At 40.0% G+C, this 72,089-nt stretch overlaps 1 protein-coding gene across 1 annotated transcript; it reads right to left on the bottom strand.

The window, feature by feature from the left end:
- Positions 1-27,752: 27,752 nt before the first annotated feature.
- CRLF2 (cytokine receptor like factor 2) lies at positions 27,753-59,907 on the bottom strand. The gene is made up of 10 exons (XM_063305045.1): positions 59,795-59,907; positions 58,660-58,713; positions 52,852-52,972; positions 49,966-50,132; positions 48,195-48,328; positions 45,762-45,915; positions 38,817-38,934; positions 36,934-37,018; positions 34,625-34,745; positions 27,753-28,010 (listed from the first exon to the last, which is right to left on the bottom strand). Exons 1-10 carry the CDS (start codon positions 59,868-59,870, stop codon positions 28,003-28,005), a joined length of 1,038 nt encoding a protein of 345 aa, XP_063161115.1. The 5' UTR covers positions 59,871-59,907; the 3' UTR covers positions 27,753-28,002.
- Positions 59,908-72,089: the final 12,182 nt, after the last annotated feature.

Raw genomic sequence — 72,089 nt, forward strand, 5'->3', positions numbered from 1 at the left:
TTTGGTTCAACAATTCATCAGAGAAGAGTAACAAAGCTAAATCAGACCAAAGGGCTTTTTAATCCAGCTTCCTGGTTCTTCATTGTGGCCAAACACTTGGCTATCCTCACCCCATATGCAGGACAGGAAGTCAATCCTGCTTTCTACATGCTGTTCTCCAATGGCTGATGGAGGTTCCATCTAATTTTGCCCTTTCAAAACCTTCTGAATAGCTGTTAACAGCAGCATGAGAACAACTAGTGTTTCAGTGGTAGGTCCTGATAAATGAAACTTAGTAGTTGGTATATTGTTTCTTTGGTGTAGAATCTATAAAATCTTGCTAAAATGTCCAAAAGGGTGGGAATACCATTTAAAGTTCTTAGGAAGACATGTGTCCTCTCAACATCATCTTCTTTAGGATTGCCCTGAAGGACCAGATCAGTTAGTCACTGAAAATATTGCTTCCTCTGATTCTGACATACCTTTACATTCAAGGTTTAAACATTGTTATGAACCTTCTACCATACTTATGGAGCTGAAAATCTTTGTGACTTATGTGAGATGTTTGATTCATACTTTATGTACCATGAGTGCAACTGAATCCTCAGTCTTTGCAAAAACATATGTAAGATCTTTTCATTTGTTTAATTGAAAAGAGCACAGCACCAGAACACTTTTCCAGTCTGCCATTAAGTCTTTTGGAAACCTGCCATGCTGATGTTGCCTGCTTTCCTGCTTTTTATAGTTTTCCCTAATCCTGCACTATGGCAAGGCCATTTTTGGCCTACAAACTTTCAATTAATGTAGGACTTGAATGTTGAAATGGGAATTCTGAAAGGACCTAATGCAGTACGGAGCAAAGTTGCTGCCTGTCCATCTTGTCAGGCAGCAAGTTATCACCAGCCTACAAATTGGTCTTTCAGATAGTCTAAATATTTTTTATGTTTGTTTTATCCCTGGTGCATGTTTTATCCTAAAAAGTGAAGTATTTAAAAATAAACACATAAATACAATACAATGGACCAGAGCATCAGCTGTGAAGGAAGAGACAAAATCGGAACATACTTACAGAACTGTACTTTCTGATGGTGTAATTATATAAAACTAATTTTGACCTGGGTAATTTGTATGAGTTGCCAGAATATTATCATGTTCAAAATTTTCAACCATAAGTAGAATTTCTTATTATCTTTTTATATTTTATCTTGAACATTTTATTCACAAAAAATTATTGTGCAGAGGTTTCCATAGATCTGTTGATCTATCTATATAAAGCTTATTGTTAAAATTGGGCATGCACTCCAATCTACAACTCCCAGGATCCATCATTATTTGCCATATTTCCAAGGCGTGTTTTGAGTTCAGTGACTTCTGAAGTGAAATAGGTTGCCTATTCTTGTTACAGAGAATGGTTCATTTATTATCATTTTAAGGATATTAGCATGTGCTATGCCATTTACTCCATATGTTATAACTGAAACTTTTTTGACAAAAGAGTACTTTGTTTAAATTCTACTCTTTTTTTCATATTAGACCGTTATTCTGTCCCCTGTGTTTCCTTCACAGCAGTCAGAGAGTAATTCTCAGCATAATCATTGATAACATCCTAACTTTGTACAATCATCTTGAGCAATCTGCTGCAACGTATAACTGTAGATAATTCTTCAGTTCATATTAACTTCCTTCTTTTTAAAAACAATCATGATCAAGAACTGGCAGCTCAGCTTGTAAAAACCAACCAAAACAGTTTTCTCTTATCATCTATTTTAACAGAGGATTATTCTGAAACCTGTTTAAATGCCTCCTTTAACATCTGATTTCCTTTAATATCTGACAGACCTGGTGTGCAGTCTGGGGTCCTCCTGGACTCACAACTCCTGTTCAAATGGCAGCTGGCAGTTGTGGTTGGAGGGGCTTTGCCCAGCTTTGTGTTGTGCACCAGTTGCACCTGTTCTTAGATCGGGGGGGCTCTGCTTACAGTCACTCATGCCCTAGCCACCTCCTGAGTAGATTACTGTAATGCGCTGTACATAGGGCTGCCCTTGAAGAGTAACCGGAAGCTTCAGCTGGTGCAAAATGCAGCAGTGTGGGCAGTTATATATGCCTCTAGAACAGCATATGTTACATCTCTGCCCCACAAGTTGGTTGCCAGTCTGCTTCCAGGTCCAATTCAAGGTCCTGGATTTACCTTTAAAGTCCTTCATGGCATGGTTATCTGACCGCCTCTCCCTGATTATGTCTGCCCATCCCATCAGATCTGGCAAAAGAGGCATGCTACATGTCCTGTGTGTTAGGGAACTACATTTGGCAGGTCTCAGGAGACAGGCCTTTTCTGCCATGGCACCTGCCTTATGGCATATTCCCCCTCAACCCATGAAAGTTTAGCTCCATCCCTGTTGATTTTCTGGAAGAAGACCTGGTTACATCATCAGGCCTAGGGGTCCCAGAGGACTGGTGAGATCTTGAGGTGGCTCCATTATTGTTGTTAACATCTATTCTCTCTTTGCCTTGTGATTTTTTTATATGTTTCCTATTTTATAATTTTGTTGTACACAGCCCAGCGTAACTTTTCGTGAGATAGGTGGCCATATAAATTTGATAAATAAATAAGTAAATAAACCAAGATAGTAAGGAGAGTGGAAAAAAATGTTCAGACAACATATAGCATCCTCCCCCCACCCCCATCCCAACAATATTCCTTCTAGACTATTGACTCTTAGGCATTCTTTACAGAAACCTGATAGATTAGGCATTCTAGGAAGTATAGTTTCTTTAGAACTAGAGGGTCTAAAACTGCTTTATGGCACATATAGGTCAAAAGGATACATGGAGAAGTTAGTAGAAAGCACAATGGGATGAAGTAGGAACTGTGTGGGGGTAGGATTTTTCTTCCTTTATTTTTCTTTCACTGCTAATGACACAATATGTATGCTGTCAATAATATATCTATGTATATTTCAATGGGGATTAACCATATAAGCACTTTTTTTAGTGTGCACTCCAATATAGTTTGTCTGCAAAATATTTAATTTTGTACTTAATTTTAACATGTGAATCACGTAAAATTGATGTGCTCAGAACTGTTGATAAACCAAGACTGTTTATTTGCTTTGCTGAGAGCACAACTGACAATTTGCCCCAAATCAAGATAATAGGATGTGAATTAGGCCCAAGGGGGCAAACACTTCATTGACGGGGCATTCAAAAATCAGTACCTAAATCCCTGATTAAGAGTACCTCTACATAAAGTTTTGCATCACAGCTGGTTTTAAACCTGCAAAATTTCCTTAGGAATCTGTGGGTTGCATCCAGATTAAGTTAATTGAATTTTGCTGCCAATAAAATTAGTAGGGCTTAAGTCGTAACTAACTTGCATAATGCTTTTAGGATGAATACAAGCTAATGCATTTCAACAGAAAAATGTTCAGATTACAAAATCGTAAGTTTAGAGTAAGCTGGAGTGATTTTTTCTAAATGACTTTACATTCCTGATCTCCTATTTAGTTGACCATATTTATGTGAGAGGAAGAGAAGCTCCCCGCCCCCCCCCAGCCATTATCTCGTGTTGAGGGGTGGTATCTTACATTTTCTGAGAAGATTCAAGATGCTTTTGAAAGCGATGAATTGGCAAGCAAAAGATCCGAGATTCAAATGGTTGCAGACATCACTGCAAAACATGGGTGCCCTTTCCCTTTCCCCTTGTGTTTGGTTTCCAAACACTATTTCTGTTTTGTTTTTCTTGTTCATGAAGCTTTTTTCTTTCCATTTCCAGGATTTCTATCCTTTCCTCATGTCCTCTTTCTATCTATTCTTTCTGTCTCCCCATTTTCTTTTTGCTGTTTCTACTGGAAGGAGGGAAGGGAGTACTGTATATGTGGATATACTTGTGACTGAGATGGGTTGGTATATGGAATGTGATCAATTAATCCCATAAATGGAATATCTTATTTTACAAGCAAACAATGTTTAGAAGTTACTAAACCTTTCTTCTTCTTCTCTCTTTCTCCTTCCTCCTTTCCTGTATCCTGACCTTTTCTCTTTTGGATGTGACATATAGCATGGTTATAGACATAGACACATGCATAAAAATGGACACATTTATTTTGGCAGGATTGGTTTCAGATTCAGCTGGCCATACTAGGTTGGCAAGATGGGGAATATGGGTAGAATATGGACATGATTTTTCTATCTATGTGTCCATTTGTAAGAGTCCATGGGAGCATCTTAAATTAAGGCCCTTTCTTTCAGATAAATATGGTATGTATCCTGTTTATATTAGCTGCAGTTTAGTACTTATGTTTAATATTAGCTAAAATGAATATTTAGAAGCTCTGTGTGTATTTTGTGTCACTGTGGGCATATGCATACATGTGTTTAATAAGGATGCTATACAGTATGTTGTCTGAACATATTTTTTTCACTCTCATTATTATCTTGATTGAACTTCTAATTCAGAATCAATCACAGCTGATTTTCAATCACTCAAATTTTGCCTTTTGATCAGAAGTTCCAGTAAACTTAAAAAAAGAAACCCTAAAAAGTTTGAAAAACCCATGCTTTGATGTATATTTTGTTTATATCCCCATTAATACATCTTGGGTATAGCCCTTCCCCCTTCAAGTATCCAATAAAACTTTTAAGAGATGCCCAATCCTACTAGAGGGTTGTATACAAAGTCATTACTTGGAGATGGAGTTCATTCACAAGCTTGCAAAAAATGCCTTGAATTAATCCTATTTACCAGGATAGGGAAATCAACTGAAGTGACACGTAACTACCCAAGTTTAGGGATAATATTGTTGCTGAAGGAACAAGCTGAAGAGGCAAATGTCTGAAAAGGGGGCCCAGAAGTCTCAGAAGGTGACCAAAGAAGTATTGTGAGCCAAAGATGGACACGGATGGTTATTGGCCATTTCTAGAAAAAAACTACCTTTGAAACCTGAAACAATAAAAATATCCAAAGTCTGCTGTGTGTCTGTTGTCTGTTTAATATGTGCCAAAAGCTGATGAGATCATCAGCTCTTGGTCTTACTTTTTCTTTTCTTTTTTTCCTGGTATGAATAATAAAACTTCCACATTTGCTCATCAATTTAAAGAGAAAGACTTGAGAAAGAGTTCTGCTGCCACCTTCTGTCAATTAGCTAGCAACCCAGCCTGATTCTTCGGTTGGAGGAGTGAATTTATGAATGAATCTTGTTTCTTTTACAGTACTGCTTCACCACTGTCTACATTTACAGAATTGTAGGTATCCAGAAGCAAAATGACTCAAGCTGTAGGATCACAGGAATCTAGAGATCATTTTAGAGCAATAACTTGGAATGACGCATTTCAAAAGATCACCTATGTAGCCATGAAAAGGGATCATAACTCAGTGGTGTTGCACATGATCTGCATGCAATAATTCCAGGGTCAATTCTTGGTATCTTCATCTATTGGTTAGCAGGAAATAACTCTGAGAATCAGTGTAGATAAAATTAGGTTACCTGACAAAATACAGTAGTTTGTTCCAAGATAAGGCATCTTCATAGAGACCTGTCCATGTGACACCTTCATGCTTTCAGTCCAAGGCTGTGTTTCTGTCCTAGCCATGCTAGAGATGTAAATAAAGAACCAGCCCCTATGAGTAGAGCACAGTATACAGTAGGCAGCCTTTCTGTACACCCAAATGCTTGTACATGAGTTGGAAGACTCTTTTTTTAGATGGGTAAGGCCACTACACTGAGTGCTGAGATCAGATCTTCATTTACATTACCAGGAAGACTAGGAGAGATAGGGACTGCTCATTGAAAGTGGGTTACTCTTTATCCTGGGTAACTATGATGAGATGGTGTAGAGGGAATCAACACAAAAAGGAAGTTTACTGGAAAATTTATTGAGAAAACAGGAAACTGGTGACATATCATAGCAATATAGTGAAAATATAAATATGGAATTCATACTTTTCCCAGTGAATAAAGCCTAGGAAATGGATAATACGAGAATGTAATTTCAATATAATTGACTCAGACAGTAATATGGCAAGTCAAAGCATAGTCAAGGGCAAAAGGTACTTCAGTTCAGGAAAAAAAATCCAGCTTGCTAGCCCCGTTGGTAGTGTTAGATGCTAAGCATTCTAAGAATTTAAACATAATTTTAAAAGCAAATTACATCTACTTTTACAAGAGGAGGGCTTAAATAATTCAAATGGAAGTGCCACAAATGCAGAGAAAAGTTCGGAGTGGGTTTTTTTTAAAGAAAAGTACTCTGAAGTTTCTATCAGCTAAAGTAATTCAAAGAGCAGAATAACTTGCTTTTTTATCTTGGAGGAGAAGTAGAAGTCATCGAATTCAAAATAATTCAGCAGCCTATTGCACTCCATTAAAGAAAAAAACGGTTCCTTTTTTGTGTCAGTGTTTTTATAGATATATCTATGTATCTGTGACCTAGCCATGCCAATCTATGACCTGGTTGACCACTATATCTGTGGTGTCACACCCAAACTTCATAGTTATTGGACACTCCAACTTCTTTGGATTATCATTCATTGTTCATTACATTTTAGGGTCTACTAATTAAAGTGGACACTAGCACGGATTCTTAGACCAAAGCTTTATTAATTTCTTCAGTCCAGTGCTTCTTCACATCTGGATTGCCTTTCACTAAAATAAAGAAAAAAATCGTCCCTTCCATTCTGTTACTGGTATCTAACCCCATTTCTCTTCATCAGACTCACCATATTTGATCACACTTTTCACCTGGATCTCTGGAACCCTCTCTTTAAGAATAACAATTAGAAATGAATAAGAAATACTTCTATAATATAGTATTAAAACAATTAACTTAAGTAAAAATTACTGTCAGTTTATACAAATTCATTGTTATAAAGTAAAATTAATCAAACAATGTCATCTTGCAGAGTTACTGAGGTTTCTTACGTTCTGTCAAAGTAAAACTTATTTTTTGGCTTCAGAGCTGAGAAAAGTCTTAAGATTACAACAATTGCACAACATTAAGAATATTTAAGTAGAAGCAATATAAATTTCTAATATTATTTCTGATTCTTGGTTTTGCAAGTTTTAGTATGTTCTGCATGGATAAATGGGGGTTCTGTAATTAGAAGTTCAAAATAATTTTAATTGTTATTTTTAATTATGAGGAATGGCAAGGGTATTATACTCACAGCTTTATATTTCAAATTGGTTCATAAAATAGAATATTTCTGTGACTTATTTCCCACTTTTTAATGAACTTAAGCTGGATGTCAGCTTTTATTCTGGTGACTTTGGATGTCTCAGTTTAACAAACAGAAAACCCCAGTACTGGGCTCATATCATGGCTTACCACAGCAAGACTTTCAGATCTATTTCAATGAACTTTGGTGAAACCACAGCTCCATGCAGTCTTTTCTAATTCAGAGCTTGGTTCAGGGTTCATTTGATTTAGTTTCTGACAGGTTCTCTCTTCTATTTTTGAAAGTATCATTAAATTTGACTTTTGTTCAAGCTTTTTTCAGTCCAGATTTTAATAATTAAACCATGTTTCTTGTCATCAAAAACTGACTAAACTAGTAATTGCTGCTGCTTGTAGGTTAGACTGAATACACCAAGAGAACATTTCAACTTGGCCTGCCCTATGTAATTGCTGCAGTAAAATCATAGAGAAACAAGCTCCAATAAACTAAAATAAAAGTTTTATATAACTTTGCCAGTTATACAGTATTAATTGATTAAGCAATAGAGGAACTGATTATGATATGAAAAAGTCAAACAAGGCAAGAAAGTATGCAAGGCACATATTAAAAATTAGATCCCACCAGCAGAGTAAGTCATACAAATCAAGGGGTTCTCCTTCTAGAATTGGTATTGCCAAATGGAATGTCTACTGTTTCTGATTCATGTTGGCAGGGAAGTTTATAAGCAAGAAGTTTTTCACCCAAGAGTTTTCAGAGGAAAGCATGTTACCCAGGATGACTATCCATGCTGCATTGTATTCTGAAGGAACAAGCTTGGGAATATGTATCGAAAAAATGCATAAGTTAAAAGCATTGCATTGGACACTTGAGCTGGATGCTACACACTGTCCTCCTTTTCTGCTAGTCCATAGCCATCTTCATCTTTTCCATAAAACCCATAAATTTAGCACCTTGGATAAATAATTGACATGCAAATAGTAGTTTATATTGCTAAAATTAAATAATCAGCTGCAACATATTGCTTAGCAATGCACAACTGTGTCTCTGTTCCCAGCTTTGGATGAAAGAAAGAAGAAGTCTACATTGTTAGCTTCCTGCCCATCTCTTTTCCATGTAATGTGGAGGACTAGAAGTATGTAAATATGTACATTGTAGTTTTCTAAATGAAAAGGAAAGAGATACTCCTTAAAATGTCCATAAAAATCTTGATCTAAAGGCCAAGTATTCTGTACACCACAAATGCAATCAGATCTTCATAGCAATTGGGAAGGAAGGATTGCTACTTTATAAACAATACTACACAATTTATTTTCTGGAATGACCTGTGTACCTGATTTTAATGTTGATAATAATGTGTTTTGTAAACACAGGACATTTCATATATTCCTTGGTATCTGATAACTGTACAATCTACATTGTTTATTATAGTAATTTTAATATGTTGCAATAATAAAAATTTAAAGTCCCATTTAAATTGATTCCAATGAGAAGCCTAAACAGAGATCATATTCATATCATTCTTTTTACTGTAAGATTTTACTTATTCAAGATGCCTTTATCGAAGTGAGAATTAGGGATTATGCTGATGAATTATATTACAGATAATATCATGAGAGCTGTTTCCACTTTTTCTCTGTTGTAAGATGAAACAAGTTGGGCAACCTGCCTTGTGTATCAGGAAGAGGAAGGAAGGAAGGAAGGAAGGAAGGAAGGAAGGAAGGAAGGAAGGAAGGAAGGAAGGAAGGAAGGAAGGAGGGAGGGAGGGAGGGAGGAAGGAAGGAAATGTTGCATCTTCTTTCTTAAAATTAAATACATAATTAAATGCATACATGATTTTAAATGTTCAGCAATGTAGTCTGTTCTTTACCATCAAAGGACAGCCAAGGGAGCATAGGATGGAGGAATCAGGAACATTAGAACCTTTGCAGGTTCTTTTCTTTTTCTTCATTGTTAAATACTGTAGCTCACTGGGGCATCCCTTGGACATTTCTGAAAAAACATCTGGACAGGAGGTGGGGACAGACATTCCACTCTGCCTCTTCATCCTCAACCTTTTTGAATCAGGGGAGGCCTGCAACTGCATTAGGCTGAACGCACAGAGTTCCTGTTCCTTTAAAGGGTTTGGAACTGTGTCCAAGTGAAATACTTTCCGTCTTAATTGTAAACCTTCTATTGCAAACCAGAAAAGTTGGAAGTGGAGTGATTATCTTTCCTGAAACAATAGAAGCTTGATTCTGATCTTATTATATCACAGAATCATAGCTCACGCTGGCCTGATTTTTAAACTTGTTTTAGTTAAAGGATGTACTATTGTGGGTTTAATTTCACTCCCAAAACTTACAGTATCTAGAAAAGTCTGGAGAAAGTAATGGAAACAATTCCTGGGGCAGGGAAGAGAGACTTTTGGAAGATCTATCACTATTATAGTAAGAGATAATGAAAGCAGTTCCTATCTGGTAAATTAGGCTGTATTATATCACCTTCTCTTTTCACAGTCCAAAGAAGGAAACAGTTTGGTGATAAAATCTGTATGCGTAGGCCTAGCTAATGGACTTCATAGATATCTATGGTATAAAGAAACAAAAGAGGAAAAGCATCTGAAGAGACATATTATAAGAAAAGCTTGTTAAAAATCTAGATTCTTTTAAAAGCAAGGATAAATCCCGCAATCACACCATTAGCATCATCATCACATGCTTTTTACTCCAAGGTAAGAAAGTAAGAAAGATTTACAGTAAGAAAGATTTAACCACATATGCCAATATGATATCCTTAGATCCATGAAACAGATTAAAGACATAACAAGTATTGTTCCATGAAGGAAGGGATCTACTACCATGGTTAGTATATTTGCAAATAACTGGGAAGATAAAAAGTGCTCTTAAAAAAATAAAGAAGAGGGACCTTGAGAAAGATACAGAATCTGAAACACACAAAATCAAGACCAGTTATTAGGTGGTACCTATAAACTGTTACTGAAATACAATATGGAGACCAAACAAATCAAAAATTGCATGATAAAATGGGGGCAAAATTTCAAAGAAATAATCACAGTGGATCAATGGGAAGAGTTATAGGGAAAATCCATAAAAATTACTCCAAGCTTTAAGTGAACATTGATGCAAAATAATTTATTGATGGCATATAACTCTGTTGACAGTTGCAGAGATGGATAAGTCATATAACAATAAATGCTGGAAATGCTGTAACAAAGAAGGAACATTTTACATATAATAAAAATGCAAAAAAAATTAACAGTACTGGAAAGAAATACCTCAAAACATTCAGGAAATTTTGAAAATAATTTTTGAATTGAAATCACAAATATTTTATTAGGGGTAATTCCAGAGAGTATAAATGAAAAGTATAACAATTTATTGAGATACATGCTGATGGTGGTAGGACTCAGTTTAATGCAATATTGGAAAAGAGAAATCTGGCTGATGATATAAGATTGGGAGAACAAAACTGGAGAAAATTGGCAATGGACAAATTGACTGTACATATTCACAACAGAAGTCTAACCAAATTCAAGGCAGAAATGGCTCCCTTAAATACAACATATTATACAACAAGGCAAGCTAAGGATTTAAAGTATGGATTTTGAAGACAGAAATGGATTAAAAAACAACTGGAAAATGACTTCAATAAACAGTAACTGTAAAGGCTTAGAGCAAAGTATAAATATCTAAATAGTAGTTAGTGGTTGGGGGTATAAAATGAAAGGAAGGGGGAGAATGCACTATGGAACACTTCTTTTTATATTATTATTATTATTATTATTATTATTATTATTATTATTATTATTATAAAATATAAAACCTGTTCTCAATTTTTCTACAAGTTGTTTTTCACTTGCCTTTTTATTTTTAATATAATCTTCTTTTCAACAAAACAATCACTAATCTTACAGAAATAAATGAAAAAAAAATTAAAAGTAGAAACTAAAAATACAAACTAAGAAAAGGAGGAAAAAGGAAGAAATCTTATATTTTATGCTTATCCTATAGTCACAGGTTCACCAATGATTTCACAACTGTAGTATGAATGATGCAAAACATTATTGTAAAATATCACAACATCTCTGGCATAGAAACAAATATTGCTACATCTTTTCTCCTGCCTGACCGTCTTCATCACCTTGGAGCCTCTCGGCTGCTTGCAGTTCCTGATCAAGTTGATCTTTTCTCCACTATCAAGTTCTAATGCTACCGACCCATGTTGTTTATTCGTTTAGTCGCTTCCGACTCTTCGTGACTTCATGGACCAGCCCACGCCAGAGCTTCCTGTTGGTCGTCAACAGCCCCAGCTCCCCCAGGGATGAGTCCGTCACCCCTAGAATATCATCCATCCACCTTGCCCTTGGTCGGCTCCTCTTCCTTTTGCCCTCCACTCTCCCTAGCATCAGCATCTTCTCCAGGGTGTCCTGTCTTCTCATTATGTGGCCAAAGTATTTCAGTTTTGCCTTTAATATCGTTCCCTCAAGTGAGCAGTCTGGCTTTATTTCCTGGAGGATGGACTGGTTGGATCTTCGTGCAGTCCAAGGCACTCTCAGAATTTTCCTCCAACACCACAGTTCAAAAGCATCAATCTTCCTTCGCTCAGCCTTCCTTATGGTCCAGCTCTCGCAGCCATATGTTACTACGGGGAACACCATTGCTTTAACTATGCGGGCCTTTGTTGTCAGTGTAATGTCTCTGCTCTTAACTATTTTATCGAGATTTGTCATTGCTCTTCTCCCAAGGATTAAGCGTCTTCTGATTTCCTGACTGCAGTCAGCATCTGCAGTAATCTTTGCACCTAGGAATACAAAGTCTTTCACTGCTTCTACATTTTCTCCCTCTATTTGCCAGTTATCAATCAAGCTGGTTGCCATAATCTTGGTTTTTTTGAGGTTTAGCTGCAAACCAGCTTTTGCACTTTCTTCTTTCACCTTCATCATAAGGCTCCTCAGTTCCTCTTCGCTTTCAGCCATCAAAGTGGTATCATCTGCATATCTGAGATTGTTAATGTTTCTTCCAGAGATTTTAACTCCAGCCTTGGATTCCTCAAGCCCAGCATGTCGCATGATGTGTTCTGCATACAAGTTGAATAGGTAGGGTGAGAGTATACAGCCCTGCCATACTCCTTTCCCAATCTTAAACCAGTCCGTTGTTCCGTGGTCTGTTCTTGCTGTTGCTACTTGGTCGTTATACAGATTCTTCAGGAGGCATACAAGATGACTTGGTATCCCCATACCACTAAGAGCTTGCCACAATTTGTTATGGTTCACACAGTCAAAGGCTTTAGAATAGTCAATAAAACAGAAATAGATGTTTTTCTGAAACTCCCTGGCTTTTTCCATTATCCAGCGGATATTGGCAATTTGGTCTCTAGTTCCTCTGCCTTTTCTAAACCCAGCTTGTACATCTGGCAATTCTCGCTCCATGAACTGCTGAAGTCTACCTTGCAGGATCTTGAGCATTACCTTACTGGCATGTGAAATGAGTGCCACTGTTCGATAGTTTGAACATTCTTTAGTGTTTCCCTTTTTTGGTATGGGGATATAAGTTGATTTTTTCCAATCTGATGGCCATTTTTGTGTTTTCCAAATTTGCTGGCATATAGCATGCATTACCTTGACAGCATCATCTTGCAAGATTTTGAACAGTTCAGCTGGGATGCCATCATCTCCTGCTGCCTTGTTATTAGCAATGCTTCTTAAGGCCCACTCAACCTCACTCTTCAGGATGTCTGGCTCTAGCTCACTGACCACACCGTCAAAGCTATCCCCAATATTGTTATCCTTCCTATACAGGTCTTCTGTATATTCTTGCCACCTTTTCTTGATCTTCTTCTGTTAGGTCCTTGCCATCTTTGTTTTTGATCATACCCATTTTTGCCTGGAATTTACCTCCAATGTTTCTAATTTTCTGGAAGAGGTCTCTTGTCCGACCCATGATTCAGTAAAAAAAACTATACTGGCATGTAATTCACTCTTCCCACTGCTGATCCCTACCCTGCTTCTATTGCTTCTGTTTCAAGTCACCACAATCATATGACTTCACTTCAAATAATAGGTGATAAATCCTAACAGATTTTATATATCTTGAGATTGCCTTGGACAGTATTTGTATAAGGGATGAAATTCTATTTTTATATTGATATAGTTAGCAATGACTTCAGCCTATTTCATTCAAAGGCTGGGGGTGAAATGAAGGCAGGGAAATACAGCAGGAAAATAGATGTTGTTAGGGCATCCTTGTGCCTGTGTTAGGTGCAAGTGAGGACATGGCCAAAGCTCTATGGGGGAATTTCCTCCATGCCATCTTCCTACACCCACTGGTTTTCTTTTTAATCTGTTTAATCGTGTCCAATTCTCAGAGACTGCCTCAACAAGTCCCTGCAGTTTTCTTGGCAAGGTTTTTCAGAAATGGTTTGCCATTGCCTTCTTCCCAGGGCTGAGAGAGAGTGACTGGCCCAAGGTCACCCAGTTGGCTTCATGCCCAAGGTGGGACTAGAACTCACAGACTCCCAGTTTCTAGTCTGATGCCTTAACCAGTACACCAAACTGGCTCTTATTTAAAACACAGGAACTAAAAAGGTTGCAGATTGTATGTTCTTCTCCTTCTTCTCAGGATGCTGTTGTTGTTGTTGTTGTTATTATTATTATATTTTTCTATTGTTATTTTTAGCTTACATTATTGTTGCAGACTAGTGGGGGTGGTCCAATTGCTGTTATTTCTTAAACATTACAAAATGAATTTCTACTAGCAACAAGTATAAATAGGAAAGTCCTGAAAATGTTGTTGGTTTTGATTTTTTAAAAAAATACTGCTTTTCTCTCTACATGAATAAGAATAATTTTAAAAAATGGGAGGAATTTTTAGCAAGAAAAGGAAAAAACGGGGAAGTGGGGAACTAGCATTGGTTAAAATGTAGGGAAGTTTAATACTAATAGATGTCAAAAGCCTCATTGTTTTCTCGGTGCTATAGAGTCTTCACTTGACAGATGTTTGAAAAGACTTGCCGGGACCTTACCTCCTGAGTAATCGTTAAATAACTTGCAGACTTTCTATTTTTTCTTAGAGACTGTTAAACCTGAAATGCTTTCATTTCCCCCTTTCTTTTGAAGGCAGCAGATCCATGTGATAATATTCTGCAGCTCAGTATTCTGAAGAAGAGTGTGGTTTGATTCATGGTTTTGTCAAAGGCAATTCAAAGAAAATATATGCAAAGGTTGTTTCGTCTTCAAGTGGGGCTGTCTGGTAAATGTCATCGAGTCTTTTTTTTTTTTCTGCAGAAGTAACTAAGGAAAGTAGATTTCATTAGACACAGCTATTTATTTCTAACAATGGTTCTGTCCCAGGAATCACTCCTTAGGCCCAAGAATTCAGGTGTACCACTTCCACTATCAGAAAGGCAGAGACTGCCATTGCTGTTGTGCTACTACTTGCTCTTTGAAGACTGACATCATGAAAAGGCGTCTAAACACGTACACACTCGGACAGAAAAGTCATATAATTCTTTCTGATGTATCTTACAAAACACTGATCACTCTTAAGCCTCCATTACATGTCCACTGATGGTTGTGACATTTTCTACTATTAGGAGAACAGCCAGGCAGTTCAGGAGAAATGCCTGGGAACAGCTGCTCCTGCTTTCTCCTAGATTCATCAACATTCACATCCTAAGACAGATGCTTCCTTCTGCCTAGCAGTACAGCTGACCCTACCACTTCAACAGATAAGCACTTGGTTATTTCATAGCAAAAAGTATCTACTTCCCTTTGTTGTCTGTCCCTACAATCTACTGTAGCTGACGGTTGAGGTTGAGGTTCCAAGCAAAGAAACAGGAAAGGGAACAAGATCTTAAGTAGAGTCTTCAACAGTAAAAAGGACTGGGTGATATACTGTATACTAGAGGTTTCACTAAGTACATAATTTCGTATGTTTTTCTTTACCACTGAAGAAGCAGAAATCTTGTTCCCATAACATGCTTAGTCAGTTAACTCTTAATTCATCAAATCTCCTTCCTGGTGGTTTTAATAGTATACAATCACACTAATAAATCAAAAATATTGGAGCGGGGGGGGCGATACATCGGGTTCTCCCTATTTTTTCTAGAAAGTCCTAATATCATGTGAGTCCTTGCACCAATACCAAGGCTTAATGATATTACTCGTCCTTTCTCCATTCCTCCTTATGGTGATATGTTCTGTGCTGCCAAGCATTGGCAGTGCATTATATGATGAATTGGCTTATTTTTCAGCTACTCTTTCTCTCCAACTCCCTTTCTTGGAGGATTTGCATCATTCTTGCAGTGATGCAAATCAGGTCAATTGACGAGGTTTAGGCATTCCCACAATATTACTGTTTGGAGACCTACAATATCTGGATTGCAGAAGATAACCACTGGACAGGACAAAGCTCCTGGAGAAAAGGCAGGATATAAACCTAATTAATTAATTAATCAATCAATCAATCAAATTCCTATCCTATCAATTCTGTTTTACCACATTGCTGGAACAGAGCCACAGATTGGCTGCAGTGGCCAAGACATATCTACTGCTGTCTGTATAAGGGCTAGTGAGATATTGTAAAGCCTTGTAGGTAGTCTCCTGGGGTATGAGGCACATCAGGTATCAATCAATTTCTGGGGAAAGTAAGTGGGATTATTTTCGACCCAGCTAGTGTGACTGTGTGCTTCTAGAAGGTATGGTGATATAGTAGCTGACTGGGTTAAATACAGTATATAGTGGGAATATTTAGATGATGACACCTGATTTTCACTTCCTTGTAATTTATGATATTTTCAAAGCATGACCTGAAGAATGCATTGGGAATATATTTTCCCATATTAGGGTTATGGTAGTCTATGTAGCATTTTAATGGTGTGATCTGTTAATAATATTCCCCTTTCATATTTGCTGATAAAAGAGCCAGTTTGTAGGTTGGAAATATCTTTGTCCATTGTGCCAAATTGTAATCTCCAGATGTAATTTGCTGGTGGTATGAACTCCTGCCAGAAAACAGCTACAGTGCATCTATGAATATGCTTGAAGAAACTCCTTGGGACATGTGGAACAATTTATGAACATCTGAGCCATTCTATAGTTGCTAGATATTTTTCCCTCTCCAATTAAGAATTACCTGGAATAATGTAATGATTTTTCCTAGGAATAATTTAATAGCTGCAATTAATAGCTAGTATTAATATATTCATTACTCCTAAGTTCTCTTTAGTTCTCCTAAGAACAGAGATTACCAGTTGAGCATAATAAACATGAATGGCCATGGTGATTCATTTCTATGGAACAGAACTCATGTTTAGCTTATATGTTTTTAAAGGAAAAAAGAAATCATGTAAACCAGCACAAATATTTATTTTAGCTTACTGCTGTGATACTCAGTTGCATTAGCTGTTAGGCCTGACTTCATTTCATGGACTCAAATCAGTTTTTTCAGTGCATATATTATTATCTAGCCATTTCTTCACCAAACATAATTGGTAATTGTTCTACCTGAGATTCTCAGTTAGGTGAGAAACAATAATTCATTGTGCAGATTATGAAGACCCAGAACATAGTTTGTTGTGGTGTGGGCTGTTTGTTTGTTTGCTCATTTTCTGGGTGAAGTAGTACATAAAACAAAAATCTCTGTTCTACAAAAATTCCCAGTACAGCAATGTAAGGGTTGATCTAGATCTCACTTAATCAAGAAGCTCAGTAAATATTATGCAGTCCAAGTTCAAAGAGAGGTAGAGAGTTTCTGCTTGCCTATTGCAAGCCTTATATTGCATTCCAGGCAGTCATGGTCTTTATCAAGTCTTACAGCCTTGAATCTGTTTTGACAAAATCCAGAATAGGCTGGCAAGCTTGGCTAGGTCATTATGGGCTGCTAAAATAGAGCCTTTGAACCTTAACCAGGATACCATTTACTGGGCCTGAGAGATAAGCAAGCAAACTGCAGAGTGCCACAACTTTATTACAAATGCCTGGCTCAATTTGTTTCAGGCACAGTTTTGTTGGTCAATTTCAGTGGTCAATTTCAATGTCTTTTTGTTTATTTTCCCAATTTAAAATTTTATTTCTGGCATTTTTGAAAGAAGTTTTCATAGAAAATTGTGAAGATTTCAGTATGTGTGTATGTGTGTGTGTGTGTGTGTGTGTATGTATGTGTATGTGTGTGTGTGTGTGTGTATATATATATATATATATATATAGTATATATAGTGTGTATATATACATATACATATATATAAACACACGCACAGAGAGAAATACATACGCGCACATATTTTGAGAAGCATTTTTTCCTAATATCCAGGTCTTTTACATGTTGTTTTCATTAACAACTATTTTAGTACAAGGAACATTTTGTTGGAAAACTACATCACAACATCCAGAGAGCTGCAAATGTCTAAAGACAAGTGCATTTCAATTCACATAATCATTTCAAAAGTGTGAAATTTGCATTAAAATGTGTACCAAATAATGTTTCTCCTTTTTCTAATCATAGCATACAGAGAAGAAAGCACCACCATATGGCTGCTGGGAACTATCTGGGTTGCATTTGGTTAGATAAAACAAACAGGTTTGGGGGAACTTTATACTTGCTGTACTCTAAAACTCTTCGTTTCTCTTTTATTTAACAATGCTCCACCACTATAACAAGGAACCTCTGAGAGATATCAACTAAAAACAATTAGATAGGAAATTTAGCAAAAGGAAATCATATTTTCCGTTAAACACCTCAAAAATCAGCCTTCTTTAACTCAGATTTATAGCATCTCAGAGCTTCTGTTGATGAGTTTGGATTACACACTTGAAACTAGGAGTCTGGTAGCACATCTTCTGACTAACAAATTTTATTAAAAGACATAATTTAGTTCATTCTTGTGAACTGCAGCTCACAAAAGTTAATGCCTTTTAATAATATTGGTTAGTTGGAAAAGGTGTTACCAGATGCCTCCTGATTTTTTACAACCATAGACAAACAGGGCTCTCCCCCTACAAAGCTTGAAACCACTCACTATCATGCCTATCCTTCAGTTCAGTTGCATTTTTTCAAGTAGATGTTGCTTCTTTCATGCAACTCATAGATTCAATAAAATGAATAAAGAACAGAAAGTATAATGGTATGTGGGAGACAGAAGGAAGAGCCACAGTCTGGAGAACGGTCAGACGAGAGGCAGTTTAGGAATGTAGACATGGCAAACGTCTCAGAACAGACCCTCCCTAGTTTCTTGGGCTGTAAAAGCGATGGGGGAGAAATGTGCTTTCAGACTTGCAAGATTCTGTTAATATAACCTCACAATAAAGTAGAGTTAGTCCGTCCAGTCGTGCTTCCTGTCTGGATGTCCTTGCTAGGCTGACATCAATCTTGCAAGTCTGAAAGTATATTTCTCCCCTGTTACCTCTACAGCACATAAAAGAGCGCCATTTTTCTGTTCTTCATGTGGTAAGAGCAATTCACTGAATCTAATCCTAACCATAACCTTGGAGAGAAAGTCCACAGATAAAGGCTGTATGGTCTGGGTAGATGGCAGATGGTGTAAGAATTCATATAGTTAGGTGAATCTCCATAAACCATCATGCTTCCCTTTCTTCTCTTCCCCCTAGCGTTGCTGTGTGCCCCGAAACCTGTAACCTTTGGAACAGATTTGGGAGTGAATCCATTAACTAAAATATCTGTTTTGCCAATAAACAAACCCTGTTAGATACAGTCCTATTTGTGGCTCATGTTGCCGCTGACAGTGTGACTTCCCTAACAACATATTTTTTAGATTAGATTTTTTTGAAAGGTATTTCTATATGTAATATCGGACCCTATATGGTAAATAAGGTCTAAATCCCATTGGACCTCATGAACAGTTTTCCAAATAAAAGGAATTGTAAGGCATGTCTGAAAGTACTGTATATATAAAAAATACAGTTTAATAAAACTACAACCATGAACAGATCTTGTTGCCTAGCAAGGCACATATGATACCAGTCAAAAATACATATTACTAACCACATTTCTAGCAAGATTGTCTGATTCCGATTATTCTAATTTCTGCAATCTTTCCAAAATGTATTCAGCAATGATAACTTTGCATAATATTATGAAATTAAAAGGGTCTGCATTTAATATTTTGCAGGGCTAATATTCCATGAATCCTAGCATTCCATCTTTGGAACATGAGAGCTTGTTTCTGCCAGTGCTATCTATGGACAAAATCTATGATTAAGTGAAAGCTATTGCTAAGGTTTAGGCTGACTTTTATGTGTATTAATATTTCTTTACTAAAATTGGCTGCTGTCAGGAGTGATATTGAAGAATGGAGGAAAGCCAAGAGATTACAGACTTCTATTAAGAGGAATAATTTAAGATCTTAAACTGACTTTGTATTACTGGCAAAAAAGGCTAAAATTAATCTGCTTGGCAGATTTGTTCTATAAGTTTAACCTCTATGAATTTTGTTATTGAATATTAACCAGCTACTCTCTTAATAGATGGCAAACATTCACTAAGCAAACATTTTAATAAATTCCATGTGAAATATGACTATTATAATCTATGCAACCAATCTGTTACAATTTCAGTACTTCTTTTCTGACAATCCATTCCACATGTAGGTATAGATCTCCCACATGTTTTTTTTAATTACGTTGTAGTTGTAGTTATAAAACTTTTCCCTCCAATAAAATGAATAGGAAGCCCTTGCATATATGTAAAAGAGCTATAAGAAATCATTAGATCACAGATGTGGTTAAGATGTCTTCCCCAAAACATTAGAGATTTAGTAAATTAAATTGATAAAACTGACTGACCAAAAAATATTCATTCTATCTGACAATTAATAGGAAATATTATAAAATAGGATTACTAAGAGTTTCTACCTATACAAGAAAACCCTAGACACATACTAAATGGAAATAGCATACAGAAAGACATCAATTTATTAAAAATACATTTAATGCATGTATTTTGTAAAAAGGCCCATACAAATGTATATGGATTTTCATAGATACAAAAAATTTCTGTGGATTTTTCAAGCAGTTTTTTAAAAATTTAACACTGCTGTGAAAACAGGGTTCAAAGAATTTCTACTTAAAAAATTATATCATTATAGAAACTAAAATGGATCAGTTTATCCTTACTCTGAGATTAAACCCAGGGATGATAATTCTTGTTTAAAATTGTCTGTTAACATTCACTTTTAAGGAGTTATATTTGCTGGGTTGTTTGATATAATATAAAACTGAGTGTCATGGAGACAGCTCCATAGTCCCTTAGGGTACCACAGGAAATAAAAAGGTATTAGAGAGAGAAAATACTTAGCTGTTCCATAAAATGATAAAAATGCCTACATCTACCATTCTGAACAAAAGATAATATGGAACAATGAGTAATATGATAAGCATTATGTATCATTGTTGTTCTATGTCACCATGGAAAAACCACCAGACATAATGAGCCATCTTGATACAACTCAATCATGATATTAGCTTAATCTTCATATTACCAATTTCTGACTTGAATACATTACATCCAATGGGGAACATTACATATTGTTTGTGTGTAGCCAATGTCTGTGATTCCAGGACAACAATTGTTCATGTAAAGTTCTTGATTTCTTTAGGAAATGAATGTACTTGAGGAGTTTGAAGGATTGCTAGACAGAATATAGGGATATTGTTTTCCTCTTCATTTTCCAAAATATCCATAGGTACTTGATCATGTTTTTAGACTTACAGCAATAGAGTACAACATATGTTATTACTGTGATGCACTTTACCTCTCTGCGTGTGGCCTGATATATCACAGAGATAACTTAATGTGATATTACAATTTTAGTCTTCATGCAGAGCTTCTGCCCAGGAAAATCTGTTTAAAGGCCAAGCATATGGAAAAGCAGACATGACTCAAGCCAATGTTCAAAATATATCAGGAATATCATTGTGATTTTGTAGAGTGGGTGTGGGGGGATTTGGCCAAATTCCTAAGGATCTCCATGCATGTCTTTGAGATGATCACCATGTTCTATCTCCTTATACGCTGCATCTTTTATTGGTCTTTTGACTATCACTCACTTTGTGCCATCCTGGAGTTCTGAGAGAACATAAATATTTCCTGCAGCTTCTGTCTGATGGTTGAAATGCTTTTTTTTTTTTTTACCAGAGCAGGGACAGGTTATTGCAGTGTTTCTCAACCTTGGCAACCTTAAGACGTGTGGACTTCAGCTCCCAGAATTCCCCAGCCAGCCATGCTGGCTGGGGAATTCTGGGAGCTGAAGTCCACACGTCTTAAGGTTGCCAAAGTTGAGAAAGACTGGGTTACCGCCTATGGCCGAATAATTTAATTGTCTGTGCACATTTACCAGTGGGAAAGAATCTTTATGGAATAAAAACCTCACTTTCACCTCTGAAGCCCTGCTCTTTCATTAAAGCACAACCCTTTCCAGTCCTTACATAAAATGAGAAAGGGAATAATCACTCCTGCCATATTTTTCCTAAATACATTTCTTTGCTTAATATGCAAAAAGAAAGAAAATCCTAAATGTAGATTCCATCTTCAGCAGCTTACAAGTCTTAATAATGTGCATAAAAAGGGCAAACTTTTATCTAGGACATTACCATATGATTTATAAGTTTTAAAAAAAAATTGAAATATATTATGACAGAGAAACTAGCTTAGTGAAATTACATCAAATCGCAGTGGAATTCTTCATCCTGCTCTATTGAAAAAGAGCCAGTTCAATCAAAGACCAAATGTCAATAGCTCACTATTGCAGATCAAAAGTGGAGTTGTCTTTCCAATATTGTAAAATCCATCTTTGCTACAATCCCTGCTTAAAGCATCCATAAGTCACGATAGCAGGATAGATCCGATATATAAGAATCTCTCTTGCGCTCTTTTTCTCCTTTCAAACAGAAGCCATTGTAGAATTATATAAAAGAATTCTGTGAATTTTGGACCAGAATGAAGTAGACAAACTTAGCCCATCATTTTTGCACTCCTGATTTAAACTTCCAGCAACTAAGAGCCTGAAATCAGCCATGTATAGGGCATCTGTCTACATGCAATCACTGTCTACCTTCTTTTGTCTGGAAAAAAAATTATAGGAGTAGTGGAATTTCTGGGATGTTGGAAAAAAGGAAAGGCTGGATACATGTAGCATGTCAGCCATATCAAGTAGTCTGGACTAAGAACGTGCAGATTTAAAGCTACTTTTACTAGAATAATTATGGTAACAGAATCTTGCAAGTCTGAATGTGCTAACTTCCTCCTTCTTTTATCTTCATGAGAATTCAAGTGTGTGGGGGATTGTCTGAGGTATTTTCACAAACTATTTTCTTGGCCTAAGCTCAAGTTTCATTTATTTCCTTGTTGTCTTGGTAGCGGATCTTCCTCTGATCTTCAAGGCCATCCTCTTTATTCACTACACAGAGGGCAGATTTCCTATACCCACTTTAGAGAACTGGCAGCCTAAGTCTGCATATTTTCTTAAGAGATCTAAACAATTGTTTTCTCCTATTGAAAGTAAAGGTTCTCTTGAGAATCATGTCCTATGATCATGTACTCCAGTAGACCTAATGATTTGGGCATGTGATAATTAGACTAATAGCAGGACTGTCTTCCTCAATGTACTTCCTACGCAAATGCATACTCTTGTCAATTTATCCTTTAAAATGGTAGAGTAGGAGCAAAAGCTACAGTGCATTGAAGGCAAGCATTAATTGATCAATCAGAAAGGCCTGAGCTGCCAAATCTATATCACTCAGAAGTTGGAATAACCCTCTAGTTACTTGTGGCTAATATATTTTTCCTCCCCCCATTCATATCACTTTCATGTCTTTACTCAACTTGTATATCAAGTGGTACAGTTTACAGAGGTTGCTGCCTTGTTTTGCTTTTTGTGGTGCCTTCAATTCAGTCTTGACTCCTGGCAACTGCCTGGACAAGTCCCTGCAGTTTTCTTGGCAAGATTTTTCAGAAGTGGTTTGCCATGGCCTTCTTCCCAGGGCTGAGAGAGGGTGACAGGCCCAAAGTCACCCAGCTGGCTTCCATGTCCAAGGCAAGATTAGATGGTCTCCCAGGTTCTACCCCAGTGCTTCAATCACTACCCCAAACTGGTTCTCTGCTGCATTAATACCTTGAAGTCAAACAGCAGAGTGTAACATCTTTCAAAGACAAACCTATGAGGGCATAAACTCTCTCAGGTGTGCAAACTTGTAATTTTGGATTAGGAAGATATCTGAAGAAGTTTTGACATCAACAGCAGCAATTCAAGGAAAGCAGCTAGCAAAACCATAATCCAAGTCTTTATGGTCTGCAAACTCTTAAGCTGGTTCTACAGTTGGGTAATTCTTATACATGAAAATAGTACCCTTTGCCAAACAGGAGAACCACATAGAGGAGTATGCAGTAGCATATCCAGAATTAACCATAACTGATTAGACATTGTTGTGCACTTCCCTCACACTGAAGAAAAGGGTGCCTAATTTCTTAATCATGACAGATTTTAAGGTAACTGATGTAGTTTTGAGAAGGGGAAGATTTTCTGATGTATGAAAACATGTAATGACATTAACAGCTTAATGAAATAGCTTGATTGCATAACTTCTAGAGACATACACTGATATCTCTGATAATTTAACCACACAAAAAAACCAACTATCTACATTTTCTGTAGAAATAATTTTTTATAATTTTCTATGAATCAGTATGAAAATAGTGAACAGACCGTACTGCTTATGATCTCAAAATGTACAATTTTCTGTAGTAAATTTCCTAAGAGACCTAAAGTGGTAACAGCCCCAATTGTTAACCTTCCTGACTTGGAAAGTTATCCTGGGATTTCTCTTTTACTCAGAATTTTCTCCAATCAAATTGGCCTTATTGCAGCACAGCACAAACTGACTGAGGCTTCTTACATACATTTGAGATGCATCAAATTTGATGGTCTATGAGTCAGAAATGGAGGATCCCAACCCCTGTTTATCAATGGGTGTTAAGACTTGTTGATGGCCTTCATTCTTGAAGAACCAGGAACTGGACTCCTTATCCTAGTGCCGATTGGGTCCAGTATGTCTATGCATGCTTCATTACTGCCAAAGGAGCTCCCAGGGCCACCTAACTTTTAAAAAACATTTTAATTTTAGAAAACTGGGCAGCTGCCATTCCGCAAAATAGAAAACCAGCATCCAGCATTCTCTGTAGTTATGGAAGTATGATTGCCAGCTATGAGCACCATAGACATGTTTAGAAAAACATTTTTTTTAAAAAGTGGATGCACTCCAGTGTTTTGTTTGGTCCAATTGGTTCCCTACACAGACACACAAAGGGCAAATGGTGACTTGGAGTAAAACTCCAGACCCGACCATTGGCCCCAAAGCATTGGAGATGCCCAACTAATATGAAGGGAAACTTGGACATCATCACTCATTTCTAAACAGCAAAATGAAGAGAGATCCAAAGTTCATTCTTGATTTTCAAAAACATTGATGCTTCCCAAAGCAATAAAGGGAGGAACCCTACCACAGTCCAATCTCCTTTGAATGAATGATATCATTGCAAAACATAAGCACTTTTATATTAGCAAGAAACAGGGGAAAAAAAAGAAGTCCAGCTGGCTAATGAGCCATTGTGGGACTGCAAACAGAAGGAAATTTAAAAAATGTGTATTTATGTGAAATGAGAGTGAAATATTCTAGTCAAAAGGCAAAGACTCCAGAACATATCCACTACAGACAAAATTCCTAAAATTCAGTGGTATTGTCAGATCCCTCTGATCAAAGGTTTTACAAAAACCCTTATTGGAGCATCTACCATCATTTCCTTCTTCAGGAAATGGAATCTGTGTCGCCAGATGGGAGGGGGAGTGGAGTTGGAGTGTGAAGTGGTTTATTATGGCTATGGAGGACATCAAGGACACGGCGTTGAGATATGCCAGGAATACCATCTGGATGGGAGTGGGGTGACATGGTTTCATGGGAAAGGGGACTAGCTAAGGGAATGTAGTTTTTAAGTTAGGTTTGAGCGGGAAATCTTTATTTGCAGCTTGCCTTCTGTACCGTTCATTACGCTTCATTAAAACAGTTAAAGGAATCCCAGCCTCCTGACTGTGATTGTGTGAATGCTCAAATGATCAGGTGCTGACATTAAGCTGCGAATCCATCTTTTTGAAAACTCTTCCTGAGGAAGTAATCAGCTGAGAGTTGACGAACCGTGCCTAAACATGGAAAATCCCAGGCTAAGCAACCATCGCCTTTACTGTCATCGGAGAGGACAGTGCTATATGCCAAAGTGGGAAGAAGAAAAAGTTGAAATGGAGGAGAGCTCGGGGACTGGGGACAGCGAGTGTGAGATGAAACCCCAGCTCAACACTACAGAGTTGGAAAGTGCCCTCCATTCCCTAAATTTTGTGAAAGAGCCTCAGACACCAAGCATTATCATAGAAGAACCACAGATGGGTCCTTCCCAGCCTGGTGCCAGAGAGGAAGATGGAAGAGCTCCTCCACCCATGTAGGCACAAGTAAGGGTGCAGAGTCCAGGGTTGCATGGGACCATACCAGAGCCCAGTGGAACTCCGCAATAAATGTGGAGCCTGGAGGTGAGGATGTCTGCCATGGAAGTGGTGTTGCAGCAGGTATCAAGAACCCTGGAGACCATGGTGTACCCCTTGGCAGAAATCTCAACTCAGCTATCCAGAGTGGTGTCGCCGGACTCATGAGGAAGATGGCATACGCTAACCCCAACCCGGGATTTCGAATCCCCAGTGAGGCGCTGGTGGAGTGGAGGCCACCCAGAGAGCCAAGGTGACTGGGGAAGAGCTCTGCCCAGCGGGGCAACACCAGCTGCAACCCCGAAGGACATACAAGTTAAGTTTGATGGACACCCACAACAGTTGGCATTCTTCTTGACCAATGTGTCCAAATACATGAAGGAATATGAGTCTTGCTTTCCTACTGAGTACAAGAAAGTGAGCCAGGTAGGCACTAGGCTCCGGGGACCTGCGGCGGAGTGGTTTGTGCAACTGCATGATGCCATGGTCCCTGAGCTGAACAGCCTATGAGAGTTCATGAGGGCACTGAGACAGCGGTCCGAGGACCCTAATTTTGTTGTTGTTGTTGTTGTTGTTGTTGCTGTTGTTGTTGTTGCTGAATTCATGAATCTGGGTTTACTTACATCAGTAAAACATTTTAATATCTCTACTTCCCTGAATTTAATTGGATATTTGATGACAGTAATAAGGATTTGGTGATCAATGGGGTGGAGAGGTGGGGAGAGGTGGGGAGCTTTTTTCTATGAAGATATCAATTAAAAGTAGGGTTTGCATTAACATATAGTCCCATACAAAGCTGTTCTTTACAGGAGACAGACCAAGGGCATGTTGATCTTCCATGAAATATACAGTATAGAGAAATGATGTTGATTAGGAACAGGACATAAAAAGCAACCAATTTAGCCTGAAAGTATTGCATTGATGAGAAGACCAGCTCTTTCAGGTTCCTTAAAATAGATTTCTTCTTACCTTTCCATGATTGGATTGCAACCACCCAGTTCAGATTTGTGCAATAAGTTCTGGAATAGCAATGAGATTGTTGTCAGCATTCCAGATGCAAACCATGAGCTTAATTACTGAAATATGGATCCCATGGCAATGAAGAAGAATCCCAAAAGCAGATGGAGAAGTCTAGTAACTTTCATTTTAGTCTCTTTTGAATATCAGTAATATTAAGGACCAAGTGAGGTACACATGAATTGACAGAGTATTCAAATTCCAAATTACAGCAGGAAGAAAGTTATAGTTGACAGAAAGACATAGTTGATTAAGGTAAAGGTAAAGGTTTCCCTTGACATTAAGTCCAGTCGTGTCTGACTCTAGGGGGTGGTGCTCATCTCTGTTTCAAAGCCGAAAAGCCGGCGTTTGTCCGTAGACACTTCCGTGGTCATGTGGCCAGCATGACTACACGGAACGCCGTTATCTGCCCGCCAAAGCGGTACCTATTAATCTACTCACATTTGCATGCTTTTGAACTGCTAGGTTGGCAGGAGCTGGAACTAGCAACGGGAGCTCACCCTGTCGGGTGGATTTGAACCGCCGACCTTCTGATTGGCAAGCTCAGCAGCTCAGCGGTTTAACCCACCGTGCCGCCGGGTCCCCCTCTAATAGTTGATGAGAGCATCATAATATACTAAAAGGAAAGGAAAGGAAAGGAAAGGAAAGGAAAGGAAAGGAAAGGAAAGGAAAGGAAAGGAAAGTGTATATTTCTGTTAGAATGATTTTCTTTGTTCTTGAATTGATAAAAAGAAGAGAACATGAAAAACCTACAGTATTTCATCAAGTTGTACTTTCTACATTATTATTTGTATTTCCAGAGCCAGAAGACATCTGCTAAGCTTCCAAAGCAATGTGTATACAAACTAGGTGAGTCATAGTGAGAATTTTTTTTTTTTAACAAATAACAGTATTTCTGGGGAACTGCATACATGGAAAAAGTAGGGAATCCCCTAACCACCCCTGGCTGGTGAGTCTTACTTATAAAATTAAATGTAGTGTATGAATATCTAAAAACAGTTAAGGTAAAAACATAAAATGACTAGAAAAATGTCATTTATGACAATTGATATTATAATTATTGTGTTTATTGCAGTTGTAATCCTTATGGCTATTTGGCACATATAATTTAACACACTCTTCTAAGCTTAAAATTCATAAAATGGAATGGCAGACAGTGTACAGAGAGGAAACTATAGGTACAAAACCAAAGTGGCTGCAGTTGAGTCAATGTTCTCTTGTTGCTTCAGGCAGAGATTGTGAGACACGTCCTATCACGTGTTAGGCACCATGATACAAATTAGATTTCTTGGCTCTTAACATCAGGACGCTGGAGAGGAAAAATATCAACAAAAAATGAGTAATTGATTGCCTGAATTTATCACAACTTAGTTCACACAGTTATTCAAAGAGAGTGCTCAAACACAGGGGCAAGGTCTGAAGCTGGTGAGGCAGGAAATGGCACTGCTCAGGCTAGGCAAAACCAATGAGTAGACATATCCCAATCTCAAGACTAGAAGCAGGATGTCCAAAAGTCTATTGAAAAGTCTTAAGACTTAAACCTGGGGCTGGCATGTACAGAGGGCTTGATTTCTATGCTCTGGAATAGGCAGATTCTGCGTACATGACTTCTTTCTTATTTGCCGTAATACAGTTTATCTAGCTGTGATAAAGACTATGAAGCTTCCCCTGTTATCTAGTTCCTGAACACAGTGTTGAGTTTCTGGAAGTATCAAGATTTAACCTAAGAGGGATCTGAAATCTTATAGTACAGCACTTCTGTACTGCCACAATTTCCATCCTACAATTTCTCCAAAGCTGTTCAAAATCAATCTGCAAATATTTTCACAATGACCTTGAAAAAAATCAGGCATGTATAAATCCCTTACAAACTATCAATAGCCTCTCCATGTGGCTAACATGACAGTGCTAAAAAATGATATTCAGTCAGCTCTCCACCTCCTGAGTGGCCACAGTGTCTGAAGTTATAAAAAGTCCTTCACTCTTACGCTGCATAAAAAGCCAAAACAAGCTGCTAACCCATTTGCTTACCCATTTATATTTTCAATATATTTTGTAGAAATCTGTCCATGCATTGCCAGAAAAAAAAAAATCTGAGCAATTGTAAAACAGAGCTGCAAAGCCACCAATCCTCTTTTTCTCTGCAGCGTTCAAGAACCCCTGTGAATTATGATGGTGAAAGGATACATTTTCACTGCATGAGAATCCAGAGCTGTGGATGGGGGAAGGTGCCTTGTCTTCCAAAGCCAAGAGATAGGGCGAGATATCAGGTGCGTTCACATGACAACCTGCAGGTTTTACAGAGTCACAGCACTACATAGGAAAAACAATTTTCCTCCCAATTAAAATAACCTGGAGTAGAGCTAGTGACTACACAGACCAGCCTTTCTCAACCTTTTGACCCTGGAGGGTCATTTTTCAGGCCTCGGGGAACCCCTGCACATTCAGGCTCAAATATAGGCCAGAAGTTACAAAATTACTATATTGGTTTTATGTGTAGGTCTGTATAAACGCATTAACAGTGTTCTTAAACTGAAAATAAAGAATGAAACTTACCTCATTAATGTGAAGTTGCCTGAATTTGAAATAATTTTTTTAATAAATCATGATCTCCCAGAGCTAGTGACCTCTTGTGGAACCCTAGGTTTCTATGGATCTCTGGTTGAGAAACCCTGCCTAGACACTGAATGACTACATAGGTCCAGAAGCTGCTTCTGAAGCAACACAAGCTTTCGTGTGTTAGTTCCCATAGCGAAGAAACTGCAGAAGCTTCTTCACAACATAGCATAAGAGAAGTTAACTTCCTGTCAGCCCCTACCCCCGCAATTACAATATTTGACTTCATTGTGAGATTCTTCTCCCACACATCACCACTCACTGTTTTTCAAAAATTGAACACCTGGTAGTCCATGCATAAGGCCCAGATACTGTTTGGTTAGTGATTTAATATTTTGATAACATTCACTAATTTGATAATATACAAAAGAATATGCTAAAGGCTGTATTCAGTGCTCCTATAAAAACTTCTATTCTGTGTTTACTCTTAAAGACAGTCCATGCATTTCACTTCTCAAAATTTACCAGCATAATCTTACTTACTGGCTAAAATGTCTCAGGGTGCCTGGGCATCTGAAACAGGAATTTAGTGTATATATATAGGGAGATATTAGTTCAAATAATATTTTGTTTACTCCAGAAATGGGGTCTTCAGAGATCTATTTTTACCAGAGACATCATTATGGTTAAAAAGGAGCTTAAAATTCACATTATGGATGCATCTCTGCAGAATGATTTTGTTTTGCTTAGGGCCATAAAGTTAGTCTCTTGGTATAACTTACTTAAATATATTCTGAACCCATAGGATTATCTTGTCAGAATTAAGTTCAGTCTGAGAAAAGTACTTATCCTTAAACTAATAAAACTATACTAATTTAAACTAAACTAATTGATACCTCCTACAGTTTTAGAAAAAACGGTTTATCAAGATCTCTGGTTGTTTTGTTCATTTATCCCTGGAGGCCAGATCTGGTAGGGATTCTTATTCAGTATTTATTTAATTGTCCTTTGTATCTGGAAAATCTGCATCATAGAATTCTCCTATCTCCCCTTTTTATTGAATTAATTATACAAATTGGGTTTCCATCCTTCACACTAGCAATCTCCTGTGTGGTAGAGGGACAGTGTTCATTCTGCTCCGCTAACATGTTATGCAGGTTTAATAGAGTACCCATGGCTATGTCTCCACCATATTGAGGTTCCGAATATAAGATATCACAGTGCAGGTACAGGGCAACTCTGTGTGAGTGCATATGTGTAGTAAGGGCTTCACGCCAAAAAGTGGACATGCGAGGCTAAAATGTAGATAGGATCAGAACAATTAAAAAGAAAGGAACTCTAAAGAACTCCCCCAAACTGCCTAAACAAAAAGAAAGTGTTTGAAAGAGTGTTAAACAATTTAGCTCAATGACAGCTGCCCAATTCCACTGCCAGTCACTCCACTGTCTTTTGGCAACCGCTGTACAGGAGCATCTGGAGGATTACCTAAGACCACTGAAGGGGACCAGCTGATCCACAAGCAACCACCTCCAAAGGAAAACTTAATGCAGAACTTGCAAAAGGCTCCCTCAGACTGATATGGCATCTTGGTATGGATATGGGCCTCAAAATCTCTAGGTTCCCTGATGGCTACTCATCTCCAATGTGTCTCCATTTAAGTTCCAGTAGAGCTACCAATCCTTCACTAATCAGAAGAAGGGGTATGGCATCAGGAGGAAATGCAAATACAGGTAGTCTTCATTTAGCGACTGCCTCGTACAGCAAACACTCGCAGTTATGACGGTGATGAAAAAGTAACTTACCCTGGTGACCCTGAGATTCTCCTATGCTGCCCCCCCCCTCCACAGGGAGGCAGGACCTATTCGGCTGGTCCGCCCCTGGCGACTGATGGACCCAGTGAGGTTTCAGAGGGAGCTGGGGGTTATACCTGAGGATCTGCTGCGCGGTCCAGCGGAGGCCCTGGTGGCTACCTGGAATAGGGAGGTGGCCGGGCCTTGGACAGTATTGTGCCTATGTGACCTCTCTTGCCTCATCCAACCCGACATTCCCCGTGGTTTACGGAGGAGTTGAGGGTTTTGAAGAGGCTTAAGAAATGTCTAGAGTGCCACTGGAGGAAGACAAAGACCGAATCCGACCAAACACAGGTTAGAACCGCCGTTAAAGCCTACCTTGTGGCAGTAAGAATGGCGAAACGCCAATATTTCTCTGCTCTTATTGCATCTGCAGAATGCCACTCCACGGCCCTGTTTAAGATCACATGTACCCTTTTGGGGAAGATGGGCCCAGTGGGCCACCTACAGAGCCATGCAGAAGAGTTTTCTGAGCATCTGCAGGATAAAATCACTCGGATTCACTCCAAGTTGGACTCCAAGCATGAAGCAGGGTCGGTGGAGATGCCAAGGGAATGTTCTTGCCCAGTTAACTGGGAACAGTTTGATCCTGTTGGACCCAAGGAAGTGGACAGGATCCTCCGGATTGTGAATGCCACCACCTGTCATTTAGATCCATATCCCTCCTGGCTTGTGAAGGCAGCCCAGGAGGTGACATGTTGTTGGGTTCATGCAATAGTTAATACATCCTTGGGAAACGGGGTGTTTATGGCTGCCTTTAAGGAGGTGCTGGTGCACCCCCTCCTCAAGAAGTCATCACTGGACCCAACTGTGCTGGACAATTTTCGTCCAGTCTCCCACCTCCCCTTTTTAGGGAAGGTGGTTGAGAAGGTGGTGATGTTGCAACTCCAGAGGTTTCTGGATGAAACGGATTACCTGGACTCCTTTCAGTCAGGTTTCAGGTGAGGTTATGGGACAGAAATGGCATTGGTCGCACTTATGGATGATCTCTGATGGGAGCGGGATGGAGGGAGTGCATCCATCCTGGCTCTTCTTGATCTCTCAGTGGCTTTTGATACCATCGACCATGGTATCCTTTTGGGACGGCTCAGGGAGTTGGGGGTGGGTGGTGTGGTTTTGCGCTGGTTCACCTCCTTCCTCCAGGGCTGTTCCCAATCAGTGGTGATTGGGGGTGAGAGATCCGATCCTCGGCCCCTCCATTGTGGGGCACAGCAGGGTTCGGTTCTCTCTCCTCTCTTATTTAACATCTACATGAAACCACTGGGTGAGATCATCCATCACCATGGGATGAGATATCATCAGTATGCTGATGATACTCAGTTATACATCTCCATCCCAGGTGAGGTAAGTGATATGGAGACTGCCCTGTCTCAGTGCCTGGGGGCTGTGGGGGCCTGGATGGGGAACAACAGGCTTCAGCTGAACCCTGGTAAGATGGAGTGGCTGTGGGTTGATGGCTCCTTGGTTTCTGGGAAATTGTCATCTTTAGTTCTGGATTGGGTGGCACTGCCCCAGACAGACCCGGTGCATAATCTGGGGGTTCTCCTGGACTCATGACTCCTGCTCGCAAAGCAGGTGGCACTCGTGGCCAGGAGGGCCTTTGCTCACCTTTGGGTTGTGCGCCAGTTATGCCCATTCCTGGAGCGAGAGGCCCTCCAAACAGTCACTCATGCCCTCGTCATCTCTCATATTGACTACTGCAATGCACTCTACATGGGGCTACCCTTGAAGAGTATCCAGAAGCTTCAGCTGGTCCAGAATGCAGCCACACGGGTTATTTTTGGTGCCCCTAGATCAGCACATATAACACCTTTACTGCGCGAGCTGCACTGGGTGCCAGTTTGCTTCCGGGTCCAATTCAAGGTGTTGGTTATGACCTTTAAAGCCCTACATGGCATGGGGCCAGGTTATCTGAGGGACCGTCTCATCCCCATAACATCGACCTGCCCCACCCGGTCAGGCAGAGAGGGCATGTTGCGGACCCTGTCGATAAGAGAATTCCACCTGGTGGGGTCCAGGAAATGGGCCTTCTCTGCAGTTGCCCCTGCCCTTTGGAACATCTTGCCCTCAGAAATGAGGCAGGCGCCTTCACTTCCGACCTTTAGGAGGGCCCTGAAAACCTGGTTCTGCCATTTCACATGGGGCAGGCAGGTGGGCAACCATCCATGTGGTTGGCTTGTGCCTTAGAGCCCCTCCCACCTGATCAGAATTTTTAACCTCTTGGATTTTATACTTATTTATTGCATTTTATATCTGTAATTGTTTTTATAAATGTTAATTGTTATTATTATAGTCTTGATTTTATTGTAAACCACCCAGAGTCCCCCTTTTGGGGGAGATGAGTGGTAGCAAAATTTGAACAATAAATAAATAAACTTTGTGACCAATCCTTGCCTTTATGACCTTTGCAGGTCTGTAAAGCAAAGGAAAGCTGAAGTAAGATCATAAGCACAGTCACGGTTTCACTTAGCAACTTCATTTAACAACTGAATTGCTGATTCCAATTGTGGTCACCAAACAAGGACTACTTGTAGCCTCACATTTCCAATCCATACCAGGGGGCTGCCATCTTATATTTCCAAGATATTTATATTTCCCAGGAAATATGATGATATTGGGCAATTTTTTACAGTGGTTGCTAATGCTTACTGAAGCTGAGCAGTTGTATGACTCTCAACTAAAGGTGCTGCTAGCACTCACCACCAAGAAATGTTTCTAGAAAGGAGGGAGTACATGTTGGTGACATTCAATAGTGTAGTGGTGACAGTGCCAGGTAGAGGCCCACTGGTAGCAGAGGCAATGATGGGGTAATCTGTGTGCTCTGCTGCAGAATATAGGACCCGGCAGGTGCATAGATATGCAAGGTGCAAATGCAAGGTCTGAGATAATGATAATAGTGTGCATATTTTCTTAATCTATGAATCTTTAATGTTCATTTCAAGTACTTCTCCCAGTTCTGATAGCTTGAACATTATAACAAATTTAGTTTTCATAAGAAAACTTGTGCTAGATCACACCAAAGCCTATCTCGACCTGTATTCTGTTCTCACAGTGGTTAATCAAAGGAAGTCCATAAGCAGGACCGGAACACAATATTATCCCTATTATTCCTATTTTTCAGTAACTCATTCTCTATAGAGATCTATTTATTCTCAGTCTTTACAATTCAGGTTCATTGAATGATCTTGGATTCTAGTATTGTAAGAGCAGAAAAGAAAATATTTCTATACACATTTTTCTGTACCATGTTATACACCTCTGTCATGTGTGCATTACTCTTCCTTTTAATAAGCCCAAGTAGGGAATTTGCTCCAACTCCTGTTAATGTGAGTTGCTTTCTTCTGCACTTTTCCATTTCTGAAACACCAGCATTGCTTCACTGATAGTCTACAAAGTTTGGCAATGTTGATTACTATCTTGAATTCATAAGTTTAGCTTCAAACAAAAGCTGTAATTTAAGTTTGGAAAAAGGCAATACAGCCTCCCTGTTCATGCTTTGGATTTCAGATAAGCTTACCTACGGCTTCCACTTTAGCTTGTTGGAGATCTTCCTCTTTTTCCTCTTCAATTATACATTCGTTCTCTGTACATTCCACCTGTGTTTCAGGCAGCACATTCTCAGTTTTAATAATCCACTCCTTAAAAAAAAAAATCACTAAGTGATTACCATAATTTCTTAAACAGCATCTTCTAGGCATGTTCAGCTGGTAATAAACGGTAAAGTCTCCTGTGGAACTCATGTTTGATTTCTCGTGACTTCATGCCCATGTCTATGTAGATGGAAGGGTTTTTGTCTTTCTTTCTCTTTTCTTCCAGGATGTATTGGTTGAATTTATAGCCCTTATATTCCCAGGAAGTCTCTCATCCAAGAACTAACCAGATATGATTCAGTTTAGCCTTTTCAGACCAGTCAAGATCAACTAGGTCCTGTCACTTCCATAATCTTGGATTACTTCGTATTTTACTACACTTCCTAACCATTGTGATCACTGGACTTGGGGGTAGATTATGGGAATTGTAATCTAGAATATTTAGAATAATGACAGTCTGCTAGCTATGATAAACTAATGAGATCTTCCTGTTCAGAGGTAATAGGACTTTGAGCACCAGTTTGGAAAGTGACATATTAAATACTGAAAAGAACTGTTGCATAAGTGTCACAAAAAAAAGCTCACCACTGTTAGAAATAGGCTTTTAGAACATACAGATATTTATTCTGATTAATAGTACTGAATATATATAAACAGATCAGGGATGGGTAAATTTTAGTGTCTTTCAATTTCTCATTTTTGTGAATATGACAAAACACAGATGACTATAAATTATTTGTCTTTCATCATATTAAGAAATTTATGAGAAGAAATGTATCAAATTTCCATGACTTTTCCATGCTTTGGCCCCAGATTTTTTTACAGGCTTTTATATGTTGTTTTTATGTGACAATGATAGTTGCCCCTGTGATGGGGAACATCTACACCAATTCTTAATACATGAGTTGATGGGATTATTCAAAGGGAAGGAGTGTTCTTGCATATTGATGATGCCCCTTGCTGAATGTAATGGTTCTGGCTGTCAAGGGTTGCCTAGGAAAAGTAATGCATTAGCCCCTTATTGACTTTTTTGTGGGAAACCAAAAAAAAATGAAATTCTGAAATATGGTTTTGATGATTAGGAAAAAAAAATAGATTATAGAAAAAATGTAAACAATGTTGTAACCATAAAGTAAGAGGTCAATTTACATTTATACTTATAACGGCTATAAAAGAAAATTGGAAGCCACTTCTTTGTATTCTTTTTTTTTCTCTTTAATTTCTGTACTTTTCTCTTTTCTCTTTTTCTTATTTCTTTCCTTTTTCTTCTTTTTTCAATCTAAATATTAGTTCTGGTTAGTTTTTATCTTTTGTTTTAAAATTCTAATAAAGTTATATTTTTAAAAAATAATGGATTAATTCACTACCATAAAATAAGTTAATTGCTTGGCCAGGACAGCTTGGTAACACTGTTCACAAAACACTGCCAGCAGTTACTTAGGATGAGAGGTTAGATGACTATTAGGTTAATTTAACGATAAAATTAAGGATCTCTTTTAACCCTCAGCCTTCTCCCCTCTCCAAGATTTTAAGGGTCATTTTGATTTCTTGTTACTGAAATTGATACCCTCCCTATATCTACTTTCTGTCAAAAATTATGAAGTTTTAACCCCATCCTCCCATGTTGATGCAACTGATATGAAGCTGGAACAGGAGCTGCATGCAATCTAGTAACTTAAATGGAGTGAATTCAGATCAAGCCATCCAGCCAGAATAAACAAAAAGCTTTTCTGAACTAACTTGTTCTACCTTAGGATCTCTGTGTTAGTCCAATCTGATGCACACCCCTCATTTTTATCTACTGAGATATATCATTTGGCCCAGTTCCTGCTGCATCTTGTTAAGAATGTGGTAGAGCTTAGTAGTATCCAGTTGTCTGTCTATGTGGTCACTAGGAGTTGAAAACAACTCAATGCCACATAATCGATCGATCAATCAATTTGGTTGTATTTATTTTACATATTTTAACCCTGCTTGTCATAAGTTGATGATACTTGTTTTGGTTAGGTCATAAGTGTTGATGGTTTTAATTGCTTTGCTTTGCATTATGAACTGCCTAGAGTGCTTCCAGAAGGGAACAGTCTATAAATAGTTGTATAAATAATCTCGGGGTCATTGCAACATATGTGCAAAATGGCATGGACATATCCAATGAATCAACATGTTCAAATTGGCTTGTGAAAAGTAAAAAAATCAAACATTAGGAAGAGGAATTCAACATTCTATAATAACTTACCTGGAAGTTTCCATTGTGGTCATTGAACAAATCAGAATATATATTTTGAGGGTCCGGTATAACTGGAATTAGTATCTTTCTAATTCTGTAACCATTCAAAAGATAATTTTTAAAAAGAAAAACGATTAGAAAAAAGTATTTTGAAAATATACTTATGACAAATCTCCAACCATTAAAGCAGAAACATTTATTCTACTCTCTCCTGCAAATGTTCTTCATCTTTTTTTAAAAAAAAGCATATTACAGTTTTGTGGTAAGCAAAAAAGGAACTATAACTTTCAGCTCAAAAACTTGAAAAAGTGAAGATTCTAAGTCTAAAGCTACTCATTTTAATGAGATTTGGAATATCTAGCCATTCACTGAATAATTTAAAGGTCTGGGACAGACTTGGTTGATAAGTTCAGAATTGATGCTGCCAGCATAGTCATGCAACTCCATTTGAAACCAAACAGGACATAAATGAATTTCTATAAATGAATGAATCCCTTTAGAAATACTTCATCATAGTAAGCATGCTACTGTAGAAAACTGCAACATGTTTACCATGATAAAGTATTACAAATAACAGAAACAGTATCCCACTGATAATCTAAACATAGATTACCTATTTTCAATTCTTCAGTTTAGCTTCAAGGAAAAGCTTTAATCTGAATTTAAAATATGGCAATAAAACTTCTCTATATGCTATTCATGTTTAAAATAAACTTACATTTCACTTCTGTTTTCATTCTTTGGAAACCTTAGAGTACACATCACTGAAGGCTGAGCAAGATAAAGGTTTATAATGGATATTAATCCAGTATTTTAATTTTATCCAGTAAGAATGAATGAAAGTCACAGCAGATACTGAATAGCTACAAGGCTTTGTATACATTCCCTGCTTTTGTCAATACCTAAATTGTGAACAATCTGTCTGTGCTTGGTTTGTAAATACTATAGGACTTTCTTTGAACTCTCTCTAGAAACCCACCCATCCCTTGCTGATGGCACTTTTCCAACCTATATGGCCTGAATGCATTTTCCCACTAAAATACCCATTGTGGTGTGCATATTTTGGGTTGAGAACATAGTCTGAAGGATAAACATGTTCCAAGCTCCATATTAGTCTAGGAACTGTGAATTAGGTCAGTTTGCTCAAAAATATAGATGAAATAAAGCTGTCTTTGCTCTGTGTTGAAATAATTCCTCTTTTATTTATAACTGATCATGTTATCTCATCACAGTTATTTGAGCACATCTGGGTGAGGATATAGATCACCCCAAACTGATATAGATCAGTTTGATTCAGTTTCTAGACTTAGGGAAGATTTTTAGAATTTCAGAAATGAAGTTATCTGTTGGGGTATAGTGGTGGATGGATGGATGGATGATAGATAAATAGATAGATGATAGATAATTCTCTTCATTCTTCATTGCTTTTTATCATTAACAAACACCAATTTGGGACATGATCTGGAGTTAAGAATATCTTGTAATCCCACCATATAAATACAGAATTTCATTAACTCCTATTGAGAAATATAAATTATTCTACTTGAGCACCTGCCCAGTGAATCTGCTAGACAGCTTTATTTCATCTATATTTTTGAGCAAACTGACCTAATTCATGGTTCCTAGACTAATATGGAGCTTGGAACATGTTTATCCTTCAGACTGTGTTCTCAACCCAAAATATGCACACCACAGTGGGTATTTTAGTGGGAAAATGCATTCAGTTTAAATGAATTTTCAAGCACCAAGGGAGATTCAAGAAGGTACAACATACCAGGATCATAAAGAACTTTGCTCCCAATTGATCTCTACACTTGTTTAGGTTTTATAATCATAATAATGGGCATTGTTACACTACTTGACAAAGAGTTATAAAAATAAGCATCACATACTTTTTCAGCCTGCAGACATAAAGCAAAATGGCTGTCATGATCAGGAGGCCAGCCATCAGCAAAGTTGACTGGAGAACAGTATTTAAGTCCGGATTGAAGTCAACAGCTTCACAGGAATCTTAGAGAAATCACACACACAGAGACACACAGACAGACAGACAAGTTGAAAGTATTTTGTAAGGGATTAACAAGAGAAACATCAATTCTACTTAGGTATATTTTTTGCCAGCACTGTCTTCTGAAAAGGAGTAAAGCCTGAAAAGGCTTTATGGAGGATCATATACATATATACAGTGTGTGTATGTGCATGTGTGTATACACACATACACCAGTCTTAATACTGACATATTAAACTGACATAAATATTTTGTATCTTTCACTAGACATATTCTAGTATAGACAGCTGATTTAAAAGCCACCAGAGTGATCTTAATGATGCCTAATCACAGCTGTTGCTACATTTAGGAAAGGCAAAAACTATGCCAAGGAGGCCTCAATTTGAAAGCATTTGATCTCAGTTCATGTTTGGGTTTTTTTTTCAAACAATGGAGTTTATTCAACCCCTCTCTACCCCACTCCCAGTTTGATTACGAGTTTGCTGGAGAATGGGTACTGAGACTTGGAACTGATTTTCCTAACTTAGAACAGGAGGCAACTCATTCTGTATAGAATATGGCTCAGTAGTAAATTGAACATGTGATTCCTCAAATAATTTTGTAATACTGAGAGATCCAGCCTCTTTATCTCTGGAGCAGGGTTTCTCAACGAGGGTTCCGCAGGACCCTGGGGTTCTGCGAGAGGTAACTAGGGGTTCCCTGGGAGATTATGATTTATTTAAAAAAATATTTCATATACAGGCAACTTCACATTAAAGAGGTAAGTTTCATTCATTTTTAGCTGAAGAACGCTGTTAATGCATATATACAGGCCTACACATGAAACAAATATAATAATTTTGTAACTTCTGGCCTATATTTGAGCCTGAGTGTGCAGGTGTTCCCTGAGGCCTGAAAAATATTTCAAGGGTTCTTCAGGGTCAAAAGTTTGAGAAAGGATCCTCTGGAGCAAGGCCCTCCACTACTCAGAAAAGCTCTGCTGGATAACACCATAAAGATGCAATGAAGGTGGCAAATAAAGCTTTTGTTGCTGACCCTGCTGCTATTCCACTGCATTTGACAAGATTCGTCCCATGATTTCTCCTTTGCATTCTACTTGCTATTCCACTTGCTTCCCTACCTCAGTGCCAGATTATTCTAAGGAGCACACGGACTCTGCAAAGGAGAAGGTGTTTAGACATGACTGAGTCAACTGCTAGGGCATTCTGTGTTCCAGAGTGAACAGACTTGTTTGTTCATTGTTTAACAAAGGGGTGAGAAAGGAGACTTTTGGGCAATATGGTCAAAGTGTTTGGTATCCTTGCATTTATAAAATAATTTTCCAGTTTCCTTTTTCTATTATTATTATTATTGTTGTTGTTGTTAACTTTGAAGTTAATACTGTTTGATTAATACTGTTGCATGGTATTTATTATATACTGGAGATAGAGGTAGAGGCAGAGGCAGAGGCAGAGGCAGAGAGAGAGGGAGGCATGCAATCTCCAAAACATACTGTATAAACCTGGGGCAGTGTACAAGTCAGAAAAAAACAGTTAAAATCAACATAACAGAACATTTATTTATGTATGTATGTATGTATTTATTTGTCCAATTTGTCCCTGCCCATCTCCTCCCTTTGCCCACATAAAAAGCTAAGTGGCCACTCATCTAGGGCTGAAGGCCCACTGCTTTTAAGTACCTTCCAAAATATCAGAATGGCAGAGACCATGCATACTTTAGTTTGGTTTAACATATTCCAAAGATTGGTCTAGATATTGACATTAGCATTACCCATATCAGTAGGAAAATCATCCAGAACCTTTCTGAATCCATCACAGCTCAATTAATTAATTCCATTGATTTGGGGGGACCTCAGGGTAAAAATTAAGCCAGTTTAGTCAGTACAAGTAAGGAGACTGATATTCAGCATATCTACAGAATTTCTAATATATCTCAGTTGCCCAGCCAGTCCAGATTGGCACTCAGATGAAGTGAAAGTTTGAAGAAAGAGATGGACACCCTAAAAAACTACAGGAACATCCTCTCCATAACCTTTAGGTCTATTTTAATCCTGCAAAGGATAAAACTGGAAGAGGCTAGCTTCTACCCTTTCTCCACCTGGCTCTTATATATTAGCTCAGCCTTCTACTCCATTGTTAAATCAGAAATGAACCAGGTTTTATTCTGGGTTGTCCTGGCTTTAATACCAGCATGAACAGACCTGAGACAGAGGCAAAAGAGAGTTATTCTCCTATCTAAGATCATACCATCTGGGACATCCTGATTCTCTACTAAATTAAATGATCAGGAATATAATAACCTGCCAATGCCAGATAGTGCTATTGCTGCTGCTCTAGTGACTGTACCAGTGGAAGATGTTGGCAGAGTGCTAGAAAGCATTTGGCCCAGGACAGATCAGAAAAGTCACACACCAGGCATTTCTATAAAAAATAATTTTATTTACAGAAAACAAACATATTTAAAGGCTGTTTGCTGAGAGGATTTCTCTCAGCTGCATACTCTCTGCAAGCCTACACAGAAGGGAAACTGAAACTAAAACAAGTTCAGGCAAGTTCCTCCCTTAGGCAATGCAACCATTGACACATGAAAAGGGGACAATTGAATTCAACCTCTTCACCCAGCCAAAATGATTAGTTACTATAGTAACCTTAATCTGTAGTAGAAAACATATTAACACTCCCCTTTTTATACTACAGAATAAGATGCAAACCAATTTGCTTTGTTAACACTTTGTGTCTTTCCATTCACAATATTTTAACATTACCTCCCCTTTGGTTTAACAGAAAGCTACCATCCTTCTTCTTGTGTATTTCCAAACCTAGGTAATTTGTTACAGTTCCAAGGCTTTTTAATGTGAAATGGCTTTTCATGCAGGCTTCAAAATAAAGCCTTTGTTTTTTTGTTGGTGTGAACAGCAGCAAATCATCAACATAAATGCACAGATACATACAGCCTTGTTTGTCTTTCTTCATATATACACATGGAGCTGCTTTTCCTTTTTCAAAACCAAAATTCTGCAGTTTTTCATCTAATTTTTGGTTCCAGGATCTAGCAGCTTGTTTTAACCCAAAGATTGACTTCTGCAGTTCACAGACTAGATTCTCCCCTTTTTCATAGCCAAGGGGTTGCTGCATGTATAATTTGTGGTCTAAATCACCATAGAGAAATGCAGTTTGAATGTCATAGTGGTGAACTGACATTCCTTTCAGTGCAGCAAATTTTAACAGTAATCTAATTGATTCACCTTTAGTAACTGGTGCAAAAGTCTTGTCAAAGTCTAAATCTTTCCTTTGAGTGAACCCTTTTGCAACTAACCTTGCTTTATATTTTTGGATTTTGCCATCAGCATCCCTTTTCAGTTTGAAAACCCACCTACAACCTAGACAGCATTCATTGGGAGGTAGATTTACCAGTTTCCATGTTTTATTTTCTTTCAAGGATGCTAACTCCTGTTGCATGGCAGAATGCCAATTTTTTGCAATCTCAAGTGGTAAAGCATTCACTTGTTCTAAAGACTCAGGTTCTGTGAATATGTGAAATGCCTTTACTGTTTCAGCCTGAAAACGTGATGGAGGAATGCCTTTATTACTTCTCTGAGATCTGCGAGGTAATACAGGGCTTAAATTTTGACTCCTATCACTTTCCTGAGAAGCATCTGTCTCATCAGACAGATCTTCAGTTTGCTTTTCTGGCTTAATGTCCTCATCGGGCAAAAGATCACCATCAGCAAGTCCTTGCTGTTCTCTTGTGGTGGTCAGATCAACTGGAGAGCTAGAATTTAATCTCCCCCAGTTTTGTTCAGCAAAAGAAGCGCTTTTGCTAATTATTAATTTCTCTCCCATTATGAACCTGTAACTCCTTTGGCTTTGTTCATAGCCAACAAAGATGGCTTTCTTTGTTGTGGGGCCTCCTTTCCTTCTCTGTTGTTTTGGTATATGAACCCATGCAGTGCTACCAAACACTCTAAGATGGTTTACCCTTGGTTTCACACCATAAAACAAATGGAGTGGAGTGTCCTGAATCACAGTTATACAATCTGTTTTGTACATAACAGGCAGTAGATATTGCCTCTCCCCAATACTTGAAAGATAAATGTGAATCTTTAAGCATGCATTCCATCACATTTTGCAAGGTTCTGCCCTTTCTTTCAGCAACACCATTTTGCTGAAGGGTGTAAGGGTTAGAAATAATTTGTTCTATCCCCTTTTCTGCTAGGAACCTTTTGAATTTGTGAGAAAGGTACTCTCCTCCTCTGTCACATTGGAGTGCAGGTACAGGCCTAGGGAATTTTCTATTTGCCCATGTCACAAAACCTTTAAATTTCTCAAATGCCTCACCTTTATGTTTTAAGATGTAGATAAATGTGTATCTTGAGAAATCATCAATGATGGTCATTGCATACCTTGCTTGTCCAAGACTTGGAGCAAAAGGACCAATAATGTCAGAGTGTACAATTTCCAAAAGTCTAGTTGTAACTCTGTCACTGTGCTTACTCACAGGAGCTTTTAGTGTTTTGCATTCTTTGCAAACTACACAGTCTAAGTATTTATCACAGGGTTTTATCTTTAGGTCAGCACACAGCTGTGGCATTTGTGCTATATACTTGAAATTAGCATGACCAAATCTCCTGTGCATCAGGTGTACACATTGGTCATGATATGGAGTGTTGCCAACTGCAGCCTTGCAGCTTGGCTTCCTTGCATTTTGCACAATGTACAAGGAGTCTTTTAATATACCAGTAGCACACAATTTTCCATTTTTACGTATCTCACAACCATTTTTCTTAAATGTTATGACATACCCTGTTGCAGCCAATTGTGCCACAGATAAAGGGTTTGATTGTAAATTTGGCACATACAACACACCTTTTACAGTTTCTCCCAAGCAGGATAAATACAAGTCACCTTGTCCCATAATTTTGGTCACAGACCCATCAGCCAAAGATACATTTTGTCTTTCAGTTTTAGACAGTGACACAAAAGAGCTTTTACAATTACATAAATGACAATTGGCCCCAGAATCTAACACCCATACATCAGAATTACCCTTCTCAGCAACCTGTGCAATTTGGGTTGTCTGAAGAGCCTTCTTCTGTGTTGCCCTTGTGTTCTTCTTCTCTGTCTTTCTATTCTTGGGTCTCAAGGCACAGTCTTTCTGCAAATGTCCAGCTGTATCACAAGTGAAGCATCGCTGGCTGGCTAGTGCTGTGGCCTGAGCTTCTGTTCCCTTCTTTTCCCTTGTTTTCTGGTACTGCAGCTTTCCAGAAGAGATGGGGGGGGGGATCTTTCCTCTCTCTTCTCCCATTCAGTGAGTAAGCACTGTGTAACATATGATGGGGTGAGGTCTGCTTCAGGCATAGCCTCCAGGGTACAAATCAGCATGTCCCACGTTTCACTCAGTGAGGACAGGAGGATATAGGATTTTGTGAGAGGTATAAATTCCATTCCTCTCTTCTGCAACTCAACAAACAGCTGCTGAATATAATGCAGGTGCTCAGGAAGGCTATCTCCTTCTGCAAGGTAGGCTTTGTACAGCTTTTTTGTCAGGGTAACTTTACTCCCTGCTGTTGCCTTTACATACAAGTCTCTCAAAGTGTCCCAAAGTTGCTTTGCAGACTGCATACCTCGCACGTGGACTAGCTGATTGTCCTCAACTCCCAGGATAATGGTGGCTCTAGCCTGCTCATCCTGTCTAAGCCATTCAGCACTGGGATTTTGGGGGGTTTGCTCACCAATTGGCAGCCAAAGATTCTCTCTGCGAAGATACATCTCCATCTTCAGGGCCCAATTCAAATAGTTGGTCTCTGATAGGCTCTCCAGAGGCATTGCTGAGAGCTGGGAGGTAGCCATGGCTTCTTCTTTCTTTTGCAAGTCACCTCAGCTGGCTTCTTTGTCCTGTAGACTGGCAGTTGCTGGAAAATCTCCAGGCAGCTCCAAAGAAAATCTTCACAGGTCTTTGCTACCTGCCTTTAGATTGTGCATGAGGTGTGGAGCTGATCTCTCTATTCTCTCTGGGTTTTACTGGGCTTACTGGGTTTACTGGGCTGTTTACTGGGCCCGTAACCTGTTGGCAGAGTGCTAGAAAGCATTTGGCCCAGGACAGATCAGAAAAGTCACACACCAGGCATTTCTGTAAAAATAATTTCATTTACAGAAAGCAAAACATATTTAAAGGCTGTTTGCTGAGAGGAGAGATTTCTCTCAGCTGCATACTCTCTGCAAGCCTACACAGAAGGGAAACTGAAACTAAAACAAGTTCAGGCAAGTTCCTCCCTTAGGCAATGCAACCATTAACACATGAAAAGGAAACAATTAAATTCAACCTCTTCACCCGGCCAAAATGATTAGTTACCATAGTAACCTTAATCTGTAGTAGAAAACATATTAACAGAAGACTATGTATGTGGAATGGTATGTGGAATAACCTTGGGAGATAGGTGGAAGAGCCACAGACTAGAAAACAGACAAGTGGCAGCTGAGCCCACAATGGGTTTAGCAAAATCTCAGAAGCAGCCCTCCCTAGTTTCTTGGACTGTAAAGGTGAGGAGGGAAGAGATGTATTTTCAGATTTGCAAGATCCTGTTAATGTAACCTTACAATAAAGTTAGAGAACTAGTACTTCTGGGTGTGCTTCTTGTCTGGACTTCCTTGCAAGGCTGACAGTATGGCCCTGGTAATTATACTTATATGTGCATATACATAGATGTATCTATAGCTTCATGACTTATTCTAAAGAGCACCCTGTGAACAATAAATATATGACAAGCATCAGAGAAAAGGAGGAGGAGGAGGAGGAGGAGGTGTAAGAAATAATATTTAGCAGTTTTTACCTACAGAACTGCCATTTTTCCAATGTATTTCTGGTCCCCATTCACTTGGATAAGAAGACACACTGCACCTGAATCTCAGCCTAAACTGGAAGGAATAGCATTTCACTGGATCAAAACCTTGTCTTTCAAACTTGCAGCTTTCATTTTTCCTAGACTGAATGGCAAAAGTGGCAGGCATTAATAATTTGGTTCAATATGTATATTTCCTCTTCAAGTTTACCCTAGTAGATACAGGAAAAACCAAGATTAGATAGCAAAGGCTTTTGAAACACTCAGACCTATAAGAAAGATTCATTCTTTGTGCCAGTTACCAGTAATGTAAAAAGTTAAATCCTTCATCTGCAGGTCTCATATGTAATTCAATTGCTTGCATCACAATTCAGAACACAGTAGGAATCTTAGACCATAAAAAATTATTTCAAACACAAATCGATTGATTTTTTTTTAAAGTTCTCATCTTTCTATTTTTACATTGGCAATTAAGGAGACATCACCTGGACAACATGGCTGTCTGCTGAGACACTAGAAGTAGCCCAAGAAAGAAGGAAAGCAAAAGGCAACAGTGATAGGGGGAGATATGCCCAATTAAATGCAAAATTCCAGAGGTTAGCCAGAAGAGATAAGGAATTATTTTTAAACAAGCAACGCATGGAAGTGGAAGAAGACAATAGAATAGGAAGGACAAGAGACCTCTTCCAGAAAATTAGAAACATCGGAGGTAAATTCCAGGCAAAAATGGGTATGATCAAAAACCAAGATGGCAAGGACCTAACAGAAGAAGAAGTGATCAAGAAAAGGTGGCAAGAATATACGGAAGACCTGTATAGGAAGGATAACAATATTGGGGATAGCTTTGATGGTGTGGTCAGTGAGCTAGAGCCAGACATCCTGAAGAGTGAGGTTGAATGGGCCTTAAGAAGCATTGCTAATAACAAGGCAGCAGGAGACGATGGCATCCCAGCTGAACTGTTCAAAATCTTGCAAGATGATGCTGTCAAGGTAATGCACGCTATATGCCAGCAAATTTGGAAAACACAAGAATGGCCATCAGATTGGAAAAAATCAACTTATATCCCCATACCAAAAAAGGGGAACACTAAAGAATGTTCAAACTATCAAACAGTGGCACTCATTTCACATGCCAGTAAGATAATACTCAAGATCCTGCAAGGTAGACTTCAGCAATTCATGGAGCGAGACTTTCCAGATGTACAAGCTGGGTTTAGAAAAGGCAGAGGAACTAGGGACCAAATTGCCAATATCTGCTGGATAATGGAAAAAGCCAGGGAGTTTCAGAAAAACATCTATTTCTGTTTTATTGACTATTCTAAAGCCTTTGACTGTGTGGACCATAACAAATTGTGGCAAGTTCTTAGTGGTATGAGGATACCAACTCATCTTGTCTGCCTCCTGAAGAATCTGTATAATGACCAAGTAGCAACAGTAAGAACAGACCACGGAACAACAGACTGATTTAAGATTGGGAAAGGAGTATGGCAGGGCTGTATACTCTCACCCTACCTATTCAACTTGTACGCAGAACACATCATGCGACATGCTGGGCTTGAGGAATCCAAGGCTGGAGTTAAAATCGCTAGAAGAAACATTAACAATCTCAGATATGCAGATGATACCACTTTGATGGCTGAAAGCGAAGAGGAACTGAGGAGCCTTATGATGAAGGTGAAAGAAGAAAGTGCAAAAGCTGGCTTGCAGCTAAACCTCAAAAAAACCAAGATTATGGCAACCAGCTTGATTGATAACTGGCAAATAGAGGGAGAAAATGTAGAAGCAGTGAAAGACTTTGTATTTCTAGGTGCAAAGATTACTGCAGATGCTGGGGCTGTTGACGACCGACAGGAAACTCTGGCCTGGGCTGGTCCATGAAGTCACGAAGAGTCGGAAGCGACTAAATGAATAAACAGCAACACCTGGACAACAGTTTGCAAGCCTATGCTTTTTTGTGATTACTGTCATCACCAGGAAAAAGATTTCATTGTGAGGTTCATCATATTAGTGTGGCACCTGATGGAATCTTAGAGCATACAAGTTGGAAGGAACCTTATAATCTTCTAGCCCTGATCAATGTAGCAATCCACTAAATCATCCCTGATAGGTGCCATTCAGCCATTTGAAATCCAGTCCATTTGAAATGCTCCAGAAAGGAGGTGTCCACCAGTATTCTAGGCAGACTATTCTGCTGCTACAGGACTCTTACCATCACAAAATTCCTCCTAATATTCCTCCTAAATGTATCCTTCCTTTTCACTTCAATCTGTCATTCCTTGTCCTCCTTTCCATTTCAACAGAGAACAGCTCCATTCCTATTGCACATGGCAGATTTTTAAATATTTGTAGGTCACCCACCTTTTCAACATTTCCATCCCCTTTACCTTTGAATCTGTGTAACAAAAGATTGCATCTGACACGTACCCAATCTTCATCAAATTCACTTTTGTACTGATATTCCAATACAAAACAATGTCGAGTGAAAGGTGGCTTATATTCTATGATGACTTTGTCATGTTTCCAATGGAAGGTAACATTTTCGGGAGGTTTGGGCTTCACTGGTAAAGATGAAATCAAATCAGTATAGATAAAATCTTTCTAGATACACACAGATCTGCTTTTCATTTTTTTAATGCTTCTTACATTGCAAGAATACATATGCTTACTAATTCTTTTAAAAGTCCCCTTTGCTTGTACATTAATCTTTCTATACACTGGAATTTTCATTATCTTTTAAATATATAATGCACCACGTTTTACTATAAATTTCAATAAATCCAGAATGTTGCAGGTGGTCTGATTGGGTAGTACTATGCCTACTGGGAATAAAAAGTAAGAGCCAAGCTAGGTTTATAATATTTCTAATTGATTTTTTAAAAATTGGCAATTTCTATGCATTTATGTGTTCTTAGTTTTGTTTAAAAATTCTTTCCTTAGAAGGCCTTGATGCTAAAGCAGGGTGTTACGTAGCTGCCAAGAAATCAGTGTCTTCTCAGACATTGAAAGGAATTATATTATGAAGAAACCAAAATTTCCTGTCTATAGGACCAGGGTAGGCTGCAGGTTAAATTGAGTGGTATTTGAAGGAAGCCAGAAAAAATATCCATTATCAGATTTCTCTCCTACGTCTTCCTTCGAAATTGTATTTCAGGTGGCTTGTAATCCTTACGTCCCATTTTGACTCACCAAGAACATATTCCTCTAGTCAAGAATTAAATTTCAATTTCCTTCATCCAATTCATGTCTCAGGACTCCTACACTGCTAGGAACCTGAGCTGCTCCCTTTGATTTCAGCCCCTGAAGATTTTAACCCCAAGGAAAACATATTATCCATATGTCAGGTTTACCCATTGTGAAAGGACAGGCTTAGCAATTTCTCAGATCAGGTTTATCATTTTGGTGATTTCTAAAGTCCCTTTTTTGGGAGAGATGGGCGGTGATAGAAATTTGAAATATAAATAAATAATAAAATTTTGGTAGTCCTTTTGCAAGGCAGCTCAGTCACCAGAATAGATTTGTTCTCTCTGTATTAAATATGTAATCTGCACTTTGCTGTAGAAAGTTCAGGGTGAAGGGAAGAACTAAAAGTACAGTAGTGTTAGAGTCTGATCTTCAGGTAGTCTGAAAGCAAACTATCCCAGGTTGGTCATTTCAGGTAGGGTTGAGAGAAACTCCAGCTGAAATCCAACATAGCTGCTAATCAGTGTAGACAGTAGTGAGACGGAACAGTGTCTTTCTTGGAATAAGGCAGCTCCCTATGGCCCTATTTTAGAATAAGGGGATATTTTCTCAACAAAAATGTCAAATCCGCACATTCATGACAAATTTTGTTAAAAATAGTCTACCTGGCAATTAAATAGTTAATTCTTTAGAGAGAGAAATAATGATTATAATGAATTTTCTCACTCTTCCTCAAAACTGCTTGATTAGTAAGGGCTCATTAAAATCTCAACCAGCTGAAATTTCCAGCTCAGTAAAGACCTGAGATATTTTAAGAAAATCAGTCTGGAATTAATCCAGGAATTAAGTCACATTCTTATGATTGCTTACTATGTTTTTGTCATGAAAAATGATACTAAGTAATAAATTACAAACAATACTATGCATGCAATTACAATTACACTGAATACAAAATACCCCCTAATTATATCTGTCACAGGAGTAGATTTCCAATAGATAAAAAATATAGACTTACAGAATTTTATACTCTCTAGTTTAAAATCCTTGTAAAGTTCTTGTGTCCCATTTGTATCTCTGATGGAGATATCAAATTCATATCCTTCACGTTGAAAAATACAACCAATACTGTATCCATGATCTTGAACATATTGTACACATTGCTTCCAATTCTGTTCCTCAAATCTAAAATTGAAATAGCAATATTAAACAGTGTATCTAATATGACTTCAGTTAAATGTGTGGAAGGAGGTAATTCTCGACCATAAGAAAGTAGGAATTCTGGTCCTGGTGTGGCTCCTGTATCATACAAAACTCTCCTTTGAGAATCACAGCAATGAATACTTTGAAAAATAAAATATTCCTATTATTTTGCAGCAAGTGCTGATTGCTTCATTGTCCCAGGTTTAAACAGAAGAAATCCCATGCCTTCTGAAGGTATCGGCTTTTTCCCACCCTGAAAAATTCTGATTTTCTAATAAGAGTAAAAGTCTTAGCTTTTGTAGGCCAAAAAAAGAATAAACAGTTCCTGGGAACTTGTGTGTGTGTTGTCTTTTCCTGTGTCAGTGTATGTGTGTGTGCGTGCATGTGAGTGTAGAAGAGGACCCCCTGGGTTGTATATTCACTCCTTCTACTCATAGGAACTAATATTAAAATCTTAGCTGAGTTCAGTATGCTCAAATCATACAAAACCCAGTTCAATTTTTACAGTGAAATAATGTAGACTCAACAATGTGAACTTGAGAAAAAGAGAAGGCAGGAGAAAAAAATGAACCCAACCCATAGTGCTAATGCCAGCCTTTCTGCAGTCTGAGAAGGATGGATGGAGGCTTCTTCTTAGATTCACAAAAGATTCCATCTGTTTTCTTCTTCAAAAGAAGGTAATAGCAGTAAAAGGTAAATGCCAGGGAGGCACAATGATGTTAAAGTGCTCTGCAGATATTCTTGTTGTTACAGCTGGTACTGTTAATTTTCTCTGCCAATGACGTCTTTCCGTTCAATGGTACCATATAGGCATATAGGCAGAGGTTAAGTATCAATGTAGTAACCTTTGAACCACATTCTGCATGAAGCTTAGTATCTCTGGTGTAGTAGAAAAAGTGCCCACAACCACAGGACTGAAATCACCACAGATTCCTTCTACCACACACCATTCTTCACACCAGAGTCCCCTGTTGGGGGGAGATGGGCGGTGATATAAATTTAAATAAATAAATAAATTCTTACACCAAAATTCCTAGCATTTGTCCCTAGATTAAGATCCTGCAGGGTTAGGGTTAGGGTTAGGGTGGAAAGAAAAAAAAATCCAACAATGTGTGTCTCCAGCTGTCAGGGCAGTTCAAGATCTGTCTTACAAGAAACATGTGAGGGTAAAATCATTGGGGGTAAAAGCTACTTCATTGGTCTTCTAGGTAATGAGAACTCAGTGGCAACAAGCTTTCCAATTTAAGGGCGAAAGCAGGGCATAAAGTGCAGCAACCAGGGATGTCCACAGTCAAAACAGTCAAGATGGTGGCTTTGACACTGTAAATGAAGCCCTGCCCTCAAGCCATCTGGACATATTTGACCCGCATCCCTCTGGGTGTCCTTGTGCACAACCAGAACAAAGTGCAGAGCAGGTTTTGACTGCCATGACCAAGACAGTAATCTTGTGCAGCAGCAGTCAGACTGATTAAAAGGTCATTTAAGAGCAACAGTATAAGAGTGGGTTTAATAATGACTACACAAGTCATGGTTTGAATATATTTAAGCAATTACTTTGCTGTTGTGATGGTATAAATATCAACTGCACAGATTTTACAAATTTCTCTCAGAGCTTAAACTAGTAGCATTTTTTAAAAGGATCTGTTCCTATGATGATCACCAGGTAGAGTTAAAGATGTAACAGTGCCCACAGTGGATAAGGCCTGATCATTTTTCCCACTGCCTCTCTCAGCAGCTTTTACAGTTTCCCTAATTTAATCTAAAGAACTCTATTTTCATTCCTCCAGTAGAATACTATATGCAATTCTTCATGTTTTCTTTTTTCCACAGGATGGGCGTTTGCAAGAGGAATCAGCATTGGAGTGTTGCTCTGGATGTCCCACTTGTGGCTTTCTTTTCAGCACCTGTTTGACCACCATTGGAACAAAATGCTGCACTCCTATTAGATTAGTAGGTTAGTTCTAGAAAAATGTATCTGCAGATAGTTCTGAATAGAATGTTAGAACTGTGCGTTAAAGAAGGTCCAGTGAGATCCATTGTATTGGTTTCCTCACACTTAGGTTTTAAGTTAATGGAAGTGTCAAAAATACAGAAAGTTCAGCCATCAAGACAAAAATTGTATCTGGACTTTTTTCAAATTAGAATTAACAATGGATATTTGTATCCAAAGGAAGCCAGATTGGCATTTACCAGTTAGAGTCACAGCTCAAAGAATAAAAAAAGTCTTACTTATTTATTTATTTATTCATTCATTCATTCATTCATTCATTCATTCATTCATTCATTCATTACATTCAATTCCACCTTCTGTAGATCAGGATCAGCCCTCTGTGGTCCTAGCCCCAAAACTATGCCACTGAAGTTCAAAGAATGGTGATCTGTTTGCTGCTGTTTTTTTTTTAAGTAAAATAGTACAATGAAATTGATATGTTAAGCCTATCATAGATTTCCATAAATCTATGATAAGCTTATATCAATTTCATTGTCTAAAAGCTCTCAAGGATTTAAAAAATGAAAAAGGGAGCCCCTAGTTATAAAAAAATTGCCTATTCTTCTTCTAAATAAAACAAAAGAATGGGGCAAATGATGAAGAACAACATCATCTACAGTACATTGTTGTAAAACTGTGCTACTCCTGTTCCAAGAAATCACTAGAATTAAAACTTAGAATTTCAAAGCAAGTCTAATCAATAGTACTTACCTATAAAACACTGTAAAGTTCCTGCTAGTAAACATTTCGATACGACTCCACAAGATCTCCATCTGCTCATTATGGATATTTTTTATTTTATAATTTATGCAGTCATGATTGTTGGAAAAATCTGGATGATTGTAATGAAAAGTAAAATATGACATTTGTATAATAAAAACTGTTTGCAGATTAGAGCTTCCTGTGCTCAACATGCTTCAATAGTGAAACATCTCTGTGTTTTCACAACTCAACATTTAGTGTATATTTACAATGACGAAAAGCCAAAATGTAGGTCTCACGGGCTGCAAAGAGTTATTTATGGATTCAACCAAATTTGCAAATCACCTTTCAAATTACAGCTCTTGTGTCATCTAATAAAGTTATAGCCAAAACTTAGAGTAACTTTGGACAAGGACTACCATACAGCATGAAAGAGATTGTGATTGGAAAATAATTAACAAATAAGGAATTAGTGCATATACAGGAAATTTGCACACACTTAAAATTCCTTATATTTCAGTATATTTCACTACAAACGATTGGATTATTTAGATTGATCATTTGTTTGCAGCAAATGGACACATATAATACAATTCACAAAAAAATCATTCACAAAAGAAAAATGTTCAGTTCTCTCCTTCTGCAGCCACCAGTGCCACCCAAATTCTCCCTGGAGAGTTAAAAAGGGATGGGATACAAAAGTGTTATTCTTTCATTATGCTTTATTTGGCTCAAAATTCAGACAATTTACCTTTCCTCCAGCGGCTTCCCTTCTCATTCTACATTATTTAGCTGACACTAGAAGGTAGGAAGTGTTGGGAAACTTTATTTCCATGAACACCTTAAGACTCAAGGCAAGGTTGTTGCAATTTCCATTGGTGCCAATTTATATATTCAATTTATCCTCAGTTATGATGTGTGATCATGTATGAAAGGATTCCCATAAATCCTACCATGCACTTTTTAAAAGTAATTTTTACTGAAGAAATCTTTTACAGAGTAAAAACAATACAAACTTAGAGAAGAAAAAGAAGAGAAAACTGATAAATGAGAAAGAAAAAAGAGAAAAAAGACAGAAAATAAAGAAAAAGAAAAGTAAAATATATAAAAAAGTAGCTTCCAATCTTCGTTATAGCAGTTATAAATGCATTTATATTTTATCCTCTCATTCTAAAGTTATACTGTGGCTAAATCCCACCATGTACTGATTGAATGAACACAGAAGCTTACAGTATGTGGGGCTGTTCAAGCTAACGAAGCCCATATTTGTAATTAATATTGTTTCTCCTCTTTGAGGAACATCTAACAGTCTTGAGGAGGTCTTGTACAGACAGTCCCTATGCTAATGATGACAGCCTGAGTGGGCTAGATAATCTAGAATTATCCCATATATAACTGGTTGGAGTTCTACTTTAGGACCCTGAACCAGTTTGAAAGCAGATCCAGACCTCTGTTATCCTTCAAATTGACTACGTTTGAGAGTGTAGTTGATTTATTCCTGACCCATTGTGGGCATATTTGATACTGCCATAAAGCTAATCTATGTATCTGCAGAGCTTGTGCATAGCTATTTTTCCCATTTGCCTTACTATTATCTCTCCCCTACGGGGGGACTCTGGGCGGCTTACAATAAAACAGGATTAAACTATAAAACCATTACATTACAAAATACAAAAAAAATATAAATATAATAAAATCTACATGGCGAAAAGACCTTAATCAGTCCTTGAGTGTAATAGGCCCTTCAGAATCACTTCATGGTGCTAGCCATCCCCAGATGTAATTATTCGCCCTCCCGTTCCAAGCCAGCCTACAAAACCAGGTCTTTAATCTTTTGCAGAAGTCCAGGAGTGAGGGGGCTTGTCTCACATCTGGGGGAAGGATGTTTCAAAGGGTGGGAGCTACAACAGAGAAGGCACACTTCCGAGACCCCTCTAGATGGAATTCTTTTATAGATGGGGCCCGTAACATGCCCTCCCTGCATAATCAGATGGGGCGGGTCAATGTAATAGGGATGAGACGGTCCCTCAGATATCCTGGTCCCATGCCATGTAGGGCTTTAAAGGTGATAACCAACACCTTGAATTGGACTTGGAAGCAAACTGAGACCCAGTGGAGCTCGCGCAACAGAGGTGTTATGTGTGCAAATCTTGGAACACCCAAGATTGTCCACGCGGCCGCATTCTGGACCATCTGTAGCTTCCGGATATTCTTCAAGGGTAGCCCCATGTAGAGTGCATTACAGTAATCTATATGGGAGATGACCAGGGCATGAGTGACTGTTCGGAGGGCCTCTCGGTCCAGGAAAGGACGTAACTGGTACACAACACAAAGTTGGGCAAAGGCCCTCCTGGCCACGACTGCCACCTGCTCTTCAAGCAGGAGTCGTGAGTCCAGGAGGACCCCCAAGTTACGCACCGGGTCTGTCTGGGGCAGTGCAACCCCATCCAGCACTAAAGATGACAAATTCCTGGCACACGAGGTGCCATTAATCCACAGCCACTCCATCTTACTAGGGTTCAGCTGAAGCCTGGTGTTCCCGGTCCAGGCCCCCACAGCCCCCAGACACTTGGGAAGGGTGGTCATGGCGTCACTTACTTTACCCGGGATGGAGATATACAATTGAGTATCATCAGCATACTGATGGTACCTCATCCCATGGTTATGAATGATCTCACCCTGCGGTTTCATGTAAATGTTAAAAAGGAGAGGGGAGAGTACTGATCCCTGTGGCACCCCACAAAGAAAGGGCCGTGGGGCCGATCTCTCCTCCCCTATTAACACTGACTGGGACAAGCCCTGGAGGAAGGAGGTGAATCAGCACAAGACTATGCCACCCACCCCCAACTCCCTGAGCCGACCCAAAAAGATACCATGATCGATGGTATTGAAAGCCACTGAGAGGTCAAGAAGAGCCAGGATGGATGCACTCCCTCCATCCTGCTCCCACCAGAGATCATCTATAAGTGCAACCAATGCCGTTTCCATCCCATAACTGGGCCTGAAACCTGACTGAAAGGGGTCTAGATAATCCATTTCATGCAGGATTCTCTGGAGCTGCAACACCACCACTTTCTCAACCACTTTCCCCAAAAAGGGGAAAATTGTCCAGTATGCTGGGGTCCAGCAATGGTTTCTTGAGGAGGGGGTGCACCAGCTGGACCCCAGCATTTGAAGGCTGCTGGAAATACCCTCTCTCTCAAGGATGCATTTACCATCACCTGGACCCAACCACATGTCCCCTTCCGAGCTGCCTTCACCTGCCAGGAGGGGCATGGATCTAATTGGCAAGTGGTGGTGTTTACAGTCTGGAAGATCCTGTCCACTTCCTCAGGCCCAATAGGATCAAACTGTTCCCAGAAACAGGGTAAGAACGTTCCCCGGGCATCTCCCCAGATACTGCCTCACGCTCAGAGTCCAACTTGGAGCGAATCCAAGAGATTTTATCCTGCAGATGCCTAGAAAACTCCTCAGCTCAGCCCTGAAGATGGATCTCTAAGTCCCTTTTCCCCAAGAGGGATTGGGTAATCTTAAACCGGGCCTCCGGGCAGCATTCTGTGGATGCAATAAGAGCAGAGTAATACTGGCATTTCACTGCTCTTACCGCCACAGGGTAGGCCTTAATAGCAGCTCTAGCTTGTGTTCGGTCAGATTCTGTCTTTGTCCTCCTCCAGTGGCTCTCTAGGCATCTCTTAATTCTCTTCAGAACCCTCAGCTCCTCCGTGAACCACAGGGAGTATTGATGGGATAAGAGAGGCCACACAGGCGCAATCCTATCCAAGGCTCCGGCCACCTCCCTATTCCAGGCGGCAGCCAGGGCCTCCGCTGGACCGTGCAGCAGATCCCCGGGTATAACCCCCAGCTCCCTCTGAAACCCTGCTGGGTCCATTAGTCACCAGGGCAGACCAATCAAATAGGTCCTGCCTCCCTGCGGAGGGGGGCGGCATAGGAGAATCTCAGGCTCACCAGGGCATGATCTGACCATGCCTCTACTATGCCTCCTTATTCCTGAGTTTCAGTTTTTTCAAGGAGAAAAGTACCTCAGCATGTTTCAAGTCCATCCCATACTAACTGGTCAGAATTGTTTTGCATTTCAAAACATGCAACATGAAGGAAGGCCAAGGATGCTCTCTCTTTCATTCTATTTATGCATCTTGAATGCAAGGAATTTATATAATATTCCTGTTGTGTGGTGTAAAGTTGGGGAGATTTTTGTTACTGCAGGACCTGTTGTGGTTTGAGTGATTATTACTCCTTATTTACAGTTTTCTGAGGTCAGCTAGTTTGAAGACAATTGTAAATAATCTTCAGAGTGCTTTCAAGGAAAAGGAAGTGGTGGTGATATGGAACTTCAGAAAGCCCGTTCCCAAAATTTCACTGAATATTCATTAAAAAGACAGTGAGGAAGAAATGAGTTCTGGCTAGCTCTTAAGTTCCTTTCACATTGTTTCAATGCATGGAGAGGATTCTGTGTGCCCTCGTTATTGAGTATGAATATTCAGAGGCAAAGGGGAAAAAAAGTTCTAGCATGAAGAATCAAATTTTAAATGACCAATATATTAGGAAGAATATTGTGTTCCACTTGCTGATTGCCTTGGGACTGATGAACAGAAGAAAATACATTCTGGCCTTTACCATTGAGAATCGGGGTGGGGAGGGCTCATGCCCTATCTCAGAACATCAACCTTGCCCCTTCTATTAACCAGTGGCAGCTGTAGGAGTTTCTTTCCTACTTTCTGCCAGTGAGAACACTTAGAAAAACTATTACCATTCCCGTTCAATGTTCTAGAATGACTGTTATTTTTTAATGGATTCATGCTTTTACCTTAATCCCAATGTGGCCAAGGGGTATGTATGAAAGTCCTGTATTTCACTCTGTGTGTCTGTGTGTGTGCCTTCAAGTCACTCTTGACTCCTGGTGATTGCCTGGACAAGTTCTGCTTTTCTTGGCAACATTCTTCAAAAGTGATTTGCCATTCTTTTCTGAGACAGAGTGACTGGTCCAAAATTACTCAGTTGGTGTTGTGCCTAAGGCAGGACTAGAACTTGTGGTCTCCCAGCTTCTGGCCTGGTGCCTTTAACTGCTACAACTATCTGGCTATTCTGTATGTATTTCGCTGTAGATATCCATATTTCAGTTAATTCCAAAGGAAGGTATAAGAATACCTTTTTCAGATCAAGAATTATAAGCAGCCAAAGGTATTACAGAGTGATGGAGAGACAAGTCACAGAAAACAAATTCCCAACAGTCTCCACCACTTTCCACCAATCAAGTAAGGTCAAAAGAGAGCAGCAAAACAAATTCCAAATCAATCTGAAATTAAGATAAATTATCCTTTTTTGCTTGGGATAAAAACATTTGGGAAATAGGAAAAAATAATTTGTGTGCAGTATAGTGTAGAACTGAAGGGACTGTGAGTACATATATGTGGATGGACTTTGGTGTTGGAGAAGACTCCTGAGAATGCCATGGACAGCCAAGGAGACAAACAAATGGATCATCAAACAAATCAACCCAGAGTTTTCACTTGAGGCACAAATGACCATGCTTAAATTATCCTACTTCAGACACATTATGCAAAGACCCAGCTCTCTGGAGAAGACTCTAATGCTGGGAAAGGGGGAAGGAAAGAGAAGAGGATGACTAGCAGCAACATGGATGGACTCAGTTACAGTGGCAATGAGTGCACTATTGGGAGAATTGAAATAAGTCCAATAATCATCATGGAGAAAATCTATCTTTGTGGTAACTAGGAGTCAAAAACAACTTGATGACACATAATCAATCAATCAATCAATCAATCTTTCAAATGCTACCTATTTCTTCTGAGATGTCTTCCTCATCAGAAAATCCAGTGGGGGGACATAAACCTTCAAAAGAAATAAGTAAAAGTGAATGAAAAAGGAAAAATCCTGAGCAGCTGCTGCTGTAAACGGTTAACAAGAAAACCTTTAACTGTTATTAACATGTGTTAATAGATTATTCTCCCTGTCTATAATAATTTTTGCTTTGTAAAATGGGTTTTAAAGTAACAACATAACAAGAGAATGTTGATGTAATATTAAATTTCTTGAGATATTCCAGGAAATCAAAGATACTGGTCACTATAATTTTACATCTGTCTTTTAATTATAAACAATGCATTAATCCAAACTTAGTTATATTACAGTAGACTGACTGATTTATTCATAATAATTTAAATCCCATTGGTTTCAGCATGTTTATTCTGAATATAGTCAAACAATATTATTTATTTATTTAATTATTTATTTAATCGGTTTATAGGCTGTCATCATTAGCAACTAAGAGCATAACAATATAATAGACACAAATTAAAACCCAATTGGGCAATAACAGTAAAATATTAACAACTCAGTTTGGGGAGATAACAGACTAAATACACAACCTATGAAAGATAAGTCAGCCAAAATTAAAATCAATACCTAAATTGAACAATAAATTATTCTGCCACAGGGCCTGCTGAAAAACAAAACAAAACAGCATTCAAAATGACAAAATATATAAATAAAATGACAAAATAAAAAAATGCAAACAAATAAAATATATTGAATTTAACCAATTAAGTAAAACTTAATTATATCTTATTGAAAATGTTTTACAACCATATCTTCTTTATGTATTACCACTGTCCTAAAAGTTGTAGCATGTTCTATATTGTTAGAGAAAGTTGTGTCTTGTTTTCTCTAGCGTATGCTTAAAATTATTGTATTTGTCTCTATTATTTACCGTGAAACCTAGCAGAAGTTTTGTTATATTTCAACTTTGTACATAAACAGTCTAAAATCACTGTACATCAACACTAAAGTAGCCTGGAAAACAGTGTTATGTTGAAGACTGATTTCGCTCTAACTTTTCTTCTAGTCCTTGTACACAATTTAAAAAGAATACATAGTTTGTATTACAAATGGATGTATTTAAATTGCAACTTACTTTGTGCCCATAACTGAGAAATTAGCAGGTAGATCCAAAGTAGTACAGCAACACAAGCTTGAATATCCTGTCCCATAACTCTTAATTGAGTCTATAGTCAAATTTTTATCAATGTAAATTGCAGCAATGATTCTCTACAACTAATTTTTTTTACTGGATATCTCTATATCAATCAATCAAATCTAGAGGAAATGACTATAGGAAATCATTACAATAGTAGCAGTATGAAGTTCTTAAAAGAACGGTACACTTCTGCTGTAGAGAGTGATAATGGGCCTCACACAACACTCTTCAAACCCAAGTCCATATGTTTGTCAACTCAGAAGTGAAACTAATGTTTCTTTCTGAGCTGCACAATAAAAGGCTTCTTTGAGCCACTGTTGTTGGATAACTTGTAATTTCATATCTCCCTTTTGCTGTTCTTTTGCAGCATTTTGCACATACAACTGAGACTGTACGAGCTTGAGAGTTCTATTATATTTTAAATGATATGGAAACAGAAGTCTGTAATGAAGCTTATATTAAGCTCAAACCATCCTTGCAGAATGTCCTCCTGCTTTAGCTAATGATAAACACTTCTTTGTGCATATCCTGAGACAATTCTGGAACTTTTAAATTTGTTGTCCATTTTTATCAAATTGATTTTAAATTCAGCATAGTCATAGACTTCATCGGTCAGATGATGGATGCCAGGTTTCAGACTAATAGCTAAGTCGATAATCTTTTACAAGCAATAAAACGTTTAACCCTAGAAGAACCTGTTTTTGTAGTTCAGCTTAAATACTACCAAGCACTTCTGTTTCTTAAAAAAAACCTCTTAGCATATCTTCCCCAGAAATCAATGCAAAACAGGCTATTACATGTAGCAGATTAAAAAGAAACCTTCCGTAGTGTGTAATTGTAAGAACAGGTGGGTATGCTCAGGAAGAGGATCTTTCTGTTGCAAAGTTATCTCAAAGATTGTTTGCATATCATCAATCAGATAACTCCAACGTTATGTGGTTATTTGCCTATTCGAAAATTTGTTAAAACAGAGCGTCTCGTATGTATAAAAACGAGAAAGGTATTGCTTCTGCCCTTCCATAACCATGTTAGAATGTTTAAAATAATATAAGATTACTTTGAAGTTTAGCTATTTTATTTCTAAAATGAATATGGCAACCACCTTCTGGATTAACTCTTTGTACAATTATGTACAATTATTGTGTTTTGTGATTTCTATTGGGTCAGTCAATCGCTGTGAACAAGAGCAAACAAAGTGACTATAGCAATACTCATCAAACATATTCCCTCCCTGAAATCCCCAAAGATAAGAAACTGCTTGCCACTTTTTCCACACTTCAGTAGAAAAACTGACAGAGAAAATAACTGCCTCACTGAACTCCATTCGCTTTTCATCTTTTCCACAGGCACCCTGCTTTCATTTTTCTTCATCTCTGCACCATTCCTGTGATGCTATCAAGTAGCTTAGTCCCTGCAAGTCTGTTTCCATCAATTGTGACTACTTCCCAGGGAGGAAGTGACAAAAAAAGTAAGTTAAGAGGCTTTTCAAGTAATGCTTCTTTTTTTATCAGAGGAATCTTAATTTTATTTCTGGATAGGACTTAACAAGAGAAGAAAAAGGAAGAAACATGTGAACCCATACTGTATAAAATCCAGTAAATTAAGAAAATGTTGTAGAGTTAAAAAAAAAAGGATACTGAAGCCAAATCACGTAATATTGATAATATAGAAGGCACCTGTTAATTATGGGAAATGGCATAACAAGGCATCTATTATTAAAACACTGAGTCTATTAACCTCAAGTGGAATTTCTTATTGAGACCTAGTAAATACAAACACCTTCCTGGAACAGTTCAGGCCTATTAGCCTAATAGATATTGTGGCCAAAGCGTATTGCTAGGTTTTTCCTGTGCAGAATTAAGAGCTGGGTGACTGTAAAGTGTATTCTAGTAGAAGACGTATCTGGGTTCATACAGGGTCACTCTACTATTGACAATTGTTTTGTTGTGAACCTTCTAATTACTCTGTTAGCAATGGGAAACAATTGTTTGCTGCTTTTATAGACCTTACTGCAGCACTTGATATAGTCAATAGAGAAATTTTATGGAGAAAAACTGACCACCTTCAATATGAAACCCACATTACAGTACTTGTACTTATAAAAGACCTTCACACAAGCACCTGCCTGAGAATGTGGTCTGGGGTCAATAGAACCATGATAAGTAGGTGTCATGATCACCGTTGCGATGCTTGTGACATCGCAACGGCTCGCATGACAATGCAGGGAAATGGGTACCAGGCGGATTAAGGGAAAAGGCAACTAGCTAACAAAAGAGAGCAACAGGTGCTGGCAACAAAGTATCAACACTAGCTGGAGGCACAGAAGAGAGAGATACAATGTTACAAAGAAGGTAATTGACAAGACCAGACCACGAGGCACGTCCGAGCTGTCAAAGAGATTATGAACCTGATCGCCCGGCAATGAACCATCACCGGCCAGGGAAGCAATCAAGGAAACGCCTGGAGCACAGGAGGGGCTCCACAACCCCTCACCTACCGGCAATGGAACCGACGGGGCTTGGGGCGCACCCAAAGTAAGAAGGGGTGGAGCACTGACCGGTGCGGGCTATTTAAATCCTGTTCCAGCGCGCTCCACTCACTCTCAGCTTTTCTAAGGGCATGCATTCTATTCCCAAATAAAACCAGAACCTAAAGTCTACTCTAGCGTCTGTGTTTTTATTGGGTCTCAGGCAGAGCCTGACATAAAGCTGAGAGTCACCAAACCAAAGTCGCCAAGCTCCACCGGACAAAAATTTTTCCGCAGGAGAGACCAACTGGCGAAAAACAGAACCGGGGACAGCGATGGAGCTGTCCCCTTCACTTCGCACCAGAGGCGTGAAGGATGGCCCGCAAGAGGCAGAGGCGACCCGACAGCTGCTGGAGGCGGCGCACCCGAAAGGGACACGGACACCGTCCCTGCCCACACTGCACCCCAGTTCCAGATCTGGAGCTCCAACCCAGACGGGAGAACCCCGATGGAAGGCGAAGTCGGGGACCAGCAACTCCTCACTTGGGCCGGTGGAGCAGGACCCTGGACGGGAACACCCTACTCCACCTGGAGGCTCCACTACCCCCAAACGCCCGAGCAGGAAGGCGCAAGACTACAGACCAGACAGCATCTGGCAGCACCGACATTGGCAGACCAGGGCATGCCAGACAAGGACACGGCCCTGGAAGCCAAGGTACGAGACCTGGAACATATGCTCCAGTCCCTGGCAATGATCGTAGGCGAGCGCTCCAAGACTGAGGCAGCACAGGGGGCAAGAGGGAATCGAGGCACCATACCCACACCACCAACAACCCCGAGCGGAAGGGGCCAAGCACGAGACTCTGTCGCAGGGCTTCGTGGCCCCAGGCCAGTGGGAGCCATCCCTCACCACCCACAAGTAGGGGTCCCGCAAATTGGGGGGTTCGCCAAAGACTTCCCCATACAATTTGATGGGAACCCTACGAAACTGTCCTTCTTTCTAACAAATGCGAGGGACTACATGGCCCAATATGGCCATTGCTTCAGCACAGAAGCCGCTGAAATCTCGGCAGTGGCCACCAAGCTCCAAGACAGGGCTGCAGACTGGTACGTGCAGATGTCCGAGTCTGGAGCCCCAGCCTTGGCCAATTTCCACGACTTCCTAGCCAAGCTGAAGCATTACTTTGAGGACCCCCTGGTGAAGGAAAGGGCCAAGTGCACACTTCAAGCGCTGCGCCAGGGAAGAAAAACGGTGACCGACCACGCCCTGGAGTTCAAGGTCCTCGCAGGCAAAATCACGGAATGGTCTGAGGCCACCCTGATTGACATGTTCAAGCGTGGCCTCAACCGGGAGGTGCTACAATGGGCACTCTACAGGGACAACCCAGCCTCCCTTCACGGGTGGATTTGCCTAGCCGGAAAAGCGGAGCACGCTCAGCACACGTTCCTGCTCGCAACCGCAGATGACAAAATCCCTCCCAGCACCAGAGGACCAGTCCCACAGTCAGACCCGACCTGGCACGCAGACCAACAACAGAGGCTTGCCCGTGGGCAGTGTACCAGGTGTGGGAAGACGGGCCTCCGAGCGGCGGACTGTTCCAAAAACAGGACAATGGATCGCCCGCCCAGACCCACACCGAAGATGCCGCACAAGCCATCCAACCCCCCCAGACACCTGACAGGAGCGTTAGCAACCTCGGACGAGGACGCGGACGCCTACCTCACAGGGGACGCGATCAACACCCAAGAACAGCCGGTGGAAAATGCTCCCCACCTGCTCTAAGCAGCACCACTGGGCAGGTGGTGAAGAAGGGGCGCAACAACCCCAGGGTGAGTGACGATTGCTCCATCCTGGCAGGGACAATTAAACTCTCTTATGGCCCTAGAGCCATTGCGGTCGAAGCTCTGGTGGATTCTGGGTGCTCCAGAAATCTGATCCACCTGGACATTGTCGCTGCACTAAAACTGCCCTGTTCCCCCCTCCCTAAACTGCTGGCGTTCCAACAACTAGACGGCTCTACAGCGGGGGGGGGGGACCAGCCACGCAGAGGACCGGAAAGGTCACCCTGACAATGGGCACCCACAAGGAATCCATAAACTTTGTGGTAACCCAGATAGGGAAACCCATAGTAGTGCTGGGGATCCCCTGGCTAGCACGCCACAACCCACACATAGACTGGAGGACACGCTCCATCAAGTTCAAAGATGGGGTCTACCAGGCACCGACACCAGACAAACTATCTGCTCCGATGGTGGGGAGGGCAGAAGTCGTCAACCATACCCACGACACCCCCCCCCCGAAGGACTGCTGGAGCAATATGCAGACTTTGCAGATGTCTTCAGAGAAGAGGAGGTGGACCAATTACCCCCCCACCGCAAGACGGACTGCACAATTGAACTGCTCCCAGATGTCCCATTACCCAAGCCCAAGATCTACCCCATGACCCAGAGAGAATTAGTGGTGCTGTGGGAATTCTTGGACAAAAACCTCTCCAGGGGCTTCATAGAACCAGTGCACTCGCCGGTTGGAGCACCCGTCCTATTTCGAGAAAAGAAGGATGGCACCCTGAGACTATGCACCAATTACCGCGGATTAAATTCCGCTTCCCTATCCAACAAATACCCCCTACCTGTCATGAGTAAGGATGGCGAGCAGGGGGCTCCCATCCAGCCTGTCAAGCGCATGCGTAGCACTGAGGAATTGGTCAGCCATTCAAAGAGACACAGATCGGGACCGCCTTAATCCTTGGGGGTTATATGTCTGGGTTTTCCCCACGCTTCTTCAGTTTGTTAGGATTCCTGTTAAGTACTAGCAATAAATATTAGAGACCAGTTCCCTGTCTCAGTGTGTTTCCTGGTTGTTAGGACACTACCCCTCGTAAAGGACATGCTAGCACACCTGTCAAAGGGAAGGGTGTTTTCCAAACTCGACTTCCGCAAGGCGTATTACAGAATCCGCATCAGAGAGGGGGACAAGTGGAAAATGGCATTCAACTGCCCCTTGGGCTCCTTCCAATACAAGGTACTGCCATTCGATCTGGCGGGGGCCCCGGGGGTCTTCATACAACTCATCAACGAGGTACTGCATGAACACCTATTCAAGGGCGTACTGGTTTACCTGGATGATGTCCTCATCTACACGAGGATGCAGAGGGAACACGAGAGGTTAGTGAGGCAAGTCCTCACTAAGCTCCGGAAAGCCAAACTCTACGCTAAGCTGTCCAAGTGTGAATTCCACAAGTCGCGCTTGGACTACCTAGGGTACCGAATCTCTGACAAAGGTGTAGAGATGGACCCTGCAAAGGTTCTGGCAGTTTTGAGCTGGGAATGCCCACGCACCAGGCACCAGCTTCAAAGCTTCCTTGGGTTCGCAAATTTCTATAGGTCCTTCGCGAGGGGGTTCGCGGAAATCACCCTACCCTTAACCGATTTGCTCAAGACCAAAGGCGTCAGGGAGACGCACAAGGTAAAAAACCCGGGGGCCGTACTTAATTGGACTCCTGCCTGTCAAACCGTGTTTGACAGGCTAAAAGCGCTGTTCACAGCGGAGCCAATTCTAGCTCACCCGGACTCCGAACGTCCTTTTATGGTGCAGGTGGACGCCTCTGACTTCTCAATAGGCACCATCCTGCTGCAAAAGGATTCCGTGGGAATCCTGAAGCCATGCGCCTATCTCTCGAGGAAATTCTCAGAGACAGAGAGGCCTGGCACGTGTGGGAAAAGAAAGCATTTGTGGTTAAAGCAGCGCTGGAGGCTTGGCGTCACCTTTTGGAAGGGATGACTTGCCCGTTTGAGGTATGGACAGACCACCGCAACCTCGAGGCGCTCCGTACGCCCCGGCGCCTCAGTCCCAAACAGATATGCTGGGCTCAGTTCTTCAGCTGGTTCAACTTCCAGCTGAAGTTCATCCCAGGGAAAAAGAATTTCCTGGCAGACACACTCTCCCGACTACCCCAGGATGCGGAGCCTATCTCCGACATCGTAGGGACTGTGCTCTCTGATTCCCAGCTGGGTATGGCAGCGGTCACTCGGGGTCATGCTCGGGGACAGCCTGCCCCCCCCCTCGCAAACAACTATGACGCAACCCGCCACTAGACGCAGGCAACCTCAAATGCCAGGTGGGCTACGGGCAGATTTTATAATGGCATTAAAATCTGACCCCTGGCTCCTCGCCAACCCCAACAAGGTCACTATGGACCAGGACCTCGCATGGGTGGAGGGAAGGTTATATGTACCCGACTCACAACGGCAGGCGATCCTCAACAGATCGCATGACAGCAAACAGGCTGGTCACTTCAGGTTCTTGAAAACCCTACACCTGACTCGGAGACAGTTTTGGTGGCCCTTGCTGAGGAAGGACGTCAAGATGTATGTGGCGTCCTGCCCAGTGTGCGCTATGGCCAAGCGACCGGCTGGCAAACCCCAGGGGCTGCTGCAACCCGTGGCTGAAACCTCCCACCCTTGGGATGAAATCTCAATGGACTTCATAGTCGACTTACCACCCAGCCAAAAGAAAATGGTCATTTGGGTGGTAAAAGACTACTTTTCAAAACAAGCGCATTTTATCCCCTGCGCCTCGATCCCGTCAGCCCAACAGCTGGCGAAACTGTTCCTAGTCCACGTGTACCGCCTACATGGCTGCCCCTCCCGCTTGGTGACCAATAGGGGCACACAATTTACCTTGAGGTTGGCGGGCTTTTTTGAAACTGATAGGTACCCAGCAAGCCCTGTCAACCTCCTGGCATCCCCAGATGGATGGATCCACAGAGATCCTTAATGCCACACTGGAGCAATTCCTCCGCTCCTACATAAACTATCACCAAGACGACTGGGTGGACCTCCTCCCGTTTGCAGAGGTCGCATACAACAACGCGATACACCAAAGCATGGGAAAAAACCCCTTTGGGGTAGTGTCGTGTCGGGAGTTCATCCCCATCCCTGAACTACCTCAGCCTCCATCCCCAACAGTGGCTGCCTGTGATTGGGGTGAGAAACTCGCAGATTCCTGGCCGGTCATCAAGGACGCACTTAAAGAGGCACAAATGGCGTACAAATTACAAGCGGACAAACGGCGCCAGCAACCAACATTTCAGGTGGGGGACATGGTCTATCTATCCACCAGATTCATAAAATCGCCACAACCATCGAAGAAGCTGGCCCCCAAGTTTATTGGACCATTCCAGGTGACACAAATCGTGAACCCAGTCACGGTGCACTTGGACCTGCCCCATAATTTAAAGAGACTGCACCCGTTATTTCACTGCAGCTTACTCAAGCCGGCAAGTGATCCCTCCTGGTGGCACCCACGCACGCCCCCCCCTCCACCAGTGATGATAGACGGGCAGCCACACTTTGAAGTGAAGGAGGTACTTGACCCCTGCAAGCGGCGGGGCTCCCTCCAATACCTCGTAAAGTGGAAACACTTTCCACACCCTGAGTGGGTCGCTGCCCGTGACATCCAGGCCCCCGACCTGATCCGCACCTTCCATACCGCCTACCCCTCCAAACCCGTGGCTTAACCTTCCAAAAGGGGGGCAGTATGTCATGATCACCGTTGCGATGCTTGTGACATCGCAACGGCTTGCATGACAATGCAGGGAAATGGGTACCGGGCGGATTAAGGGAAAAGGCAACTAGCTAACAAAAGAGAGCAACAGGTGCTGGCAACAAAGTATCAACTCTAGCCGGAGGCACGGAAGAGAGAGATACAATGTTGCAAAGAAGGTAATTGACAAGACCAGACCACGAGGTGCGCCCGAGCTGTCAAAGAGATTATGAACCTGATCGCCTGGCAATGAACCATCACCGGCCAGGGAAGCAATCAAGGAAATGCCCGGAGCACAGGAGGGGCTCCACAACCCCTCACCTACCGGCAATGGAACCGACGGGACTCGGGGCACACCCGAAGAAGGGGTGGAGCGCTGACTGGCGCGGGCTATTTAAATCCTGTTCCGGCGCGCTCCACTCACTCTCAGCTTTTCTAAGGGCATGCATTCTATTCCCAAATAAAACCAGAACCTAAAGTCTACTCTAGCGTCTGTGTTTTTATTGGGTCTCAGGCAGAGCCTGACAGTAGGATTAATACTTACAAAGGAGTAAGGGGTGCATACTTGCACTGATACTATTCAGTCTATATACAAATGACATTCTAGGGCTGATGAATGATCCTGAAGTATATATGCCTAAGGTACGTAACATGTATTTTGTTACCTGGATTTATGCTGACAAGATGATTTTACTATCACATTTAGAAGGTGGGCTGCATAGGTGCTAAGTAGATTTGGGTCCTATTGTTGCAATAACAGTCTGCTTATTAACAAATCCAAGTGAAAGGTTGTCTTTGAAAAAAGACATAACAAATATTAGATAGTTTTTAGATGGTGAACTAATAGAGCAAGTCAACACCTTCCCTTACTTAGGGGTGCTTTATTCTGAGACTGGGTTATGGCTGTCTCATCATTGTAGGAGCTTACTCAGAGCAGCAGCATATACGGATTCACTATTAAAATTAGTGGATCATTGCTATTTAGGATCTTCAGCCCCAATTATCAAAGTGTAAAGCTAAAGTTACGCCCCATGCTGTTATATGTGGCTGAAGTATGGGGTCTAAAGCATGTATTACTCTTAGAACACAATCATATCATCTGAGGAGTATACTGGGTGTGGATAAAAGAACTCCAGCTGCCAAAGTTAGAGCTGAATTGAGAATATATACACTGTGTAAGCAGTCAAACACTGGAGTATATACAGTAATTATTGGTGGAAACTTACTGATAGACTCCCAGAATTGTGCTTTATAGAACAAACTAAGCTTCAGTTAGACTTTTGCTGGATAATACAAGATACAAATTACATTAGGAGTTGTGGGCTTCCTGCCTCTTGTTGAGCAGCAGCTGGACAAGTTAAGAAAATTGTTGCCCAAAGCATCCTTGAGATAGAGGCTCAAAAAGATATAGCTACTCTCAGTAAGGCTGATACACTAAAATGGATGAGTCACTATAAATGCGGGGGGAAAGAGGAAATGCCAAAGAAGAGCATATTACCATTGTTTAACAGGACTGCAAAAGGCTCCTTAGCAATTCCTAGAGTTTGGGGAGAAAGAACATCATCCCTCAGGAATTTATAGCTAGGCCGCTATGAAAGGGGGGATTGGATCCAAATGAGGCATCTTAAACAATTGCCAAAATACAAGGGTAGGGAGGTCTCACCCAGCTACTTTACAACATCTCTGTAGCAGTGGTGACATGTAAATTAAGAAAAGTTCTAAGAAAGAAACCCCTATGGGATGTTATCAGAGAAAAATAAAAGAGTTTCTACTCACAATTCAATAAAAAGATTTGTCCTTTGTGGTGACAATATCCACCCCTTGCTTGGAGACTGAGGACCCAGATAGAAGCTTTCACGTTTGCAGCAGTTGGAGATAGCATTAAGGCAAGGCAGTGGTGGTTCTGGAGAAGAAATATTGTACTTTGTATATCTTGGTAGAAGAATCCCCAGGAAGGTTTGTAATGGTAAATTTGAAACCATCCCCTCTTTTGATACAAATGAGAGTAAATCTAGTCAGTTGGTAAGAATTTCCTTGAGTATTCGGAATTGGATCAATGTGATGAAGATGAATTTAAGTCCAAGGTTGATTTATATTTTGAGAGGCCTTCCTGTGTTTGCTTCTTCACATTATTTTTATGAATTTACAAGATATTGAAAGAGGAGAGAGAGAGAGAGATTTAAAAGATTTGTATGGCCACCCATATAAAAACACAACTCTGGGTGGCTCACAACAACAATAAAACCCAGAACTATAAAAAACATAATCCATAAAACCATAACAAAACCTGGTGCCTCAATCATCCCCTTGGGATTTCCCACAACCAACTCCAGACATCCTCACTCTACTGTAGCATCTGGGTATAACCCCAGGTCTTGATGGCCTTCTACAGGACTAAAAGGGTGGGGGGCTTCCAAATCACTGGGGCAAAGGTATTCCATAAGATAGGCACAGCCATGGCAAGGCATGCTTCTAAAGTCCCACTGCATGGCAAGATTTTGGGGAAGGGACCTGGAGCATGCCTACCCTATCCTATCTGGTAGGATGGGCAAATACTCTCAGGGAGAGGTGGTTCTGCAAATAACCTGGTCCCATGCCATGTAGGGCTTTAAAGGTGATAACCAACACCTTGAGTTGCACCTGGAAGGAAACTGGGAGCCAGTGCAGCTCGCGCAACAGAGGTGTAACGGGGTGAACTTAGAAACACCCAATGCTATGCAAACTGCTACATTCTAGACCTGTTATATCTTCCAAGTGGTTTTCAAGGGTAGCCCCATGTAAAGTATATTGCAGTAATCCAAACAAGAAGTGACTAATATACGCACTCAGAAGATATGTACTCCTTTTGGGAGATTTGTATTTCACAAATCAGTTACCTGTCAGGAAAAGTGTATTTAATTTTCTACTCTTTCAGATTTTTCATTGAGCATTTATCTTAGTTCCTTACTGGAGTAAGGGCTCAGTGGGCTCAGTTTTAGATATATTATTTGACCCCACTAAAATCCTTGCAAATACTGGGAACCTTCTTTGTACAAAGACCCATTTCAATGCCTATACTATTCTTTGCCATATGAAAATATTCTGTAAAGGTTAAAAAGGAACTGCCTTATCTCAGTTTTTGATCTCTTAATGTTTCTTGACAGTTCATTCACCAAAGCATTTGTTATTCATTCTACTTGGTCCAGATGTTATGGCTCCTTCTGAAGATCAACAGTGGCTGGAGACTGGGAAAGAATTAACTGTTGCTTCAGTAAGCCAGTGACCTCTTTTTACAGGAAACTGAAGGATGAATTTTATATTAATTATTTGTGTGGCCTCTGGAATAACGAGCTTTTGTATCCTGTGGAGGATTGCTTTACATACCATGATATAATTTTCCTATGATCTTAAAAGAGGTTGTTGTTGTTTATTCGTTCAGTCACTTCCGACTCTTTGTGACTTCATGGACCAGCCCATGCCAAAGCTTCCTGTTGGTCATCAACACCCCCAGCTCCCCCAGGGACGAGTCCATCACCTCTAGAATATCATCTATCCATCTTGCCCTTGGTTGGCCCCTCTTCCTTTTGCCTTCCACTCTCCCTAGCATCAGTATCTTCTCCAGGGTGTTCTGTCTTCTCATTATGTGGCCAAAGTATTTCAGTTTTGCCTTTAATATCATTCCCTCAAGTGAGCAGTCTGGCTTTATTTCCTGGAGTATGGATTGGTTTGATCTTCTTGCAGTCCAAGGCACTCTCAGAATTTTCCTCCAACACCACAGTTCAAAAGCATCGATCTTCCTTCCCTCAGCCTTCCTTATGGTCCAGCTCTCACAGCCATATGTTACTATGGGGAATACTATTGCTTTAACTATGCGGACCTTTGTTGTCAGTGTGATGTCTCTGCTCTTGACTATTTTATTGAGATTAGTCATTGCTCTTCTCCGAAGGATTATGCGTCTTCTGATTTCCTGACTGTAGTCAGCATCTGCAGTAATCTTTGCACCTAGAAATACAAAGTCTTTCACTGCTTCTACATTTTCTCCCTCTATTTGCCAGATATCAATCAAGCTGGTTGCCATAATCTTGGTTTTTTTGAGGTTTAGCTGCAAGCCAGCTTTTGCACTTTCTTCTTTCACCTTCATCATAAGGCTCCTCAGTTCCTCTTCGCTTTCAGCCATCGAAGTGGTATCATCTGCATATCTGAGATTGTTAATGTTTCTTCCAGATATTTTAACTCCAGCC

This window comes from Candoia aspera, chromosome 5 (genome assembly GCF_035149785.1).
Source record: "Candoia aspera isolate rCanAsp1 chromosome 5, rCanAsp1.hap2, whole genome shotgun sequence".
Taxonomy (NCBI): Eukaryota; Metazoa; Chordata; class Lepidosauria; order Squamata; family Boidae; genus Candoia; species Candoia aspera.

What these genes read in the sequence shown, in the direction of transcription:
- CRLF2 (XM_063305045.1), bottom strand. Translation starts at nt 59,870, where the DNA reads ATGGGACAGGATATTCAAGCTTGTGTTGCTGTACTACTTTGGATCTAC. An exon ending in GTGAATTTGATGAAGATTGG is followed by an intron (nt 45,916 to 48,194) that starts GTACGTGTCAGA and finishes TTTGCCATTCAG; the next exon opens with TCTAGGAAAAATGAAAGCTG. An exon ending in TATGTCTGCAGGCTGAAAAA is followed by an intron (nt 37,019 to 38,816) that starts GTATGTGATGCT and finishes GAATGGTTACAG; the next exon opens with AATTAGAAAGATACTAATTC.